The 60,948-nt window shown below is 33.6% G+C and overlaps 6 protein-coding genes, 2 long non-coding RNA genes and 2 pseudogenes across 11 annotated transcripts; 5 read left to right on the top strand and 5 right to left on the bottom strand.

Moving 5' to 3' along the window:
* Positions 1-1,013: 1,013 nt before the first annotated feature.
* Positions 1,014-4,004, top strand: LOC142545518 (cytochrome P450 98A2-like). The gene is made up of 3 exons (XM_075652741.1): positions 1,014-1,543; positions 2,519-2,916; positions 3,116-4,004. The coding sequence occupies exons 1-3, from the start codon at positions 1,060-1,062 to the stop codon at positions 3,761-3,763; spliced, it is 1,530 nt and encodes a 509-aa protein (XP_075508856.1). The 5' UTR covers positions 1,014-1,059; the 3' UTR covers positions 3,764-4,004.
* Positions 4,005-4,606: 602 nt separating this feature from the next.
* Positions 4,607-11,292, bottom strand: LOC142544574 (pyrophosphate--fructose 6-phosphate 1-phosphotransferase subunit beta-like; annotated as a pseudogene).
* An 812-nt stretch (positions 11,293-12,104) lies between these two features.
* Positions 12,105-16,268, top strand: LOC142545517 (pentatricopeptide repeat-containing protein At1g80270, mitochondrial-like). Its single transcript, XM_075652740.1, has 3 exons — positions 12,105-12,294; positions 13,528-14,116; positions 14,836-16,268. The coding sequence occupies exons 1-3, from the start codon at positions 12,260-12,262 to the stop codon at positions 16,069-16,071; spliced, it is 1,860 nt and encodes a 619-aa protein (XP_075508855.1). The 5' UTR covers positions 12,105-12,259; the 3' UTR covers positions 16,072-16,268.
* Positions 16,269-20,092: 3,824 nt separating this feature from the next.
* Positions 20,093-24,063, top strand: LOC142545515 (uncharacterized). The gene is made up of 8 exons (XM_075652739.1): positions 20,093-21,162; positions 21,252-21,384; positions 21,567-21,782; positions 21,869-22,024; positions 22,120-22,372; positions 22,931-23,331; positions 23,457-23,573; positions 23,648-24,063. The coding sequence occupies exons 1-8, from the start codon at positions 20,162-20,164 to the stop codon at positions 23,981-23,983; spliced, it is 2,613 nt and encodes an 870-aa protein (XP_075508854.1). The 5' UTR covers positions 20,093-20,161; the 3' UTR covers positions 23,984-24,063.
* On the bottom strand, positions 20,311-24,848 carry LOC142545516 (uncharacterized). The gene is made up of 3 exons (XR_012820297.1): positions 24,647-24,848; positions 21,613-21,772; positions 20,311-20,488 (listed from the first exon to the last, which is right to left on the bottom strand). It is a non-coding gene; the product is annotated as an uncharacterized LOC142545516 (long non-coding RNA).
* Positions 24,849-25,762: 914 nt separating this feature from the next.
* Positions 25,763-28,067, bottom strand: LOC142545514 (uncharacterized). 4 transcript variants are annotated; one of them, XR_012820294.1, is made up of 3 exons: positions 27,979-28,067; positions 27,273-27,418; positions 25,763-26,307 (listed from the first exon to the last, which is right to left on the bottom strand). It is a non-coding gene; the product is annotated as an uncharacterized LOC142545514 (long non-coding RNA). The 4 variants fall into 4 exon arrangements; XR_012820295.1 differs by lacking the exon at positions 27,979-28,067 and adding an exon at positions 27,813-27,972; XR_012820296.1 differs by lacking the exon at positions 27,979-28,067 and adding an exon at positions 27,519-27,806.
* A 538-nt stretch (positions 28,068-28,605) lies between these two features.
* On the bottom strand, positions 28,606-34,266 carry LOC142545513 (microtubule-associated protein 70-1-like; annotated as a pseudogene).
* A 6,438-nt stretch (positions 34,267-40,704) lies between these two features.
* On the top strand, positions 40,705-44,444 carry LOC142545511 (uncharacterized). Its single transcript, XM_075652737.1, has 2 exons — positions 40,705-41,500; positions 44,391-44,444. Exon 1 carries the CDS (start codon positions 40,952-40,954, stop codon positions 41,492-41,494), a length of 543 nt encoding a protein of 180 aa, XP_075508852.1. The 5' UTR covers positions 40,705-40,951; the 3' UTR covers positions 41,495-41,500; positions 44,391-44,444.
* Positions 44,445-47,360: 2,916 nt separating this feature from the next.
* On the top strand, positions 47,361-48,884 carry LOC142544572 (uncharacterized). Its single transcript, XM_075651610.1, has 4 exons — positions 47,361-47,475; positions 47,781-47,904; positions 48,024-48,096; positions 48,542-48,884. Exons 1-4 carry the CDS (start codon positions 47,451-47,453, stop codon positions 48,788-48,790), a joined length of 471 nt encoding a protein of 156 aa, XP_075507725.1. The 5' UTR covers positions 47,361-47,450; the 3' UTR covers positions 48,791-48,884.
* A 751-nt stretch (positions 48,885-49,635) lies between these two features.
* On the bottom strand, positions 49,636-50,874 carry LOC142544571 (transcription factor ORG2-like). Its single transcript, XM_075651609.1, has 3 exons — positions 50,531-50,874; positions 50,066-50,437; positions 49,636-49,720 (listed from the first exon to the last, which is right to left on the bottom strand). Exons 1-3 carry the CDS (start codon positions 50,825-50,827, stop codon positions 49,661-49,663), a joined length of 729 nt encoding a protein of 242 aa, XP_075507724.1. The 5' UTR covers positions 50,828-50,874; the 3' UTR covers positions 49,636-49,660.
* Positions 50,875-60,948: the final 10,074 nt, after the last annotated feature.

Here is a 60,948-nt window from a genome sequence, read left to right as displayed (position 1 = left end):
GACGTGTTGTTGAGACTATTAGGGCACACGCATTGTCAACGACTGTTTTTAAGACGTTTGGTGAAATCTTCGTGATTTGGAAAGTTTATTTCATGCTCCATAATAGGATTTCCCAATTGTATGATTTGTTAAGTTGCTCAATATTTTTTTTACACAAAAATTTAAAAATCAAATCAATTGTCTATTCATATATAATTTTAAAAGGTTAGTATATTTAATTTTTATACTAAAAAGAAATAACAAGTTATCACATGATATTCGTTTCATAAAATTGATATTTGATTATATTATTTTGTTAACTAAATGTTAAAATATTCGTTCGTAGATATTATATAAATGCAACCAATTCAATAAAGCGAATTGACATAATTGGCCTGGCTCGAATCATTTATCCACTGTGTATGGCATTTAAAGCCTGCGAAAATAATAGTCTTAAATACATGTGGTGTATGTTTGAAGCAACACGAACAAAATTTCGACACAGCCATGACAATTTACATCTATTTTGAAACTTTCAAAATATATACGTTAAAAGTAAATGTTATTACTGAGATTTCAAGCTACTCTCAACTACTATCTTAATAATGCATTTAATAATAAATATTAAATAATGAATGTGAGAGTTTAATTAACTTTTTAAAATTTGTATATATGAATTTGAACAATTATATTAAAAACTAGTTGAGAGTGAATTTAGGCCCAAATATGTATCGATATCAGAATTCCAATTACCTAATAGTAAAATATTATGTTGAGAGTTGCTTGTTTTAAATGTTAATTTGACAAAAAAAAATTAACGAAAATTATTTGATAAATTATTACTTGGGAATTAAAATTAATTGATAAATTTCAAAAATAACAAAGATTATTTGATAAATTATTACTCGGGGAATTAAAATTAATTGATAAATAAACTAAATAGTAATCAAATAAATAAAACATTAGATTTATTTTTCAGCTACCCGTGTTGAAGTAGGTGGCTTCGATTTCCAATAATATATTCCGCCCATATATTGTCTTCACAACTTAAGCCTCAACCCTGGAATCCTAATTCATTCCATGGCTCTACCACTGCTAATCCTCTCAGTTCTCACAATTTTCATAGCCTATAAACTCTACCAACGCCTCCGTTTCAAGCTACCCCCCGGCCCGCGTCCTCGCCCCATCGTTGGGAACCTCTACGACATCAAACCCGTCTTCGTGCGCTGCTTCACCGAGTGGGCTGAAGTCTACGGCCCCATCTTCTCTGTGTACCTGGGATCCCATCTGAATGTTGTAGTTAACTCGGCAGAGTTAGCTAAACAAGTCTTGAGAGACAATGATCAGCAGTTGGCTTACAGGAACAGGACTAGAATGATTTCAAGGTTCAGCAAGAATGGCATGGATTTGATATGGGCCGATTATGGTACACACTATGTAAAGGTTAGGAAATTGTGTACTCTTGAGCTCTTCTCGATGAAGAGGGTCGAGTCTTTGAGGCCCATCAGAGAAGATGAGGTTACCTCCATGATTGAGTTCATTTACAAAGACAGCATCAAGCCTGGTAAAGATTTTTAGCTTTTGTGGTTGATCCTTTCTTTATACATCCTTTTATTTTCTCAAGTGTTGAGCTTGATATTTTAATTTTCTTTTTTTATTGTTTCTGTATGTTGTCTGGGATTTATGGGTTGCTTTAATGATGCTAGATAGTCCTTTTTCCCCTTTTTGAAGCGTTTTGGTCTGAGCTTTTATGCCACTCAAATTTCAAGATAATAAACAAGTACTGGTTTTATGTTCTGATCCACACATGAAGGGAGAAGGATGATCTTTTCTCCTTTAGCTTGTTTTGTTATCACCATTCAATAGTTGATGGTCTGCTCTTTTGTGTGAAACTGTGTCTCCTTGTTACTCGAAGGGGTTTGGGCTGTTAAATGGAGATGTTTTGGTAGTTGGGACTTGAAAGCATATTGCTGTGAAGAAGATTACCCGTGGATAATGTACGTATAGAGTGAGGTGAAAACCATAGGAATCCTTGTGAAATTTGATGGTTTAATTATCACTCTTGGAATTTATTTATTTTTTCTTTAGATTTGGTATGATTGAGGGCTCAGTGGTTCACATGAAAGGTGGTGTTTTTTCGAATTCTCGGAGTATAACAGACCAAAATATTTAAATATTCTTTAGAAGGGCTACGGATTTTGGGCTACCTCAAGGGATTATATGCTTTCAGGACTGTGAAACCTAGAATTAGTGTTCGATGTAGAAACTGGAAATTTGACATTTCAGTGGGCGATACTTTCATTCTTTAACTATACGAATAAAACTTGGAACTTTTTTTTTTGGGCGGGGGTGGGGGGAATCAAACACCGATTCTTGATCCTCGCCGGATCTATTGTGATCCGCACATTTTGTGGATGCGGTGGGAGATCTTTGAAATTTGATCCGAATGTTTACAGCCTCTTCGTGTGAATTAATGGAAATGGATTCGACAATTGGCTGGAAAATGGAAATTGAGTTCTTACTCATTGTGTTATTGCAGGAAATAAGGGAAAGGCTTTGGAGCTGCGCGAGTACTTGGGAATGGCAGCGTTCCTGCACATTACAAGATTGAGTTTTGGAAAGAGGTTCATGGACTCAAACGGCGTGATAGACAAACAGGGGCAAGAGTTGAAATATATTTTGGACAATGCAATTAAGTTGGGCTCCACGAAATCATTTTCAGACTTCCTCCCATGGTTTAGGTTCTTGTTCAAGTCTGAAAATGCTGCACTGGACGAGCATGACACTTTAGCGAATGACTTCACAATTAAGATAATGGAGGAACACACTCTTGCACGCAAGAAGTCGGGGAGCACCAAGAGCCATTTCGTGGATGCATTGCTAACTCTTCAAAAGGAGTATGATCTCAGCGACGACTCCGTTATTACTCTCCTTTGGGTAAGTTGACGGTTAGAAATCGACAATAATCATGTGTAGTTGTTTATGTGGCAATGTGATTGAAATGTAGGGTCCGAGCTACTTGATGGTTTTAAAGATTTAAGTAGCACTTCTGCTTAGGTCAGTTTAAGATATGCCATAGCATTCTTATGTAATCAAGATTATGATATTTACACACCAACAATCTAAATGCATGCAGGATATGGTGTCAGCAGGAATGGACACTGTCACCATCACTGTGGAATGGGGGATGGCGGAGATGGTGAGGAACCCAAGAGTTCAAAAGAAAATTCAAGAAGAACTCGATCGTGTAATCGGTCAGGATCGTATCATGACAGAAGCCGACATACCGAATCTCCCCTACTTACAATGCGTGGTGAAGGAGTGCTTTCGGGTGCACCCCCCAACACCGTTGTTACTCCCTCACAAGGCAAATTCCAATGTCAAGATTGGTGGTTACGACATCCCCAAGGGATCCACCGTGAACGTCAACCTCTGGTCCCTTGCTCGGGATCCTGCGGTGTGGAAGGACCCCCTCGAATTCTGGCCCGAAAGGTTCCTTGAGGAGGATATTGACATGAAGGGCACTGATTATCGGCTACTCCCATTCGGGTCAGGGAGACGTGTCTGCCCCGGTGCGCAACTCGCAATCAACTTCGTGACATCCATTTTGGGGCACATGCTGCACCATTTCATTTGGACTATGCCCGCAGGAATGGGGCCTGAAGATATAGACATGAACGAGCAACCGGGATTGGTTATCTACATGAAAACGCCTTTCAAAGCTGTTCCGACTCCAAGATTGTCCGACGATTTGTGCAAGCGCGTCGCCGTGGGAAATGTTTGAGTTTGTGCAAATCTTTGGATTTAATACGATCATTTTCTATGGCAGCAGGACGCCATTTTACCATATAGTTTACTTTTGGATGTCATTCTTCAAGACTTGATTCTGTATACTTAAGAAAGTCATCCACAGTTATTTAGTAATGCGATGTATTTCCATCAATATTTGAGACTTGTAACTTTATTCTCCATTTAATTTAAGTTATGCAGCTCCAAGCAGATTATATTAATCTAGCACTTGTATTCTCAGGCGCCTATGGTTTTTTATATAAAAAAAATAATCCTTTTTTGTTCCCAAAAGCTGAATTTGAGGGGTTGGGAAGGCAATTTATTTATTTTGTATTTTTTGAAAAGAAGCGAATTCCGTATCAAAGAGAAGTTATACAATATATATCATAGTTCAAATTTTCTCAATTCGTTGGTGTCGCAACGGCGTCCACGCCCACACAATCTAGATGAGAGCACGCACATTATGTACGTAACGTAAATTATGTATAAATGGTGTTGACAAATGGCCGTGAAATTTCGTCTTTCCATGAAATACAATAATGAAAATCATATGATTTTATTAACCGAAAAGAATGGAATTTAACAAATCATTTGATAAAGTCACCTAGTTGAAAAATATTCAGTCAAGTATCAGCTGATGATTAACGTTAATTATGTCAAAGAAATTACAAGAAAAGGCTATCAGCTGATAATTAATCATATCGAAGAAATCATTTGATGGATAAAGTATGTGATTTTTATAATAATCAATTTTTTGGTAGAATAACTCGAATATAATGAAAGACTCATAAATTAAGAAACTTTTTTATATAAAAAAATATCAGATAAATTCGTCGATATAAAATTGGGGGCTACAAATGTGAGTTTGCTAACTTTGCTAACTGTATCTCAAAAGTGAAAATGAATTTGAAGTAATAGGATTTTTATGGATAGTACCAGTTGATACTGATGAGGAACTCTGAAATTTAACAAACGCGTTCCTGTAAGCCATACGGAATCCTATATCTGAGAATTCTAAGCCTGTGTACCGAGTTCCAGCATCAAAGTGTGATTGATGTGATTTGCTGTTGGACCAGAAAACTGAACGGGCCCTGTTACAGATTTCAAATGCATCAGTTTATATAAATTTCAATATTATTCATATGTATTACTCAAATCGAATTAATGTAATTAAATACGAGTTTTTAATCGTTCTTGGATAATAATATGGCGTAGATTGCTGAAGAACACATGCCTTATTCGACTTACGTAGAAATAAATAAACAATCAAACAATAATTGGCTCAAACGAACTCAAAATTTTGACGAATGACAGATGATTCATGTTGATACTTTGGCTAGATATCACGTAGTTTTCTTAGATATGGGTAGATAACGTTCTTGCCTTTTTTTTTTGGTGGCATTCAGGTTTCCTGTGCAGTTAATAACAGATGGATTTACCTGGATTGACATATCGATTCTTCATAGCCCATTCGTCACGCATGGCTTCAAATTTTTTGAAAGGAGCTCCTGGTGCGCAAAAGAGTGTGAAAATATTCCAACTTTAGTACCAGCCTCAGGAAGATGTATAACTGCAGTTAAAGATGCATAACATCCAATGAAATTTACCTTCAAGCTCCACCATTGCCTTCTTAATCACGGGTTTAAACTTTCCTGGAGAAAGATCAGGTATTGTCACAAAACAGAAAGGACAATTGAAGGTGTCATAAGATACAAGTTCAAGTCATTGAGAGGCGATGGTACCGTGTCTCCTTTCCACATCCATCAAAGAAGTCAAAGCTGTTCCACCTACACTCCATTTCTCAACTGGAGCACCCAAGTTCCCCACCTGAAAAATATGCACAGCTACTAAAGGCTCCATGAATTCTATGATTAGTCTTGTTGAAAAAGAAACCACTAGAGCACCAGAAAACTGAGAAGGAAATAGAAGAAGGAAGAACTAACCGAGGAGATCAGACCAGTCTTGCCAGAATGGAGTAGTACTCCAGCAGCATAACCCAATGCATAGCAGTAGTTTGAATCAAAGTTAGAAGGCAAACCACATCTACCTTCATAACTGGAAAAGAAAAACAAAAATGGAACCAAGAAGTAAAATAGCCATCATTCCTTGTTGTTTTCTGATAATATCCCAAGAGGCTGATAAAACAATGAAATGTCAGTGTAATATTTAATTCTATGAAACATTGAAAGTTTACGAGTATAAAGTTATTACTTACCCAAAAAAATGAGATTGTCCCTTAAACTCTTTATTGTATAAACCCTGTTTTTTTCTGGATTCCAATTCAGTTTCAACCATCTGGATAAGCATTTTATCTGTTTCTATTTTTGCAACCTAAAATGAAACAGTAAAATAGTACAATGATAAAGAACAAATAGTACAAAGTATTATCATGTTATTCTCTCAAGCTCTATTAAATAAGGATTGGGAATAAGTCAAGAATGAGAGTAAAATGAAGGGCCAATGATAAAGCAATGAATACCTGCACATTTCCATGTGGATCTCTTTCAAGCATTAGTTGCTCCTGAATTGCTTGTGGAAGAAGTTCAAAGAGGCCGTGAGATTGACTCCTGAGTTTCTTCTTCCACATTCCACCTTCATCAACAACATCATGAGCGAGAATTTCATTCAACTCTGCAATCAGTTGTTGCACCTGATACACAAGGATGAAGTAATGTTCGTAAATCATATATTTTCTTCAATAACTCAATAATTTTTAAGATGGTACGACAAGTTGAGGAAGTTTTTAAAAGATAGATGGCAACATATATACTTCTAATAGGAGTCAAACCTCTGGGATAAAATCAATCAAGCCTTCCGGTATAAGTATGACCCCATAATTGTAGCCAACTTCAGCACGTTTACAGATCACATCGGTAATATAATCTGTAACGTTCTTCATAGTCTGTTTCTTTGCTGCAACCTGCAGGAAATCAAACCATTTATGAATTTCGTAAGAATTCTTTGATTAATTCCTTAACTTTTCTGGTGTTCTTTCTGTTTTTACGATCCCTACAATGCTAGTTGCCAATCAAATGTCAAATATTAAAAAAATAACCGAAGAATACCTCTTCACCAATTATAGTTATATTGGGATGAGTCTGCAAAGCGCACTCCAATGTTATGTGAGAAGCAGCACGGCCCATAAGCCTCACAACTATGCATGACGATTCTTAGGTAAGATTATAATTGAGGCACAAATTGTAACACAAATTACAGAATAACATATCAGTTAGATATACGCCAAAAAGTTGAACTAAACACAATTAAAGAACTTACAATGATAATATTTTCCAGTTGAACGAGCATCTAGCATAACATTTCCAATCATTTCTGCATATATCTAATACCAGAAAAACAATAACAAGAATGAGGATTGAAAATAAAAGTAAAACAGAGAGAAAGAAGGATGACTGGATGAGAGAATTTCACGTCAAAGTAGCATTTCATCATTTAAAAAGCTCGAGTATAGTGAATAAAAGAACTAAAGTTCATGCACTTCAAATGCAGTTAAATAAGAGACAGAAGATCCTAATATATTTGGTAATCCACAAATAAATGGAGAATGTGATTTATTTACTCCAATAAAAGGGAACGTACTCATGTAAGATGGCAAAAGAGAACACTGAAGGAAATCAAGAAGAAACATCAAGCATATTCAAAATGTTCAAAATTTTCTAAAATTCAAAGTAACTTGTCACATTCAGGATGAAAATGAAGATCACGGGATCTCAAATCAATTTTTGCATTTGGAACTACGGGGGCCAATGGATTGTAATGTCAGCATGGGAAAGCATTACATCATTCAAATTACTAGAATAGTCATCAAGCTGGCATGTTGCAATTGAACCATACAAGTTAGTTCAAGACTCAGTTCAAATTAAAAGAGGATTTAATTACAATTCCCTGCCTGGAAGAGTTTTTATTAGTGTATCAGAACGCATAGTGATTGTCCTCTCAACGATGTCGAACACCTAAATCATATCATGTAGGGAAGTTGAGCATTTTATGGTGGAAAGATGTGTAAAATGCATTGGGTCTCATTTAGAATGACTCTCACATCAAGGCAAAATGGTAGTTACGCCTCAATGGCTTATGCTTTACAATTAAGGACTTGTAAACATGAAAGCTACTCCTATGCTCACTTAGACGATAGATAGAACTCCATTGGTAGCAAAAAGAGTAACGGAAGTTGTTTTGACAAAATGTTTACCTTGCATGCTGTATCAAATCCAAAGCTTGTGGGAACTTCTTTACATTTCAGGTCACCATCTATTGTCTTAGGACATCCAATAACCCGAGTTTTCAATTCCTCCCCCTGAAATGTTTATGCAACAACTAGACTTGAACAGAGCTGTAACAGAAATCAAAATAACTATCCAGGGGAATAATATTTACCTAAAATTTTCCGCAAGAAGACAGGCATTAGTGTTTGAATCATCTCCTCCTATGACTACCAGTCCATCTAAATCAAGCTTCTTTGCTGTGTCTTCTGCCTGGCTGAACTGAGGAAACATAATGTAGGCACAAGGTGCAAATGACAAAGTGAGATAATTAATAAGGTCCACAGTTTTTAAAATTTACCAGTACTCTTTAATCATCAGTCTTTAAAAAAATTCCGCCTAACAATAATATATAGAATTTCTCTAGGATTGTTAAACCAATGATTTTAGGGACACATGCCTGCTTACACAGGCTCATTAGGACTCCCCAACAACTAGTTTTATAATGCAGTTGTGTGACATATAGTATATTCATGTAGACACGTCCTGATATAGCTTGATTGATGGCAATATGAGTTTTTTTTGGTTCTATAAACTCAATGAGTCTACTGTACATATGTTTCTTGTGCCTTACTATGACCATAGGTGAATTTATGGAATGGTAGCTCCAATTTTTGTGTCATTGCTGATATAAATTGCCCTTGATGGTTTATGGAATATACAAAACTCATGTAAATAAAATGGATACTAATTATCTACTTGTTCAGGGGTTTCTATTTTGTCTCTCCCGCTACAAATCATGTCAAAGCCACCCTGCAAGAGAAAACAATACATTGTTAAAATGCTAAAATTTGGATGATCTATACATGCTCCGACAAAAGACATATAAAACAATAAAAGCAAGTGCAGTGCTTGGCAAGGGAGAATATAAATAAATGAAGCATGTTATTTTTGTTGAATTATTCAGATATACTGTTAAGATACACCAATAAAAAAATAAGAGAAAACTAAATAAAAAATGTGGAAAGAAAAATAGTTAGCTGTAAGTCTTATAATCCCATATAAAAACATTGTCCAACCTCACAAGGCACACAGATTTATATGTATATTTTCCTTGAGACAATGATTTACTTAAAATTTTCTCATTAACCTTGACCATTGTTTCTTTTTTTGTGGATAAAAGCATTAGTTGTTTTAGCTCAACGGTAAAATAGAAATAGCATTATAAAGTCAAAATGACCAATACCAGAGGTCCAGAATATATAAAGCCTGTTTCATACACATCAACGTTGCAAAGTTTTGCCCGGCATAAATATTCTTTTTTAAAATTTGATTCAACAGCTAATAGAATATATTACCAATAAACCATTCTGGGAGTATATGTCGAGACATGAAATATAAAGATAGTGGAAAATAAATCAAGAAAAAAACACAGAGAAATTCGGAGTTCATGCACATGTGACATAATTTTATTTTGTAAGAAGATTGAAACCAAAAGAAGATAGATGTTGAGATGTCGTCTTGCCGTGAATTCAAAATATGATTGGTCTAATTTTGTGCTGTTTAGTTTTCATAAATGTAGTACTTGAAACTAACGGGACAATTTACATTGCTCAAGCGACTTTGAGCCATAACCTTTTTTCTTATGGTTCTTTCATGGTTCAGCCTGGACCAAATTATCCACTGAGAACTCAACTTTAATTATACCTCAGTAAAATCAAATGGTAAAGATTCTTACTTGGTTTCTATAAGGATAAACAAAGTCGGTGGTCAGTTCGACATATTTACACTTCATAATCCCTGCTGGACCACCATTAAAACCGTATAATTTGCTACCTTTTGTTCTATCCTGCAAATAATCTAAGAAAAAGAACTTCAAAAATCTTGAAGTAACCTATTTTATGACCCAAGTTATCAATATTTTCTAACTTTAAAAGTTAAAAAGCTCACCAAAGAGACCGGATATCACATTATGGCCACCAGGAGCTTGTCCTCCAGAGAGGACAACACCAATCTTTAAGCTTAGGTCGGAAGTAGTGTTAGATGAATCAACAGGAACAAGCATTGCTGATGGTTGTCCAAAGAGATTAGGGAAAAGCTTGGCAATTTCGTCTATAGAAACAGTGAAAGTCGATGCATCAATATTTCTCAAGCAAAAATATATTTTCAACATCAACTTCTAGATAGGCACTTAATTAATTATTCTCATGAATTTATTATCTAAAAATCAAACTCTTCACTCTCTATTTTAGTCATTAGTTAATTGATACCTCTGCTCCTGAGGTAAACGTCAAATTTCAAAAAACATATGAATCACGGAAGGTTTGTGAATTTCTTTAATTACACGTCGGGTTTGTAAAAAAATGTTTCACCTTCTTGAGACACAAGTTGTCGGTTGACAAGCAAATATTGGTTGCTCTTCAAGTCACTTTGGAAAAGGACAAAAATTTAAAAAGAAAAAAAAATAGTAGAACTGGACTAAAATTAAGCAATACAAAGACCAATACACAAATAAACAAATATACATTATCAAAATCATAATTTTTCACGCTAAAAAATGAAACAAGTCGAGGTTCCGTGGTCGTAGCCTGTGATTCATTGAAGGGTTGAAACTTGGCTTGCGTCGAGAAGAAAGGCCGAGCATGAAACAAGTCGAGGTTCCGTGGTCGGGGCCAGTGGTTCATTGAAACTGGGCTTGTGTCGCGAGGCCGAGCCTCAAGGCTACTTGCATGCCGTTTAGGCTTTTGATTAACATGCTTTGTGGTAAACAAGACTAGTGATATGATCAACACTTACGCAGAATTCAATTAAAATCAAAATATGAGCGTCTGGATTTCTAAAATTTCAAAACTATAAAAACATAACTCATGCTGTCAATTGTCATGCCACATCATGCACAACCATTCTATGCATAGCGCGTAGTGTAGGGCGTTTTTGGAAATTCAAGACAATAGCGCTTAATCATCCCCGAATTCAGTCACCACTGTCCTAAACATCACAACAGATAGCATTTGGAGAGACTTCACACGCACGATTTCAAAAGTAAATAACCTGGATTTCCGGCAGCTGAACTTAAAGGACCATCGACGACATTGAAGGGCTTCCTGAGAACCTCTGGCAGTGGGAGGGAGACTTCTAGGCGGCTCGCCTGTACCTCGCTGTAATCGGAAGCTGATCTCCCCGGCAGCGTTGCTCCTGAAGAAACCATAGAATCAGAGATCGAAATAGAGGTTTGTTAGATGGAAAAGTATGAATGATCAGCAAGAATGGGAGATGTGAGTAGTGTGTGTGGTGGATTGCGATGCAAGGTAGATGGAGAGGGCTTAGAATGCGGGAGGTTGGTTAAGAGAAGCGTTCAAATCTTATTGAAGTTTACGCCTGCCTACACTTTACTAAAAGCAAACTATTTTTGCATGGCCCGAGACTGATAACCACCATATTTTATACGTAGTTAAATATCATATATTAAATTATCTTTTTTATGTTTTGTATCGATTTTTGTCCTAAAAAACATACGTGAGCTCATAGAATATATATACATTTTGTTACTATAATCAGACAGTGCAAAAACATAATTTTTTGACAAAGTTTGAATATAAATTTAAGTTTGAGTCTAAAGATTTAAAGCAAATTTATCCTAACTCATATGTTTACAAACTCGACTTTCTGATGTGATTTATAATAATCATGTACGAATGAATTAAGTTATGTACAATAATTCAAGTACAAATTTATTAATTTATAAATAAATCAAATTTTGAAATAAAATTGACTGTCATTTTGATGATATTGTTGTAGGTTATAAGCTACATTTTGAGTCAAGTTACATTGTGGATATGGTGATGCACAATTAGATCGCAATCCAAGAATCATTAATTGAATAAAAAAATTAATAAACGATAATTAATTTACAAAAAATAAATATTCGTTATGTGAATTTCTTTTGCATAGGCATATGAAAATGAGATTAAAAAAATCCCTTTAATTAATTTTATATGTTGATTTATTTTAAACTTGGAGAAACAATAAATTGAACTAAATAGAAAAAAGAATGAAAAGGAGAGGTCATGTTGTAGTTCTACAGACTTCAGGGGTCACTATCATATTATTTGAAATTAAAAGACGCCATTGGAAAATTTCAGTCCCTTCAATCCAAATAACGAGGGTCTTGTTTGGAAAGGATTTAGGGTTTAGAAATCCCAATCCCAGTACCGTTGCCATTTCAGTTATAATTCAATTTCAGAGCCAAATTCAGAATATCGGTATTTAGTATGTGGGCACTTCGTAGAGCCTCCATAAGTCTCAAGTAATTCATTTTACTTTTTATTGCATTAGTCATTGAGTTTTTTTGAGCCAAGACTTGTTTTTTTAAAAAACTTTTGCTCCATCACTTCTGCATTTCTTATCCACGGTAGTGATTTTTTTTGGATATATTTGTAATGAGTTTCCGGCATGTTGATTGAGTTTTCTTATTTGTTAGCTGCGCGTTAATGTTTTCGTGGGCTATTAAAGGTGGCAAAGAAAAGTCAGAACTACTGTTTTCAGCTTTATTTTTCTTGGTTAACTTAAAAATTTGTGGTGCCATTTACCGTTTGTGGTATAAGCTGCAGATGCAAGATTTTTCTCATGCGTTTGCTGTGCAAATACTTTTGTTTTGTGCACATAATCGCATGTGTGATGTAGTATTTTTGTATCTGGAAGTTTTATTATGGTGAAGTTTTCGTTTCCATTTGATGATGAAGTTAGACAGGAGAAAGAGAAGCTAACTTGGACAATCTGTAGCTTAGCTGTTACAAGCCTGGATCGTGGGTAGATCATTTTCGTGTGCCTGCGTAATTTAGTTAGGTTGTATTGTTGCCTGTTGGTTGAGTTTTATTTTTGACCAGCAGGAAAACACAATAGCAGAAAGAAGGGAAGGTGGTTGATGGAAGAATAATCTATTTTGAGTGTCAGATACACATTTTATACCACTTATTTAAATATGGTTCTGTCCTGGAGGTCATCTACCCCCTTCCCCAAATTGAAATCGTTTGTTCTTTATGTAGATTATTTTGTATATATTTACTGCATGTGAAATTTGTTGGTGAAATTCCTGAGAGTGGATATTGTTTGAAATGTAAGTAAGATTTGTTCCGTGGAAACCTAGTATGAAAGGAGACATGACTGTTTCTTGAATGTTTTCTCTCTATCATAAAAGGTAGATAAAGGAAGGATTAAGCTAGAAAGATAGAGCTCTGCATACACCTAGACACCATGGAATTGGGCCGCTGTTTTGAACCTGTTTCTTGATTCTTCTTATGAACACATAATTAAGGATGTTACATTCGCTTCACCAATGTAGTTCTTTTCTTGGCATTACTTTTGGAACCCGTTTGACTTCTTTTTGCTGTGGCGTAATTGCTATTATGTGAATTCTACTGCTTCTGCCTGGATAGTTGTAACTAATCTTTTTCTTTTTCTGGTGTCGTTTAGAACTGCTTGTGTTCTTTGAAATCATCTTGTTATATTGATTGTGATACGCAAACTGTTTGTGATTCAGGAATCGTTTATTCATCTTAGGCGGCACACACATTTTCTTCGTAAAATCAGAAATTGCTAGTCGTTCTCTGGGAAGTTACAATCCTCTATTTATTGAGTCTGAAGTACTACTTGATGGGCTGCTATCTTCAACTAAATTCTATAACCCATCATCCAGTTCAAAGTTATACATGGCTGTACACACCTTTTCTTCAAAGGCCGGTACTGAGAGCAGTGGAGAAAACAGTGATGACTTGGGGGATGGTTTTTTTGAACTCGGAGGTCCTGCTGATGCTATTCAAGAAGCTTTATCTGGAGATGAAAACATTGACGGCTTGATATCTGAATCAGATGCATCTGAAGAGGATGCCGCTGTTGCTTATATGGATGATGTGTTTTCGGAATTAGGCGCCGAGGTTGGTGGAGAGAAAAAATCTTCAACAACAAGAGCTACATTGCCTTTGACTGATGCTATCCTAGCTGCTCGCCCTTTAACTATTTACAAGGTTTTGGATAAGTGGGTTGAGGAAGGAAACAAAGTGACTAGAAAAGAAGTGACATCGACTTTTCTTCATCTCCGAAAAAGGAAATTGTTCTTAAAGGCGTTGAAGGTTTTATTTTAATTCCTCTTTTGCTTCATTTTCCTTTGTATAGCCATCATCTTCGATGCAAAGGCCTATTACACATCATGATGAGCATTATATCCTTTTCTGTGTTATTACTTCCTGTACTCAATCTTTTGATTTGTATTAAACCTCTTGAAAGATGTTAGGCCTGCTTCTTGTTATCAATTCTCCCCTATAGCCAATGCACGCTCGGAAAAAGGGCTTTCTCGATTAATATAACCAAACTAAATTATTGAACATATATTGTAATATGTTATCACGAGATTTCTGTATTTTAATTCATTGGTTTGCTGGATAAAGCCGGAATGGGTGGAAGCAGCTAAAAGAAATATGGCCTTATTTGAGTCTGAACACTATATGTTTGTAACATTAAGGGTTATTTTACTCTTATATGAGATTCAAAAACTTCCACAGTAAAGGAAGTTAATGTCAAAAAGTATATTATGCTTTCCTCGCTTTGATGTTTGCTTTCACTTTGTATTAATTGTTTTTGTAGATTTAGCTGTCTACATGAATCTAAAGCTACTCTTCTTTCTTCTTTTTCCCTAATCTGTTCGTACAACAACGTTTTGCATCCATGGGTGATGTTATCCTTTACCTTCTAGCAATGATACTTTTCTCTTGGGTATGGTGTTGTTGGTACTTCGATTCTATTCTTTTTCTGTAATCCATTGGTACTAACATCTAAGCTTGTTTTTGTACAGCTTTCAGAATGGTTGGAGTCAACAAAGCATCTTGATTTTTTAGAGAGAGATTATGCTTCTCATGTTGATTTAATTGCCAAAGCAAGCGGTATTTTTCAAGCAGATGATTACATTAATAAGATACCTGAATCCTTCAGAGGGGAACAAGTCTACCGGACATTTTTGGCTAACTGTGTTGCGACAACACATGTGAAAAAGTCCGAGGAAGTCTTCAATAAAATGAAGGATTTGAAATTCTCTTTGACAACCTTTACTTGCAACCAGCTGCTTATTCTATACAAGAGAACCAATAAGAAAAAAATTGCAGATGTTCTCTTGTTGATGGAGAAAGAAAATATTAAGCCATCCCTTTTCACGTACCAGCTTTTGATTGATGTTAAGGGGTTATCTAAAGATATATCTGGTATGGAACAGGTTGTCGAGACAATGAAGGCCGAAGGCCTGGAAGTTAATACTCGAATTCAAGCATCTCTTGCACGACACTATGCTGATAGCGGGCTGAAAAATAAAGCTGAGGCTGTGTTAAAAGAGATGGAAGGAGAAAACGTTCAGGAAAACCGTTGGACGTGTAAAATTCTTCTTCCTATTTATGCTTCTCTTGGAAGGGCTGATGAAGTTGATCGACTCTGGGAAGTTTGCAAGTCTAACCCTGGATTGGACGAGTGCATGGCTGCTATTGTAGCTTGGGGAAAGATCGATAGGATTGAAGAAGCCGAGGAAACCTTTGAGAAAATGTTGAAAATGTTGAAGAAGCCAGACTCGAAACATTTTTCTGTTCTACTCAAGGTTTACACAGACCATAAGATGATAGCGAAAGGAAAGGAACTGGTGCGGCGAATGGCGGAGACTTGTCCCAATATTTGGCCGTCGACTTTGGATTCACTTGTAAAACTATATATTGACGCAGGGGAAGTGGAAAAAGCGGACAAAATTCTTAATGTCGCTTATGTAAGGAACAAAGGGAGATCAATGTTCACTTCTTTCTTAGCTGTAATGGATCAATATGCAAACAGGGGAGATATACCCAACACGGAGAAGATATTCCAAAAGATGAGACAAGCCGGCTATATCTCACGACTCCAACAGTATCAGTTACTTATTCGGGCATACACAAATGCCAAGTCCCCAGCTTATGGCTTCGCCGAGAGGATGAAGGCTGATAAACTTTACCCGGATAAAGCGATGTCTGATCTGCTTGCTCAAGTTGATGCGTTTAGAAAGACAAGAGGTGGATGAGTTGCTGGGATGAGGATGATGTAGGCTTTTTTAGATTATTTTGCAGGCCTGGTCTGGCTGAGATGGCTTCTTGAAATGTGAATTTTCATTTGTACTCGTTCATGGCCTTGTTTAATCGTGCCTTTTAAATGGTAGTTTGTTTCAGTTTTATACATACATATATTTCATGCCAAATATCGTTGAATGTTTCATCAAAATTATGAACTTGCTAAAAGCTTGTAAAGGTATTTGGAATTGTCTTTTAATGTTCTCAACTAGAGATAGACAAAAAGGGACAACATATTTTGAAATAAGTGATTGAATGACTAGCGGCCTATAAGTTTTAATTGAGAGCAAATCTAAACAAATTCAATTCAGAATGAACAAAATGTAATTTTGTTTCATGCGTTACAATTGATCTTCGGTAGGCAATGTGTGTGTGTGTGTGTGTGTTTATATATATTATTTAAGTTTTAAATATGGGGATATAAATTTATTTAAAATTACATTTTTGTGTAAAGTGCAATAGAAATTGTATCGTGGTAGTTTTTTTTATACCAAATTCGTGCATGAATTTTTACTTTATTATATATATTATATTTTCTAATAAAAAATAAAGTAATTTGGGGATGAAAATTTTATTAAAGACCAAAATAAGCTATAATAAGGGGGTTTACTGAATGATATAGTGTAGATATATAAAAATCATATATATTTTTTTTTTGTGGAAACTTAGTTTTTAAATCCACTAGCATGGTGTATTTGTGTTCAGTTCATGTCAGACCCGAAAATATTTCTACAGTCCCTGATCATATAAAATGTTTATGCACTTTGTATACCCACATGTTTTTCAGACGAAATTCGGTTTAAAATGTCAAAAATCTGAAACTAATATATGATATTTGAATATTGACTGTTTTAGATTTGGTACAAAAAATAAAATTATAAGTATAAAATTGGAATAATTATTAATATCAACTACTTGATACACTTGTTTGTGTGCTCAAATATATATATTAGTACTAGATTCGAAAGAGTTGATACTGAAATATCATACATTAGTATCACATTTTTATGTTTTGTACTGATTTTCATCCGAAAAAAGACATGAATAATTAATATCAATATTTGTTATACATATTTGAGTACTCAAAAATCATATATTAGTATCATATCTGAAATATTTTGTACTGAAATATAATATATTAGTACCATGTTTTTGATATTTTGTACCGATTTTATCCGAAAAGATATCATTAATATCAATATTTTTTGTACATGTTCGGATACTAAGAAAACATATATTAATGTCAAATCTAAAATATTTTGTACTCAAATATCATAAAATAATGCCAGATTTTCAATATTTTGTACTGAATTTCATCCAAGCAAACAATTTGTTCCACAGTCAGTGCAAAGACGTTTTTTGTGTAAATTAAAGACTCTAATTTTAATTTTTTTGGTATAATAGAGACTGAACACAAATAAAACTATGTTGTTGGAGATTTATTGAAATGGAACTAGGGATGGCAACAGGGCAGGGGCAGATTTGCTATCTCCATACCAGTATCTGAAGTCCGTCCCCACCCCATACCTGTCCCAATCCCCGCTTTTTTCTCGAATCCAAAACCGCGGGGATCAAATTCTCATATCCGTCCCTCATTCTCATTTCAAAAATATTAATGGGGTAAGATGAAGACGGGTTCGTAGATTTTCTCATATCGAAGCTCATTATTATCTATTATTATTAGTGATTGATATTAATAAATATTAATATTATTATTAATATTTTTAAAAATAATAATATTATTATATTATTAATACTGATAATAATATTATTTTATTATTAATATTACTTTCGGACGGGTTCGAAGATGAAGATAAAAATCTCAAATTCATCCTCGAACTATTTCGGAGATTTTAAAAAATCACCGAATTCGAAAAAATCAAGGATCACCGTCCTCGTTTCGAGTTTTTCCCACAGGACCTCAAACCCGTGGAGAAAGTCGTCATCTCTAAATGAAACCATGATAATATGAATTATCATTGAGTTCGATCTAGTATAATTGCTTATATAAATTCGGGAGAAGTGCTTTTATGTACGTCTCGCTCCCTCGTTAGAAAAAGTTTATGATACTACAACGCTAGGGCGGTGATGGTCCATTCTAATTGAGTTAGATATACAAACTTTAATTTTTTAAAGCTTGCAAAACGAAATTGGAAACTATATAAATTAAATTAGGAAATCCTCCTTCTGACCCCTCTCAGTCCAAATCCATGTTTTTCCCCCAAAAGCAGATAATGTAAGAATGTAGACACGTTTACGTCTTCATACATGGTAGGACTCTGTATCTTGACAAAATTCTTAAAATCGGAAACTTTCAATCTCCAATAATACTTCCCGTATATAATTTTCAGTGATGTTTTAATGTTTTTTATTTCAATATAATATATTTCATATAAGTTTATAACAAGAGCTGTAATAAAGCTTTGTATGAAACCCTAAAAAGAAACAATTTTATTTAAACAAAAATAATTATTCACAGCTCTCCACGATTTTTCGTGGGAGCAAATGGTCATGGAAGTGTATAGCGGCCAGATTAACGTCTGCATGCATTGTCATAGTACCCATAAAATACGTATCTGAATCTTGCGAACAAATCAGTCTAGATACCAACACCCAATGCCAACAAATGTATACACCATTTTGAAAAATTTCTCTTTGATTAGTATAAACTTAATACCACCAGTTTTCATTTTTCGCTACGCTCCATAATTTGGAGGTTTTGAATTTTAATAAAAGGTCAAGAAATGAAGCCGTCACGCATACTACTTGTTCTACAATAATTTAGTATGTAATCTTTTTACTACATAATAGGAATTATTTCTATTTTTGAATTTAAAAAGAAAATTCGAGGGATGAAGTTTAAAACACATTTTATAGATCCAACAGTATTAAATAGACGTGATTTATTTAAAATTTTCAATCCAGTCACAATGTCAATGAATTTTTGAGTTTCACGATTTCAAATTCATAATTCCAAATTCATCGATTAACGCTCGTAAAACAATTACCGACAAGTTTTTGAAATATTTGAAACAATATTCTAAAAGGCGCCATCTACGGCGACCGTCCACCACCTCAGTTTTCGGATCCGTACAGGAAACCGTCTAATGTTTAATTTGTGTCGGATAAAGTGGGTGATATGTCATTGATTTTTAAATTGAATCCGACATAGTGAAATTATTCAAGAAATATGGAAATGAACAAAAAAAATTAGATATCGAAAAGGTATTTTATGAGATGATCTCGCATATTTTTATTCATTAAATGAATCAACCCCGTCGAAACCCACCTAATTGCTATCTAGGTGGCTACCCCGCTTATCTTTTTTTAAAACACTTGTTTATTTATTTATTTATAAAGTAACTCTTGAGATATTCACGACTTCTGTAATTTATATTATTATTTTATATAAATAACGAACAATAATCAAAGCTCGAAACACCAAACCACCAACAAACATTGACAAAATAAGGTTTGAGCTTGAATTCAAATATAAAAACAATATTATTCCGAGTGCATCTCTTGTGAGACGGTCTTACGAATCTTTATCTATGAGACGGGTCAATCCTACTAATATTCACAATAAAAAGTAATACTCTTAGCATAAAAAAATAATATTTTTCATAGATGACCCAAATAAGATATCCGTCTAACAAAATACGACCATTGAGACCATCACACACAAATTTTGTCAATTATTCCACTCGAAATTATTTATCTACCTAATAGTTGATAGGCCCACCGCTATTAATAAATAAATAAAATATAAGCACAACCAATTTATTTTCTTCGTGATTATATTATAAAACTCATTTAATGCGGACAGGTTGATAAACTGTATCTTCAAATTACACAAACAAAACCAGAAAAATTATTTTTCTTTCTCAATTTATAATTTCAGACAAATATATATTCCAAGAAATAATTTTTCACCCAAAACTATTTTAATTAAGAATTTTCTATTCCCAAAATCGAAGGAAATTAGAAGTTTGAAAAGAATTGTATAAATAGCTGATGCGAAGACCCATTCACATCTAAAAAAACATGGCCTCTTTCCGAACAACCAAAAAGCATCATAAACATATAAACAACCCTTTTCCTTCTAAGCCAAAAGCTCTGCCTTTTCTCCAAGGGAATCTGTGTTTCAAGTCTCAGATTCTATTTGCAGAAAAGGTTTTCGATATTGGACATGGTTTTCAGTTGAATTGGTCACCTAAGGATGGAGGGTCCATCTCTGTTTCTCACAAGTCTAATCTTTCAAGATCGATATGGTCCACCATTTCGGGCCGGGCCTTCGTCTCTGCAGCGGTGGCTGATACAGAGGTGGAAGAGAGCAGAGGATCATTTGCTATCAAAGACAGGGAAATTCACCTGGTATGCAATCACCAAACCATCGAAAACATCAAGGTTATAGAGGAATCTGATGTAACATTACTCGAAAATAATCAAGATTTAACGTCTTTCCGACATGAAATGGAGCGAGAAAGGGCCCGATCTTCTGTTGTTTTGATCACAGGAAGGATATTCAATGTGAAGGAAAGGAGGAAGAGAATTCAGAGCTCTCTAGCTCAAGAAAATGGAGAATTTGTTGAAAAGAAGCCATCCGTGTACGCGAAATATTGGATGGTCTTTCAACCGAAAACAAGTAATCAAGTTGGATTTCAAGTGAGACTTGGAAAGCCGAATTTAGGACATCCTGAGAAGGTCTCTCCAAGAACTTATAGCTACAGAAATTTAACTCGGAAAATTGGTCGAACGAGGCGAATTCGAGTTGGATGGAGTGGATTTTTTACAAGAAAGAGAGTAGTAATATCACTTTCACAAGAAGAAGAGGAGAATGTGGTGATGAACAATGAAGGTTGTATTGATTTTAACAGGATTTGCATCACATATTCAAGTGAAAAGAATGAGAGATTTTATGGGTTCGGAGAGCAGTTTTCACACATGGATTTTAAAGGGAAAAAGGTGCCAATATTTGTTCAAGAACAAGGAATTGGAAGAGGGGATCAACCTATTACCTTTGCTGCTAATTTGGTTAGCTACAGGTAAACTTTTGAGAAATATCTTTTAACAGTTAATTTCGAAGCAATGGTGATTCACTGATTCTTCAACCCAACTGTTGTTTGGAACGCAGGTCCGGGGGAGATGAGAGTACAACTTATGCACCTTCACCATTTTACATGACATCGAAAATGAGGTCCCTCTACCTCGAAGGATATAGCTATTCGGTATTTGATCTAACAAAACATCATAGTGTCCAGATACAGGTAATGCGAACTCAAGAATTTTTTAAAAGAACTGTTTTTATAAAGTTTGGGATGCTATAAATTACATTCTTTTAAAAAAAACATCTGCGAATTACCCCTTCATTAAAGTTTCTCATTTACATTAAGGTGAGAAACCGAATTTTCACATGAATTTACCGAGGAAATTGGAAGAATTCTTGCAGGTACATGGAGACTTGGTAGAAGGTAGAATACTGAACGGAAACTCACCAGCTGAACTAATTGAGAATTTCACAGAAACCATTGGAAGACCTCAAGAACTTCCTGAATGGATAATTTCCGGGGCAGTGGTGGGAATGCAGGGTGGAACCGATGCTGTACGCCGTATCTGGAAAGAGCTGCAAGCCCACGGTACTCCAATCTCAGCATTCTGGTTACAGGTTGAACAAATCACCAGATAATTTTCAATAAAATGAATAAAAAAATTAGATATTTTTAAAATTTTCATTTTGTGCTTGTTTCACAGGACTGGGTAGGACAGAGGAAAACTGTCATTGGTTCCCAGCTATGGTGGAATTGGGAAGTGGACGCAAATAGGTATTCAGGGTGGCAGAGACTAATTAGAGAACTTAGTGATCAGAAAATTAAAGTGATGACATATTGCAATCCATGTTTAGCTCCAGTATGTGTCTTTCTTATCTGCAACTTTGAATTTATGTCCGATACTAACTGAAATCTGGAAAAAGAAATTTGTTGACCATTTACTCCTATAAGTAGACGGATGACAAGCAAAATGTACGGAGAAATCTCTTCGAGGAGGCGGTGAAGTTGGACATATTAGTGAAAAACGAGAAAGGAGGACCATACATGGTTCCTAATACAGCATTTGACGTCGGAATGTTGGATTTGACTCATCCGAAAACGGGAGGTTGGTTTAAACAGATTTTGCAAGAAATGGTGGATGATGGAGTAAGGGGATGGATGGCGGATTTTGGTGAAGGCCTGCCAGTAGATGCCTGCCTCTATTCAGGTTGATGTCCAAACATGTTTTTAACTTAGCTTAATATTCTTGGATTTTAAAGTAGTAGAAATATAGAAAAAGAGAAAAAATATTTAAAATTTTAAGTATGAATATCATCACTACAAGCTCCGAATCATGCACTAGATACTTGCATACGTTTGGCATCAACTGTCTCGATCCCATGACAAATTGACAATCGTGCATAGACATATTGATATAACTGTGAACAGGATTTACATTGTCCGGTCAGGAAGAGTAACATATCAATCCCTCTTATGCTTACATACAATGTTCAACCCTAGTATAGTGAAAATATCTTTGGTTAAATATGATAGGAATTTTTTTAATAACTGCATTATAATAAAATCACATCAAAGATTATATCTTCATATTATCAAATACGATTCTAATAAAGATAAAAGGGAAAACATTTCAACTAGGACAACAAGGATTATACAATAAGAAATATCCTCTACTCCATGGGCAAGAATCATACTTTCTTGTGAACTTTACTGATGTAAAACACATAATCATCTTCTAAAGAAGTTCATTTTACTATTTTTCCAGGGGAGGATCCAATTACAGCTCACAACAGGTACCCTGAAAACTGGGCACAAATCAACAGAGAATTTGTTGAGGACTGGAGAAGTACTAATGCTGGAAAGGAGAATGAGGTCCCAGTAGACGATTTGGTTTTCTTTATGAGGGCCGGTTTTCGAGACAGTCCAAAATGGGTAAGCCTTTTTTGGGAAGGGGATCAAATGGTGAGTTGGCAAGCCAATGATGGGATAAAGAGTGCAGTTGTTGGTTTGCTAAGTAGTGGACTGTCAGGATATGCTTTTAACCATAGTGATATAGGAGGCTACTGCTCTGTGAACCTACCGTTATTCAAGTACCATAGGAGTGAAGAACTTCTGTTACGATGGATGGAGCTTAACGCATTTACCACTGTCTTTCGAACACACGAAGTAAGTATCAACTTTCTCTTTGAAACATGTAAAAAATAAATGGAACATTCGAAGAATCATCGCGAAACTATTCTTATTAAGTTTTATGAATGGTTTGCTTTCTGTATTTCCCCGTTCATGATCAGGGAAACAGGCCATCGTGCAACACTCAGTTCTACTCCAACCAGAGAACATTATCTCATTTCTCACGCTTCGCAAAAATATATGAGGCATGGAAGTTCTATCGAATCCAGCTAGTCAAGGTAAAACATATACAAATTAGAAAAGACAGCGCTTTTAGCAACTATAACCAAGGTACTATGGTTTGTTTTTACAGGAAGCCTCGGAAAAAGGCCTTCCCATTTGTCGACATTTATTCCTACAGTATCCCGAAGACGAATATGTCAGAAAGCTAACATACGAGCAATTTTTAGTTGGCACCGAGATCTTAGTTGTGCCGGTTCTAGATAAAGCCAAGGAAGCAGTTAAGGTCTATTTCCCAGAGGGAGAGAGATGTTCCTGGAAGCATGTCTGGACAGGACAGCTATATTCTAGACAAGGCTTTGAAGTTTACGTGGAAGCTCGAATCGGCTATCCAGCGGTTTTTGTCAAGGAAAGGTCACAAATTGGAGATACCTTCATGAAAAACCTTAAAGAGTACAGTATTCTTTAAACATATCAAATCTCATTTGTCATTGTCTCACTGTAAATATTTAAATGTGAATAAGATATCCTGCAGCGCTGCTTCATCGACTCATATTTCTTTATGATTGGTTAAAACAAAAATATTAGCCGTCCAATTTAGCCACTAGTAATGGTCTCTCACTTCAAATAGATTACAAATCACTTTGAGCACAATAAATGGAAAAACTTAAAATAAATATTTCACTCAACCCTGTACAAAGCCGACCCCACCCTGCGGAATAAAGACTTGTGTGTTGTACTAAACCCTGTCCAAAATCCTGCACCGACAGGAGTAGATCGTTGTGGCTGACGCCTAACTTGAAATTCAACATATGCTTTTTTCACTCCCCCAGATCCATATAGCTCATCAAACAAAATCCTGGTGATGGAGCCAGTAAAAACTAAATAAAAAAGATCTCCACTTCCTTGTGTTACAAAAATCTTTCACGTTTTTAGTTTCCTCCATCCCGAATTCCACAGGCACTATGTACTTACTTACATTATTCATGTGGCAATTCAAACAAAAACAATTACTAAAGACTGAAACGATACGACGAGATACCAACAAGAAAACGTTCGAAACTCTGATAAACAGAATCTTTGGGCTCAATTAATGGACAAAAAGCTCAAATTTCGAATGCAAGGAACTAACCACTCAAGCAGAGACAAAGGGACACCAAGCAATCAAGAACTGGAGTCTTTCATACAATGGAATGGAGATTTCAAAATGGTGGATATATATCAATTAAGATGTTTAGTTTTTTGCTGATAAAAGTTCCTAAATTCGGATACTTCCATGGGATATTCCTTGTACAGGGAATGAATAGGTGGCGTGTGGCCTACTTTCGACATTTTTTTAAATTAAAATAGATAAAATTTGCACCATCAGTCTCTGGATAGTTGTGTCCTATATTAAATAGATATAAATTATTTTTTATGTAAATTTTTTTTTTGGTTTGCATACGATAAAATCTAGAATTTTGTAATTTGATGCAATAAAAAAATCACACCAAATAAAATACTTTGAACTGATAATCACTAACCAATTTTTTCGATAAATCGAATCAAATAGCTCCAAAAATATAAAAGTGTATCAAAGAAAACGGGTGAGATGACTCCACCGGGACGTGAAGTCACTCTGACGTTCAAGTTAGTATAGTGTTTGAGAGAAAAATACAACATAGGTGCATAGCCTTAGATGATATGAACTTTGTGATATATGACAACTATATTTGTGCATATCTATGCAATATTTTGTAATATCTTTAAAATATAATTGATGATATGATATGATTTTTACCTTCATCACAATTTATATTTTTTTAGTACCTCATCACAATTTATATTTTTCAGAATTTTCTTTTCCTCGAGGCTTCTTTCTCCTTCTCGTTGTTTCAACTTTCGGTCCTTGAAACAATGGATTAGTTCAATTTTAATGGAGTCGAATGCACAGGGAAAAGAAAGGAGCACGAGTTATTTTCTTGAAATTTTAATAGCTTATTTCTCGAAAGCTTGATGGAAAATTTTGATTTCAAGGTGTCTTGAATGTGTAGCGAAAGAGCATCGAATTGGGCTGTAATTAGATTTCTTTCTTCTTGAATTTTGATCAAATTAGTAAACCATTCTACTAGTTTGTGTAAAAATCTGTCTCGTAATGAGCTAATATTTTAAAATCGGAAGCGTATTTTTTTATTTCTTTATAATAAATAATATTTATTACATTAGAGTAGAAAGGGCTGTCGAATGAAATTGCATTCCAAACCTAATATTTCCAATCAAGCTTCGTAATAAAAACATCTACCTTCGCACCAAATACATATGTACAGAACAAGACTAAGAAGTCTACTTTGATGTGCTTCGATTTTTTTTATATAAAAAAAACAGTTTACACAAATCCAAATAATTCGCCAAAGATACGGTAACAATCAGCATTCGCTCCCTTAAGTGAAGAAAATTCACAATCAAACTTACAAGCCTTCCTGCATGTGTGCGAATGCACCGTACCACCATCAAGCTACGAAAACACGAATTTAAGGACCCCTTTGATACATTATCCATGAGGGGTTATTTAAATCGGATATACAAATATTAATAATATGGTCAACCCATCTACAACTCTTCAACCGGTCTCCACTTCTTCCCGACAAAATTGGACGAGTTAGACTAATGTTATTCTTCACAATAATTCCCTTCTTTAGAAGCACTTACAACAAAGATGAACACATCCTTTGAAACAACCATGCATTGATTCTATAATGATCCAGAACTCCTAGCATCTAATGCTGCTTCAAGTTCTCGTCGCCGACGCTCCCTCTAGGAAAATTCAGTATCAACAGGTAAGTGCTTGTTAAGAACAGAAGATGGCTGTACGTTAAATCTGGCCAATGTTAGCAAAGTGGAATGTGTTTTCTACCAAGCATAATTGTCTACTGAATATCAAGTTTGCATATGCAATCAGAACAACTGATGTCGACCAGGCTCACGAATGTAGCCGCATTAATTTACATTAAAGTGCACCAAAATATGCCATAGAGTATGAAACGGTCCTGCTATTATCCAAACTCACAAGCTGCATCTTTTTCCTTGTCAAATTACGAAAGAATTATAACTAAAGTAATTTGCATACATCATATGTCAAGGGCTAATTTTCAGTTGGTGCACACCATATTTCATTAACTAAATTCTAGTTCGCTAAATTCGGTAGTGAAGCAAGGATAGGATCAGAAGCAGAGAGAAAAGCTTAAACCCAAAAGACTAGCCTATGAAAGAGCACTGAAAACGAATTAGCCACCCCACATCCGTTGGAAAGTCAATTTGAGACACGTGACATCGCCCACTTCTGGGAAGCCAACTTTTATGGCAGCCCATTTTAGACACTAATAATCCAATCCCTAATGTAAACATGGGCAACATTGTCAACATTGACACAGTGGTAGCACAATCCCAGATTGTCCCTCTACGCCGCCTCGTCAGTTCTCCACAAAAATACCAAATATTAAACACAAACTCGAGAAGAGAATCCCAAATAGTATTCTCCAGGCTCTCAAGCTTATCAGCCACTCACAATAGCTGCGGTGTGCGGCACATAATAATAATGCAAATAATAAAGGGACTGAATTGCCTAACAAACAAACAAAGACATTAAATAAAGCCAGAACTTCTGTTTAAGCTGGGATTTAACCTTTTGACGAGGAGAATGATACTCAACCATTTACTACCCCTTCAACATTTGAACTACAACCGTAAAACACAGGAACTATGAAAATTGAGAAACATACCCTTCTTTCCCAGTATGGAAGGAAGCAAACGAAATCATATACAGGGGATATTGTTGAGATTAAAACAGCATTAAGCCCAGTAAAGAGCAAAAGAGCAGTCATAGGTCGAGTTCTGTGAGGCATTTGTTTCGCGAGTTAGTCAAACTCTGCAATCAAATAGATCACCAAAATTAAGCCATATATAGTCAAGAACTCAGATTAAGAAACTACACAAACCAAAATCCGGTCTAAAGTAGAAGCATTCACGATGTCCAAAATTCTAATCTTGAAAAATTCTCAAACTACACGAAATCCTCATCCAGTAACGCTTCGACAGAACATTCTGGCAAGACGTACTGTATGTATTTCAACTCATTTCACTTCTAGAAAAGAAAGAAGAAAAACCAAGTTCCTACACAAATTTCATAACTTGCCATTAGAAATGCAAACAAAAACTAGGAGAAATTGAAGCTCGTAATCAAAATTAGAAGCATTTTGAAACAATTTTCTCTATGATACCATCTTCTAAATGAAAATACAAAGTTCTAGAATGACACCCACATTAAACCTTCAAAGAAAGCGCTACGGATCCACACATAAGCTCGTAACTTATGAATCATAAAAAGTCAATATTTGAATTATAACAAATCAATATTGATTACAAACAAGAATGCTTAATCCTAATAATGAAAATTAGGGTAAGAAATTGAACTTAGAAATATACTACCTTTTTACAAGGCTTACTGAAAGTGGTGTCTTAGAAGGTGAGGAGGGTTTTAGTAGATAGCTTGTTTTTACGATTTTCAAAACACGATTTTAGATCAATGAATTCTTCTTGTTTTTAAAGCAGAAATTATAATTATTGGAAAAAAAAAAAGAAAACAAAAAATTGGGTAAATTTCCAGCCAAACCGAAATTTTTAGATTGGTTCGGCTTGAATGTTTCGGTTCACATACTGAAATGGAATCTTTTCGGGTTTAAAAGAAAAAAATCCTCAAAAAACAAAAATAGTAGAAGCAAAACGAAATTAAGATATGAAACTTTTATTTTCAGTAACAATATTATTATAGCATCGAATTTCTCCATTTTAAATTGTATTGCTTAGATAAATGATGCTCATAACCTATGTTATTGTACTGATAATTCTATAGGTGAGCAGCGCTATTCAATCACAAATATTGATCATCGATCGCTGAGTTGCAACATATTCTACGCTAAAACCTTCTAATACAAAAGATAGATCATGCCGTATTTTCAAATATTGCAATTAAATTACTTGATTCATTTCCACACATTATTGAAATAAAATATAACCATTACAATCTTCTATTCCATGTCTAAATTTTATTTCAGGTTCCAAATTAAACACATACATTATTTAAATATATTTGTTTACATTTCTGTGGAAAACAAAATAAAAACTCGAGATTTGTTTACGTGTTTCTATGGAAGAACTTAACAATTTCAGTACCATAACTAGTAGAAGCAATATCTCCGGATCAATTCTTGAGCAAAGAATCCACGGCCTTTGCAATGCACAAGACATCTATCCTATGCTACTGCCCGTTCCTGCAAAAATCAAGCAAAACACGTCAGGCACTTCTACCAACTAACCGGAAAATAGCATTTCATCATTTGAAATCTATCATTTCAAATACATCAATCCAAGTTTTGTGCAATGAAAGTTAGCTTTGCACGTACCTAGACTGAAGTGTATTATTCTTTCTTTGATCTTGCCCATTCCCTTTATGCATGGCCGAAAATTCTTTTTCCATGACTGCTACTTCTCTACGCATTTTCTTGGCCTCAACTTCCATTGCTTTGTTTAATGTTTCAACCTTTTTTGCTAGTATCTGAGACATTTCCATTCCAAAAGTCGACATTAATAATGGATGAAGGGAACAAAAGTGGGAGGATTAACTACAAACCACGAACGAGAAATGCATCATCAAACCTCTATGGAGTCGTCTCTATCTTTCAGGCTCTGATCTTTCTCATGGCATGCTTTCCGCAGCGTTATAACCTCCTTCTGCAACATATCGTATAATGTTCCCGAAACATAATCTTCATTTTTTGTTTTTGGGTTCTTCATCAAAGTCCCACCATCAGCATTTCCAAGGACAGTCATTACTCCATTATTTTCGCTCTCGTCTCTCACATTTATATCTGAATGCATATTGCCATTGATTGATAATCTGCAATCACCATCGAAAGAAGTAGACAAATTCTTTGCCTGCTTCAAGAGCGTGCTTGCATCACTTATCTTTGATGATCTGTAAAAGTTATCATTTCTAGATAAAGATCCAACCATGGATGATCTGGAGAGGTTCTCTGGTCCTCCAAGTGAGAGCCGTTGTGTTCTTGAATTGCTCATACTTTGTCTGGGTGAGGAAGCATAGACAGTACCTTTGGGATATGATTTAAGCCTTTCCTCTAATACTTTGAGGCGTAACTGTTATTTATCCTATGAAGATAAGAGAATCAAGATCAGTATATATCTGAAACGACGTAGCCAGTAAAATGAGAGTAATTCATTTTGTTACCTTTAACTTTGCTTCTGCCTTGGCAGCACGCTCTGATATTGCGAGCTTATCTCTCAGCCGTTGCATTTCTCCCTGGATAAAAAAACACAAAAAGCAAAGAACAGCTCTAGCATCGGCAGAGTTGCAGAGATCATTCCGTATGATCAAAGGAATATTCTCAAACAAAATATTTAGTAGACCTGGTAAAATTTTCTTTCTTCCAGCCACTGCTTTACAGGCATTACTTTGTCATTGGCATCTTTCCAATCATTTGCAACCACAACAGCAACACGCTCTGCCGAAACCTTTGCACGTGCAAGTTCACGGTCTAGAACTCTTTTTTCTTCCTGCTCAACATTAGCGATTAGAAATGCCTCGAGAAATTCACATTACACCAAACAGCACAAGATATACAATGGAATATTTGTGCAGAGAAACTAAAACCATAGTTTCGGTTATTTACATTTATCTCTTCGACCTTTCTCTGGTAATCACGTACAGCATTTGCTGCAGCACCGCCAGCCAAAACAGCTTCCTCAAGCTCACAAATAGATTGTGTTAGCTTTTCAACCTCCACAACCTTCTGCCTATGCATTTTTTCCAATATTCTGTTCTCCGCCTAATTTTAAATCCACAATTTCATTAGATATCTTTATTACCAATTTACTCACATGAAACATGCACCAATTTATCTAAATTTGCCAAACCTTACACATTCCAATCAGTTTTATCAACTCTAAATTTTTGTTCTGAAAATCATCAACCAAAGATGCTTTTGCTAGGGCCATTTGAACTGAATGTTCTGCTTCCAGGAGAGCATTCTCTTTAGATTTAGTAAGCCTGTCAAGTGCTCTACTGTCATCCTGTAGTTTCGTAACCTAAAGACAAGGTACATCCATGTCACCCGAAAACATGAGAACTTTTTTGAAACCTTAGTTAAAAAAATATAGTGGAGAAAACATTTCTCATTATTTACGGGGTTCAGTCATTAAGGACAATGTTGTTGACATAGATAAAATGCCCAGAGAGCGCTAAATATCCATTTATCTCAAAATACAGTCATATTGAGAATTAAATCATCAGCCCTTTTATACACATTAAAATATCTAGAGATAACAATTGTAGAATATCTTTTTTATGAAGCACAATCTTAGTATAATCAAATTTTATCTTATAATGTATTTTTTAGCTTAATGATACCAATGTGTTGAAGTTGACAAGTACCTCCAATCGTGCCAACTTCAACTCGGCCTCCAAAGGTGCAATGATTGCCTTGAAGGGAGGCATCTCACCATCTTTATGTGCGGCATGCACTCTTCGAAGCGTGCCTTCTGCAGCAAATTGTGCAGCGAGAGCTGATTTTTTCTCCTCATTGATTTTCTTGATTTGTAGGTTCTGAAATTCATGAGTAACAATGTAATGTCACTTGTTGTTTTTGGAGTTTATACATAAATAACTCTCGTATGTCTTCTTTCACTCAAAGAAACTAGAATATTTTAAACAACCAGAAATGCACCTTCGTTTCGAGCAGAGCTTCAGTAGCTTTTAACTTAACATCTACTTCTCGAAGCTTGTCTGTAAGCTAAATGAGACATAAAAATGCCTTAAGTATCCTAACAAGTAGTCATAAATGCAAAAAGTACCGTGGCATAAGAAGATATTTCATCATTGCATGAATTCAAAATGAGACAATCTGATGATCTGCAAAATCCTCCCTTGGCAAGAAGCAAAAAAAAAAAAACAAATATGGCTTTTATGGTAATACATGTACCTCTACAACTGCCTTCTCTTTAAGACGCTCAGAGTGCTTTAAAGCCATGATTTCCGCATTTGCATCTCCTAGTTCTCTTTCTCTCTCTACAATTTGTGCAACATTATTTTTGGTTACAGTTTCGATGAGTAACAAGGACCGTCCAGGACTTTCATGTCAAAAGTAAGCAATCTCATTAACTAAAATCATGCCATGCATTCATAATGACGTTTACCACAACTTAACAAGCTTTAGCCAAGAATCATCTGGATTTCATAGTCCAAGTTGTATTGAAAAACTTGAATACATTTCAGAATGCACAGTATATATAAACCATGTATATAATTCTATTTCCCAGACTGATTCAAGCATTTAAATTGCAATACATCAATAAGATAAGGTAAGAATTTTCTTAAGAATTGGTGATATACTCTCTGCGTCTACGAATTTCCCAAAATCTGAATGAGCGTGAAGCCTTAGTTTTTGTTATAAAAACCAAGACAAGGCAGAAAAGGAAAGCAAACGAACACTTAACATCATTCATTTATAGAAAAGAGTTTATTGTGGCAATTTATTTACTTCTAAATATATCAATAATGCCAAAATTCACATTTTCAGATTCAATAAATACAAGAACACTTACAAAGTCGAACAACACAGTATCTTTAAAATAAAAACATTATGCGCAAAATCGAATGGGGCGTAATTAGCTTTACTTTCAATCATCAGCAGTACCACATGCATGCTGTCCAAAATTTTCTTTTTATCCTTTTTCTCTCTTGTTTTATTTTTGTCCCACAAGAAAATTTTGGCATCTAAGGCCAATATAGCACTAAACCAGCTGCATGATTGGAGACTGATCACAGAAATTCTATTTCTTCTCTTTAATTCCAAGAGAAAGAAAACTCCAATTGCACATCCCCACAACGCATCAGCGCGATTTTAAACTCGCCAAATGATGCAGTATTCAATGATCTTCTTATAAAATTGCCGAGTATTTAGCATAAAAGGCCCTCAAAAGTACATTCATTTTGATTCTTGAACCGAATTCAATACAACATACTATTGGTTTCTAAGATCACATCCCCTTTAGGTCTTTTATGGAGTCATACTTATAAACCCCATGGCTGCGCATTTTCGTGGAAGAGAAGTCATCCGTAACGCTCTAGAGACTCATCTTTCTTATTTAAAGGTATATTTCATTCCATTTTCATGAAAACTTAAGTTTACAACAAAGTTTACTTCAAATCAACATTCTTCCAGATCAAGAAAAGATAAAATATTGATCTTTTTACAGTCTTTTGTGCCAGTAAGACATAATTTTCAAAACTCACCAACAAAACAGCTTTCCCTGTCGACAGAGATGCTTGAAAAAAAAAATCAATGCTGAGAAAACATAATCGCAATTTGCATGGATTCAGAATACATGTTTAGTAGAGCCTACTTAATTAGAGCACTAAGTAAATAAAATGAAATAATCGTCATTTGGCAACACGCGAATTGAGACGGATGGAAATTGAATTCATTTTCATAACTGAAACGTTGTGGTCCATCTAGGGATGGCAATTTTCCCCGCGGTTTCGGGGCTCCGCGGGGAAAATCCGAAATGGGACGGGTTCGGGGATATGTTAATGGGTTTGGTTTCGGGTTCGGGGATTTTTAAAAATCCCTTAAATATATTGGGACGGGTTAGGGAATCATATCCCCATACCGAACCCTCCCAAACCCGCCCCGATAACATATATATATACATATACAGTTATATATATTTATAAATACAGTAATATATATATTATATAAAAGAAATATATACAGTAATATATATATAAATTATATACAGTAATATATAAATATATAAATACGGTAATATATATATCAGTTTTGATATCCTGCACACCTACCGTGCACACCTTTGTGAGCACCGATGAGGTGTCACTCGCCCATTGGATGCCCAATTTTTCTATATTTCATCACATCAAATGAGTGAATGACACATCATCGGTGCTCACAAAAATGTGCACGGTAGATGTGCAGGATATCAAACGGGTTCAGGGACGGGGATTCCCCGATTAAGTAGATCCGGAGATAGGTACGGGGATGGGAGCGAGGATATAATTAGGGGCAAACCCGCTCCCGTCCCGCCCCGTCCCATTGCCATCCCTAGGTCCATCGTGATGATTAATAATGGATTGCCTTCGTTACAATATCATCAATCAATATATTACAAAAATATATTACAGAAACAAAAGGAAATGCATTTACTCCCCAAAACTGAAAAATAATCAACAAACAAACAACAATAATCCTAATCTGTGGAGAAATCAACCGTTTTGAAAGAAACAAAATGCCAAAACCCATGCACGGAATGATCACAAACCTCGAACTTCGTTTCCGAGACGAGCGAGCTCGATTCGCACTGGATCGGAGCCATGCAACACGTTGACGATTCCAACCACCTCCGACCCAGCTCTATACACAGCCGCCGATTTTATTTTCTTACCCTGAAACGAACTCAACGATGTCATCCTTCGGGGCCGCTCGGTCCCACCACCACTAGTACAATTCTGATAACTTCCCATTTGATACAAACGCCGTCAAACCGAAAAACCAGAAGCAAAAACTAATAAAAACTCCCTAACTTCCTGAAGAACGTTACGCTGTAATTGTTTCGAAGGAGAATCCTTACATTGAATATATGTCAACTACGAGAATCGTAAATGTATCACTGTATCAGCATGTATACGTACAGATAGAGAAGAGAGACTCGGTGAATAGTGCGTTAATGGAGTTTATATTGAGGGAATACGAAGGGTTTTGGTTTAAAATAAATAATAATATTATTTTTAAAATATATTTATTACTTAAAATTATTTAACCTTATTTTACTAATGGTAACTTATTTAATATTAAAATATTACTATAGAATAACGTACAAATGAAATCCTTTGTGAATAAAATAGATTTTATTTAAAATTTTCTTTCGGAGAATACTAAAAAATTATAAGCAAAAATTTGTGTGAGACGGTCTCATGAGTCGTATTTTGTGCGTCGGATATCTTATTTGGGTCATCCATAAAAAAATATTACTTTTTATGTTAAGAGAAGAAACCCACTTTTGCAGAGAGGGTAGAAATCTGAAGCAAAGGATATGTACTATTGTATTTATTGTATGTGACCACCTACTGATCGATCAAGTGATCCATAATTCTTTCGAAAATATGGGGACATTAATCATGGATGGTTTAAAGAGATCGATTTTCTTTAACTAAGGTGTTGTGACATTTTGACTCGACAGAATTTTAATATTCAAATAAGACAAGAAAAATTCACAAGGCCAAGTAATATGACAGAAACTAACTACTAAATTAATAATATGACAAAAAGTCAAGTGTACCCGAGGAGAAAAAGGGAAATAAATAAATATCTTATTCCTTGATTATTATTATTTTTGTATGTACAAAATAAAGTAAATTATGAAGCTTTATTCATAGTTATAAGATGTTAAATTCATCTAAAATCCTAATATAATTAAAATTATTATGAAATCTAAATGAATGAGAAGGAGATATCTTTCGGTGTACATTTCAAGCAACTTTCTCTATTAAGAAATCATAACAATATATGTCTATTTGATGAGGAATTTGACTCGTTAAACTTTCATATTTGGTCTGTATTTACTGGGCAGATGTGCTATGCTTACGAAAATGTATATTCAACATAAAGGTAAACCAAAATCACAAAGAAAACAAATAAATATGATCAAAATCAGAAGTTTAACTAATTAAAAGCACTGAAAACCGATATATATATATATATATATACACATATATATATATATATAGAGTTTTGATATGATATACACTCAATCGACAAACTTATATGAGCACAAATGAAGTGACTTCACATATTGGATGTACAATTTTGACTGTTTCATTACATGCTTTTTTGATGATCACACAAGTATATACAGTGAATTTGCATCGTATCAATACTATATATACACACACTTCCATATGAATAAATTCACAAGGCCAGGTAACAAATTAAAATAAAGACAAGACAGCGCTATCTAACGACCAATACCATCATAATAATATTTGACAATTAAGACAAGAGAATCAGTCTCCAAACAATGGCAACAAATGTCCGATCGAGCTAGCTAGCTTTATTCTCATCAATACAAACGACAAATTGAATACAAATGCACCCCACCAACACCCCTTCTTGTCTTAGTTTGTTGTTCCAAATGGCATGGTTCATATATATTCTAAACAACCTTCAACACATGCATGACCAATCTGGATACTAGCTAAGTACATTATGAAACTTCGATTACCCGCAGTTCATAAAAATGCTGCAGAACGAAGGATTTAACGTCGCGTCCATGATTTATAGTATAAAAATATGCACATATAATGTATTTGATAATTTGTGAATCTTGTGTAAAGAATGGATGTTTTATGGATGTGTGAGTATATATAATGTAGTAAGTTAATCTTTTGGATTTGTGTTTATAAATCTTAACACATTAGTCTAACAAATTCTATCATACGTGTAGGTTTGTGTTTGAATGGAAGAAGAATATGATTTCAAAAAGAATCAAATTTTTGTTCATTTTTAACATTTGAGTTGGAGTAGGTCTCTCGTGAGACAGTCTCACGAATCTTTATCTCTGAGACGGGTCAACTTTACTGATATTCAAAATAAAAAGTAATACTCTTAGTATAAAAAGTAATATTTTTTCATGAATGACTCAAATAAGAGATCCGCCTCACAAAATAAAATTCGTGAAACCGTCTCACACAAGTTTTTGACTTTGAGTCGAAGTAATTGTTTGGTTATATTCCTTGGCGGGTAAGCCCAAAAAGGTCGTTTGCTTGGCCTGTTTTATCAAAGGGGATTTTTCATGAGTCCCATGGCCCAACGTCGTACCAACCATGGCCTTCTTACGTTTCTTTTTATATACATATATAGAGTTGGCCATGGTCTTTATAAAACATTAGTTACTTTGCACACGTTGTATGTGTGTATAATTTTTTTTATAGTTATCGAGTGATTAAAGTGAAATTTGACAAATTATTAAGGGATTAAAGTGCTATTTGAATTGCTGAAATACAAAAAAAAAAAAACAAAAGTGTTTGTTGAAATTAAAAATAAAAATAAAACAAAAATATAATAATAATATAACATAAGGGCAAAATTGAAATATCAAAAAACAGACTAAGACATTTTTGTGTCTCTATTATAGAGATTTTTAATAATAGTATTAGATAAGGTCCATAAAGTAATAAATTCATTACAAAATTACTATTATATAATCCAAGTGTTATAATTAATTTATTGGTTCAAATAATATTAATCCGAGTCATAAAATTCATTATTACTCAACATGAACCGCCATAACGTCAATACATCTATTTTTCCTATATTATTATAATGAGGAATAATATATATATTTATATATATAAATATTTATATAAAATAAAATTAAAATAACTATGATGTCTTAAGCTTTTATAAATAATTTTCCAAAAACGTTCTCCGTCCCCTTAAAATAAAAAAGCTTTATTATTATTTTCTAATATCTATATTTGTGTAGCCGTTTAAATATAATTTTTTTTAATCTCAACAATATATAGTACATTGATAAAAAAAAAAAAAAAAAAGGTTGTAATTAGAAAGCCCGTGAAGCTATTTACGTGCATTGAATTGAGAGAACAGATATTTGAGAAACAAAACATTTAATTTTTGAAAAACAATGATAATATGGGTTGTACTGAAAAAATAGCATTTGTGGTCGATTGTATGGCCGGTCAGGTGGCCTGCAGGTTCATGAATTTTCCCCACTAGTTATGAAAACGTACGCAAGTGGCCACAACCTGCATTAAAACACCACTTGCATGTTCACTTTCTAGGACCGAGTATTACTCATTTTAGTAAAAAAAAAAAAATTATAATCGGTATAATGATATATGTAATTCTAATTTTTTAAACATCATATTAGCTCAAATATCATTTTTCGATCACTTGACCAACAAGGACAATTATTGCACATCAACAATCTCCTTCTCAATAATTGTACTCATTCCAATCAATGAAATCGAACTCATTATCTTGTCTATCATATACACACACACACATATATATTGATGCTTACGGAGAATTTAGGGCCCGATCCCAGCGAGTGTCACTAGTCCAGACGCAGGTTTCGAAATTACCCTGAGCCTGAAATCACTAATAAGACCGTTAGAAGGGGGGCCAGGAGGGTGTCCTGGCGGAGCCCCTCCGACGCTCAAGTCAAAGACTGAGAATATATGGGGGGAGCAGCTAAGGGCGCTGCTGATAATAATATAATGAATGAATCAACTGAACATTCAAACATGATATTTATAGGAGAATACATGGGTCCTTGATGGGCATGTCTTTCATTTGGACAAGGATAGACCATGGTAGTGATATATATATATATATATATATATAGAGAGAGAGAGAGAGAGAGAGAGAGAGAGAGAGAGAGAGAGAGAGCCGCATGACCGACTTCATAAGGCGATAGAAGTATTCCAACTCACAAATGACTGACTAAATAAATCAAAATTAACGGGAATTGTGAATGTCCCCCATGCATTTGCAAATTGCAACCAACTAATTAATTATTTAGTTGAAGTATAAAATTTATTTTGCAAAAGATTAGTACATAAGGGCTCCGGTATTGTTTGAAGTGGCATGTGGTCCAATTTCAACAATAAGTCAATTAAAAATTAAACGGGATGGGTGTGGTAGCTAAGATTAATCCTGAGCATGCAAGAGAATTAAGTTGCATAGAGCATGGGGTAGAAAATAGAGAAAAAGAGATAATAATAGCTAGGTTTAATAGAGTCAAAGTTGAAGGATTTACATTTCCGGTGTAGATATAAATATTTATTCACATATTAATATTAACAAGAGATGAATTACCGTATTTATGTTTCGAAGAAGATATGACATGCAATGACCGTGTGCTATGTTCCATCGTTTTTGTAAGTATAGTATGAACGATAATAATATAAATATATTATTGTTATATTATAATTATAAAATAAAAATTATTTTATTATTATAATTTTGTTAAATTTAAATTATTATATATATTATTATTAGTCGTAATAATTGTAATAATAATTACAATTATATATTTAACCTATTAATTACTATTAGTTATTATTTGTTTGTTTTAATTTTTTGAAATTTAATTTCCATGATATGTTCTACTATAATAGATTTGAAATATGGTTAAATTAATTTTAAAAAAATCTAAATAATGTAATACATCTTCTCCAAAAATATTGATGCTCCGCGACAAAAATTACCATAATACTATATTATTTCCGCTTTCTAATATTATATTTTCGCAGTGTGATGGGCCAAAGCGCAGATCCCAACTCGGTCTCTCTGAATTGCTTCACGCGCAAATTAGCGCGTCCCAACACTGTGCCGACAAGTTATTTCGAGATGTAGCCGTAGTGAATCTAATTTGGTGCAACCTTCAATGAGTGACGTACAGCTGGCGAACATTGCGTACAACGGCGGCAGCGAATCCAAGCCTCTAGACTGTAGTAATATTTTTTTTTCCAAATATTGCCGTACGGATCACGCGGGGATCAAGCCATGTCATTTCCAATTTATTTGGTTAGCATCTCTTGATTTCTCACAGTTTCTACTATGAATAAGTTACCACTGATGACCAAATGCATAAAAGTGATCGCAATTTGTCATAAATCTTTAATTCCTAAAATGAATGCTAATCTTTTTTTAAAAAAAAATAAAAAAGACAATTATTTTATATGTATTTCAAATCCTCGTAATTATCATTGTTATATTTATATAAATTAACAAAAAAAAATAAATTTATTTAAACAATCAAATAAATTTAAATGCATGCCCTTCAAATCGCATTTCGACTCTTGTTACATGATTAAAGAATGCAATTTGAATAAATTACAAACACACATTTACCATTTTGGTAAATACAAGTCATCTCTATTTCAGTCTGACTTTCATGAAAGTGACCCGTTCGATCAGCAGAATTTTGAGAATATAATAAACGATTTATTAATAAGCATAATCTGATGTTAAATATTTATGTAATTAGTATGCCCTTTTCCCCATTTTATATGATAATAAAATTCTACTAAATTCAAAACATTTTATACAAATATGTTAAGTTTCACCGGAAAGAAAAATATAATGAAAAAATATTTTTATTTCATCTGAAAGAAAAGTATAATGGAACCGTTTCGGTACAATTATAAAATGTAAATATAGATTCAACTGAATCAATATACATGGAATTTCGAAACGTGAACGAAAAAATAAGAATTTCCACTGCATAATTATCTATGTACAAGAAAAATTAATATTCATCAAAATTAAGTAACAAATATTATTTTTGAATTATTATGATAAAAACAGCAAAAAGAGGAAAGCCATTCAAGATTCCAGTCAAACCTATATATAACATGGAAAGTTTTAACTAGATATTAATAATAGGATCATGATAGGAAATAATTAAGTATATGTCTTCTGTGAGACGGTTTTTATTCGTTAGACGAGTCAATCATTTTCATATTTATAATAAAAGGTAATATTTTTTCATGAGTAACCCAGATAGAATATTTGTCTCGCAAAAATGACTTGTACGTAAAACCGTCTCACATGAATTTTTGTTATTAATTAATTAGTACATATGAAGTGCCGCAATCATATATTCAATAGTTTATATCTCAATCTATGAGTAATATCAACGATGAAAGTAGTAATGATTCAAAATATGGATCATTATATAAACGAATATGATAGCTTGACCTCAACCGTCTCCGACCCACTAACCATATACTTACACTATGTACTTACACTATGTATATATATATATATATACACACACACACGCGTGTGTGTGTGTGCGCATGTTGAAAAGTCGAAGAAAAATCAGAAGCAGCTGACCAAAAGTTTTTGTTTGTTGCGAAGTCAGAAGATTATATAAACCTTGCATCTGAAGAGATTAATTAAAAATACCAACAAAATAATTTGTTTTAGAAATTAAATATTTAATAAAATTCTGCGGACTATATATATACATTTTCATATAATTTATATTTAGATTAAATTAAATTAAAGATACATAGACGTACTAATATCTACCGGCTTATCTTGTTGAGCAGTGGAGCTTTCACTTTCTCCTTTCATTTATTGTTCATTGGTTTCCAATCTTAAAGAGTATATCAGTTTCCTTTTTATATCAAGAGAAAGCAAGGAACTCCACTTTTTTTCATTAGATTTTCTTGATTTCACCATTTTCGATTTCCTTTTTTTCCCCAAAAAAGAAAAAAATCTCATATTTTCCTGTGGTAGGACTGGAAATCCGTTTGAGATTTAAGCCCGAAAGTTAAAGGATGGACAAAGATGTCACCGTGAATCCGAAAAAGGGAAACAAGCAACCCAAAATCAGGAAAAAGCAGCCACTTAAAGTTGTGTACATAACAAACCCTATCAAGTTCAAAACCAGCGCTTCAGAATTCAGGTCCCTAGTTCAAGAGCTCACCGGGCAAGACTCCAATCTACCCGAATCCTCCACTAAGTTTTCCGCGGAGGAGTGTGCTGTCGGCTACGGCGGCGTCCAACCGGGGAATGCTGAGGCTGCGAAAATGGCACTGGAGGCGGACAGAAATACTGTTCATGCACTCGAAGACGCGAGGGAAATAGGTCAACACAATGTCACAATTCACGGTGATGTATCACAAGGATCTGATCCAGCGTCATTCTGGTCGTTCGGCGGCGGTGTGCCACAAGGGCCGGATCTATCTTCATTCGGGTCATTTGGTTATAATGAAATTTATTCTCCACATATGGTTGAGGAATTACAAGGGCTAGTGGATTCAAGCTCGAGTCAAGAAGCGTCACATTTTGATCTTTTCAAGAGGCTAGAATCCATGTAAAACTAGGTATGCTTGATTTGGTACGTAAACTTTGTGATTTATGATGATTTGTTATTTATTTGTAGATTTTATCTAGATTTCTTGATTTTAATTCATTTGGGAAAAATTTCAGAACTTGTTGTACCAGCTTAATTAATAAAAACCCTTGAAGATTAATTAATTAATCAGAGTTTGCTTATAAAATTAATGTCATAAGCTTGTAGCTAAAGCGAGAAGATTAACTAATTATTCAATGCAAATTAAATATGGAGATGTCTATAATTTCAAAATCAAATGGATAAAGATATTTTTCCCCTTAATAACTTCTAAAAAATTATTTCAAAGGAGAAGATGCAGGCTCCAGTTTTCTGTGTATTATTTTCAAATAATTAATTGAAATTTTATCAATGTATACGCACACCACACATTCCTAACATATGTTTGATTAATCAAGAGGAATATATATATAGACACTCGCTAACACACACTATCCTATTATTATATTTTGTAACTTCTGGTTGATCTTGCAGCTTTACTAGGTATTATTTTCCATCTGTTACTAGAACTTCTTTTACTTTTCTTATTGTATATGTTCATTAAATCATTATGTAGCACGGTTTTGCTTTGGTGCGCAGATATTATTGTTCATGCAACTAGGCTGATATTGACTGCCAATTGTGAATAAACATTGTATTGCTAGAGTACAATTGCAACATAATGTGAAACACAAATAACAATAATATTTCTTTAATATATAATATAGTACATCATTTCCCACGAATTTTTTTTTTACTTCTTGTTGGAAAAATATATATATATATATATGAAACACTCGTACTTTGAAAAAATTTGATGTTATATGTATACCTCTTGGTTAAAATGGGATAATCTCTAGTATTGATAACTAGTGATAGCTCCAGCTTTTAAAAGATTTAAGGTACGCTGATATTATTTCGATTAATTTGATGATTAAGTAATGGTAGAGTAAATGGTTTCTTGGCTAAGATTGTTATTTCTAGCTAGGTACCATTTAGTTAAAATTAAAGGTTACTTCATGATCCAAGTTGATTACATTGTGTATAATTTCATGTATTGAGGACATGTTGCCGATGACTTGATCTTGGATATTTTACACATGTAGATGTAATGGATGTAAATGAGATCTAATTGTTTGTTTTCTTGTACTTTTGTGTCTGTCAAGGATTAATTACGTATGTTTTTATATCTAGACTTCTGATGTCTTTTGAGTCGTGTCCTGATAGAAAGAGTATCCTATGAATAAATCCAAATGAAAAATAGCTTACCTTATTATTTTCAAGTACTGTTCCCAGTCCAAAGTATCTAATATTTCCCAGTTTTCATGAAATTGGATTCATCTAGAGGCGGTAGTGAATTTAAAATATTGACAGTGGAATCCATGTTCATTGTTTTGCTTGCGATAGAGTTGCGGTTACTCTATATTTTTGATAAAAAATTTGAGAGTAGAAGCATTGCAGAAGATATTATATGCAAATTAATTTATAGAGGTTTGAAGACGTGAGCTTAGCTTTCTACTCCTCTCTTCTTTTGATCCACTGGATGATTTTCAGTAACAATTCACTATCTTATAACAATATGCTAATACCTTGAGAATTTATGTGCTTTGAAAACTTTCGGAGATAGTTATTTTAATTTTCTTCAATATTTTGATAGTCTTGTGATCTAATGATAAAATTTATGATTTCGGATCGATCTTGATCTGGCTCTTTACCGGATTTGAAGCTTGATGCAAGCTTTGACCTTATCTAGTGTGCTCTAATATTTTTTGTATGAACCCCGGGATCAGGTCCACGCAAGAATGACTATACAAAAATGGTTAATTTAAATTTTTATATAAACCCATGGGTAAAACCCCTTATAAATCACTTTTTATTTCCATTTTTAACTAAGTGGGATAGGGCAGTACAGTTCTTGAAAATGATATTATTTAACTACTGTTGTAACAGTCGGCACTTCCTCATTAAACGCTTATTGTAACACATGATTTCCTGAAATTTAAATGTTTAATTATCAACTTTTAACTTTTAAGGATCGTAATAACAGTTCTCTAAAGCGGAAGATTTTTATTTTATCATTCCGAGTCATTTTCCGGTTCTTCGAATTATCGATGGTTATGATAAGCTTTCGGTTGATTTGTCTTGCAATAGACATCGACGTGGTTGTGATAGATTTCTCGAACTCTAATTTATGTTAATCGAGAAGTTTTCGAGTTCGTCTTGATTCTAAAACAAAACCTGCACAATATGTTTTTCTAGTAACTTATCAGCAATGAAATAAACGTAATTGGAGAGTTTTATTTTTGTTAGCTAAAAAGCCATTTAATTTATTCTATCTAACTTGTTATTATTCACGTTAGTTTCTATATGTTCTCATCTTGCATACAATCTTAAATATTACCATCAGTCTCGCACACAAGTTATCTGTGATATTATATTTGAATATTTCATATCGATTTATTATTTATCTTTGTTTTGTTAAAATGTTTGACTCAAATTCTAAAAAAAATAATGTTATATAACATTATCTTCTTTACATATCATGATTTATTATCTTTATATTGTGCATAATTCATTATTTCATCACGAGCCTAAATGGATTGGTTGTGCGTTGATAATAAACTTTTCCATACAATTATGACAAAAACTTGTGTGAAACGGTCTCACGGGTCGTATTTTGTGAGACAGATATCTTATTTGGGTCATCCATGAAAAAATATTATTTTTTATTGTGTATATCGGTAGGGTTGAACCGTCTCACAGATAAATATTCGTGAGACCGTCTCACAAGAGACCTACTCTACCATTATATATATTTCTCATTTACATTAATTATCTTGGTATTTTAAAAGGATAAATAGTTGAAATTAAAGTCCCTGCAGGTTAAATGCACCTTGGTAGATTTTTGACGGGGCTAGTTGATTGGCTTATTCTGTGGGCAGTGTACTCGGAGATGCATACATCTGCTCTAGCTAATACACTTGTTCCATACCTACCCCTCTCTCTCTCTCTCTCTCTCTCTCTATATTTATATATATATAATAGTGTGTTTTTTTACGACATTGGGAGGTAGATGTAATTATCTCTTATAAAAATAATAAACAAATAAATAAATAAAATTGTTTATAATAAATATACATTATGAAAAAATGTTTGTACCTTGATATATTTGCTTAAAGTGTGACGAATTGATCAATGAACACCACCTTAGTTAGCAGTCCGCCGCCATAGAATTTTATATTAAAATATCAAATTTATTGAAAATTTCTCAAGCGTTTCTCATAATTACCTAAGACGATTTATTTCCTAACAAAACAGATTGTAATAAAGGGCATAGTTTTCTTCTATTTCTATTCTGGTTTATAAGTTCTGAATTTTATTACATATTTTTTTTTTCATTTTTTTTTCCACTTTCGCAGTTAGTTATTTATTTTACTCAATCAAGATATATCATACATGATAACATCACTATATCATACTTACATATTCAAAGGTCAAAACTCATTACAATTAAGGATAATATTATTAAGAAAGAATAATTAGAAAAAAAGGATTTTATAACGAAAAATTATTTTTTATTTTAATTTATGTTAACCTGTGTAGCACAAAAAATCCTCGTTGAATTGTGGACAATGGCAAATTTTGAACTTCGTTCTGGCAAAAATCAAATACTTTGTTCCAGAAGTATAAATTTGACCAAAGGGGTGTCATCAAACACATGAAACAATTGATATTTAATGCATCCTGCTAAAATCTTTAATGAAATACAAGGACCAAACTCACGGTGTACAATAATTAAAAAGTTGCAAAATTCTCGAGGCCGAAGGATGATTTCTCGTGGATAATTAAAGTGTTAGCGACACCAACCATCGGTGTACCACTTTGTAAAACCTTTTTCAAGAGGATATCGCATCCAGGTGTGTCGACAGTTTTGAATCGCTTCATGAATAGTCAGCCAATGGCTTCCTCGATGGCTTTTCTCGGGCCACGACGCCAGCTCCTCCTTCACATGCAAAGCATACGTTGCACCCTTGCATGAAATATCTGGACTACACTCCTCTTGGATTGTTTTGCTGTTGACAGCATATAATCCTAGAAAATGCTAAACAAAAGAAATACAGAAATTAAAAGAATGAATTTAAGGTATTCCTTAATTAGGACCAAACGCCTGCCCTAAACCAAAAGCTAAAGTTGGAAGAATCAGTGCAGCTCAATATTGTAGACCATATAGCAACCTAAATGCCATGTTTGATCAGTGGGCTACTTTGAATTCACACATAATATATAGTTCTTTCGTTCAAGGTCTTTCATAGCTGGGAGGGGTAGGCTTTACATTTTCATTTGAATTATAAGATCCAATCTCTAAAGAGTAAGATAAGTAAGGTATCTTTTTATCTTGGCCTCCCTTGTTGCTGCCTCCTGGGCTCTTACGTCAGCCTCCCACCCACCATCCCTACATGGCAACAATTCAAGGAGGAAAACATTATTGATATTTCCTCTTATCTGTTTATCTTGGAATTATGTGGAACTACCATATATGCCAAAATTGCAAAGGCAATTGTTCTGACCGCAGAATCCCTCGCACCAGTACTTACCCAACAGCCGAATGAGAACAGAGAATAGTTTTTCTGCCCACATTCTTGAAAAAAAAAGAACCAAGAAGAGAAATGACATTATATTCAACCAGAAAAATCAAAATAGCACAATCACAGTCCTTGCAATTTTTCCATAAAATAAATGACAAAGGAAAACTCCTCTCTTCTAGCCCCTTCCCTAAGCTAACACTCACTCTAACAATATTTTTCCTAACCTCCTCTACATCCCTAACACCACCTTATATCCTCCCCCCCATGCGCACATCACTAACTCTTCTCTCCCCCACTTTGGGCCTTTGATATTCTTGCGTAAACATTGCAAATTGGGATTCTTTCTCGGGTCACTCCAATACCCGGACTCTCCTACGTTGCTGCTCTTTCTCTAACAATATATCTATCCATTCATGTATGAATAAGTATCCACGGCTACATTGGGTCCCGAATGTTCCTAAGCTCAGGTCCACCGAGTTTCCTATGTCATTTCTTAAACTTTTGCCTTAGACACTGGAAAATACTCAGTCAACTCACTCTTTTCCTTCACCATATAAGCACATGACAATGGAGAGGGCCAGCATTTTAACAGAAAGCAGTTCAAGAAAATGCTACACGAGTAAAACAACCAAGATACAGATCTACACAACCAAATCGATTTGCACGTAATGCCAATAACAAATCATAAAATCCATGTCTAAATGTCAAACTGCTTGGAGTTTGCTAGAATCCATGAACATAGTTCCATTTTACAATCTCTTCCATATTGCTCATAAAATATCCAGAAATCCTGTGACCGAATTTAGATCATGTATGATTTGTTTATGCATATAATGGGTGTGTAAGCAAAATTATAAACAGAATCACTCATTTATATAACTAATACATACTTAAAAGGTATCATTTAAGAACTAATTTGGCATAAATCATAATAGCTTCTGCAAGATTTTTATTTCATTTACAAATATCTAGTGAATTGCAATGAACTGTGTTTCAATGGTACCTAATCTACATATCTTGGCCCATAGCTACTGAAACCCTATAGAGATCGCATATCCAACCAATTAAGGCATTCAAGGAAAACATGACACCCCATTGCAATACAAGTCTCAAGTAGCCATTCATTACCGAAACATCGATTTCCAATGAATTACGTTATGATCTATATGCCTTAAAAGATAATATATTTTTATGCTTTTCTTGTTGCTTTTTGACAATAAAAGCATAAAAATAAGTTCCTTGCTTAATTCTAAAGAAAATGGTTCAAATCCAACCCCCACCCTACACCCCAAATCCTTGTAACTTAAATAGATCCAAACACCATTCCAGAGCCTTTTCCAAGTTAATTTCGCTGAAATGAGGCAAAATCTCAAGATAGAAGGTACACTATTTCCCCCTTGTAATCTCTAATTAGCTCAGCAAGAACATGATTGAGTACGAGCACGAACACGACCATACTTGAACTCTAAACCCACGTACATATGAATGTATGCAACACACAACATGGATGCATTGTTCCACCCTTGACGCATGTGTGTGCATGTGCTAGCTCGAGCAAGTTCGGTAGGCGATAAATAAAAAAATGTTTAATAAATTACGCACGAAGTCGAAAAAAATATATTTGTAGGTTTGATATTTGTCAGTTTTGTCTGTATGACAGTCCAATTATGATTATTTGATTTGTAGGAAATGAGGATGCAAAAAATAAGGAAATCGGAGGTGTGATAGAACAATGCTACGACAAGTACTTTGTGAACACTGAGAATTGGAGCTCAGCTGATTTCTACCATGCGGTGTGCCAGACTGTCGAGTACTATTTCCAATTTTCTTTCATTTTTTAATTACTAATTAATAATACTGATTATTGATTCTAAAAATTTTGGCTAATAAATTCAATATTTAATAGATGAGATTAATTCTTTTTGCTAGAGAAATTAATAAAAAGATTGGCAGCACGCAATTTCGGGTGCCAAGGATTTCCACAATTGATCACGCATACAAAGTAAGGTTAATTTACGGTGTATATAAATTCTTTTAGTTGTGTAATATATTTATGCTGCGATGTAGAATTTAAAAAAAAAATACATTATTTACGATATAACTTTCATACATATAATTTTGGTTTGACCGAGTCAACTAACAAAAAAAATTGGAAATTCTAAAGCTTAATTGGATATACTTTAAATATTGTCGAAAAAAATAATAATAACTATGATTTGTTTCACTGATTTCATGTTGTATATTTTTCTTTTGAAGAAAACTTCTCTCTTATATGAAAAAAATGAAGTCGTATAAATATTTTAAATTCTTGATAGTATTTTATATTTCAAAATATACTTAAATTCGAGTTTTAAAAAAACTATAATTCCTAGGGTCTGAATTTGCATCAATCTATATTAGTACGATTTGTGATTATTTTCCTGAATTTATAATTACTGCAAATTCAGAAACATCACCAAGGCAAAGGAAAATTGCTGAAAAAGGAAGAATTTCAGAAAATTCTTGAAGAAGTGATTCTTGACACAGGGGTCACAAATATTGGTGCAAAAGATTTATTATTCTACATTTTCGGAGTCCCTGCCACCACCCTCTTCTTCAAGCAACGTTTGATTCCAAAGCTTATTCCTAATGAAGTTTTCATACCTTTTGTCACTTCTGCTACTGTTTTCCTCCTTGCAAAATTTAACAAGATATAATTATATATCATTCAATTACTTGATTATATATTAATTATTGTTATAATTAAGGATCCTGAGTAATTCAAACATATTTAATTCTAATTTGACCTTTTTTTAATATTGTTTGTGTTTATATATTTTTCTCCAAACATCTGAAAAACATGGAACAAAGGGGTGATGAGTAAGAGTACAGATCTAGATCACAGTTTTCCAATGTCTAATGCAGTATTTACTTTGACCTAATTAATTAATAAGAAAAAACTCTAATGTTAATAATTCATTGAATATTGTTTATTTGACACTTGTATATTCTACTGTGTGACTCACATCTCATTTTGAAATATTACGTGGTGTCTTACTATATTTTTTCCTATATTTTTGCTTAGATGAATTTTAATTTATGTAACATAGGTTTTATTCTCGTTATATGAATGATGCACAAGATCGTCAACATCAAATAAACATTGTTCATTTGGTTTAGGGAATTTTAGGGAAAGAAAAATCGAAGTTGCTAGAAGAAAAAAAATGACAAATCACAGAACTAACCTCCAAAACAAATTACTAGCTAGTCTTTTTTCCATTAATAATAACGTTTAATTAAGTCGAGAAAACTTTCTACATGTACATGTGCGTGTCAGCGTGTGTACAATATAGTAATTGACGCACACAAATTAATCATTTTGTCCTTTCTAATCTTGACTTTTTTGCACACAAAATAAATCCACAAATACCGGGATTAGTACAATAGTTAGTTCTGATCTTGATTTTTTTGCACACAAAAAACTGTCCATCGATGGATTCCATTGAACTAATCGTCTGAAGCTTAGTTACAGTTTAATCTAATTTCTTCTCCCTTGTCGTAAAATGCCCAAACCTTTTCCTTCAACATCAAGACATCCATGTCTTTTCCTTCAACATCAAGACATCCATGTTCTGACTTCCTTGTCCCTGCTAAATTCAAGCAAAACATGCATTAGGAAATCTTCCTTAAAAAAAATAATAAAGAAAAAGATCAATAATTGATTGATTGATTGATGTAATAAATAATAAGTTAGTTAATTTGCTTATCTGATAATTCATCAGCAGTTTTAATTGATATTTTTGAAAATCAGTAATATACTAATATGTATTATTAGACTCAAAAATTTCTGTGATGATGGATAACATAGTTCAAAATGATAAAGTTTACACTTGAGAATGTAATATTTATGGCTGGTATAAAAAGCAATGATATGAATATATGAGATTATACGATGAAAATGATATATTTATAAGATATACTGGTTAGAGTACCTGAATATGTGCATTATAGAAAACCCTCCCTCCAAAAGCCTGAAAACATGAAGTGCTTAGCACAAGAAAACCTTCTTTCTCCAAACACCATAAAGCATCAGAAATTGAACCCTTTTCAAATTTGGCCATCGAAAACTGGAGAACTATTTCTTGTTCGCTTATTCGTGTTGCGGATAATGTTGACGATGAACTTCGTATCGGTTTTCTTGATCTCTGCTTCCTGAAATCAATGGTTGAATCTTCTATAAATACCCTCTTACTTTTCTTTGATATGAGATGCTCTTTCTTTTGAATCAACGTCCCTATTTCTTTCTGAAGCTCAGGGATGTATTTCAGCACTCTTGAAATTGTAGCAGGAATACTCAGTTTTCTCTGTATATATTTAAAAATTCATAAATGGTCTAATTAAGACAAAAACTAACAAAAATATTTAGATTAAAACATGTAGTATAATAATATTCTTACAGACTGGTATTCCGGCGGAAGCAGCGCGCGGAGAGTGGAATACATGGTGTTCATCTTTTTCCGACGATCCCTTTCACTGGCATTATGATTCAACTTCTTGAAGATCTTAGTCGTGTCGCCCAATTTACGAAACTCCGAAACTCCAGTCATATGATCTTGTCCTGCCGGAGAACATTGAAGATCGATGGAGTCTGAATTTTGATCGGAAAACTTTTCCCCGGAAACGTAGTCATCATGGCCGATGAGATTCTCCAACGGCCACCCGAAACCTGAGAAATGAGCAGAAACGTCGACCATTCTTTGATGTGGTTTGATGACATATAACTCAGCAAGTGTATTTATATTGATAAACGTCCCCGGAAAGTATTTATTTGATAGTCTTAGGTTAGTTAATTTTGTATATGCAGCTGACATGGAACCAATATATTGTTTTAATATGTATACGTTTCGACCATAACAGATATATATTTTAATATGTGGTTCGAAAATTTTTTGTATGTTTTACATTGTAAAGATTTAGTTGTTATCGATTAATATATACTTTTCACTATAAAAAAAAAATTCTAATTAGCGACGGTTTTTTTCGTCGCTAATATTTACATTGCTAGCGACAATTTTTGAAAATAGTAGGTCTCTTGTAAAACGGTCTCACGAATCTTTATCTGTGAGACGGGTCAATCTTACCGATATTCACAATAAAAAGTAATACTTTTAGCATAAAAAGTAATATTTTTTCATGATGACCCAAATAAGATATCCGTCTCACAAAATACGACTCGTGAAACTGTCTCACTCAAGTTTTTGTCTTTTGATAGTGTCTCATCGCTAAAACCTTTTTTTTTTTTGGTAGTGTCTGATTTTTCTTAGTTGGGTTGAAATTTAAGCATATGCAAGTGCACGCCAAGATTATATATATATATATATATATATATGTTAATATTTGGTAAATTAATAATCTATATAATATATTATAGTAAATTTTTTGATAAATTAATAAGATAATAATTTTTTAAAAATAATGAAGCAATTCTTTAGTTTAGTAATCAAATTTTAGTCTTACACAAATTACAAATGACTCAATGCAGAGCGAGTTATATAATTATAGATAGTTCAGCACATAACGGTGAAACTTGACTGTGATATTATGTGAGGATTGAGACTTGAATTTAACTCAACCCAAAAACTAGCCCAAAGAAGTGGATTGTTCAAGTTAATATATGCAACTCTAAAAAAATTTATACAACATATGTGGACAACTAACAACTTTTTCTATTATTCTAGCCGGAAAATCATTGTATAAGTTTCAAAAATATTTTTTCCAAAAACAAAAAATGACATTACACTTCATGTGTGTCCGATCATTAGTATCACATTAAATAAATATGTTATTAATTAAAATATATGAATTTGTACGTAATTGATTATGTCATTTATTTTAAAACAATGATTCCAAACAAAGAGGAAGTGATTGTAATAACTATTTTTTAACCCACGAGAAGGACACACGAACGGCAATAGCTAATCGTGGTTTATTTAGATAGTAAACACGATTAATGCATGGTTCGCATAAGCCGTAGTTTGATTTGGCACACGCTTCCCGGGTAAAATGTTGTATGGCATGTGCCATGAAAACACTTGATTTCTACGATAAAAAAATATATAAAAAAAAGTGTCGTACAAATATATATATATATATTTTAGAAGTATCTATGTACAGTGTACTACATACTAATTTTGAGATCTTATCCAATGTTGTAGTTTATTTAATGAGAAATACCATAAAATAACTATCATATCAAACCATTGGCAAAAATTTATATGAGACGATCTCACGAGTCGTATTTTGTGAGACGTATCTCTTATTTGTGTCATCAATGAAAAAATATTACTTTTTATGTTAAGAGTATTATTTTGTATTGTGAATATCGGTAGGTTGACCCGTCTCACAGATAAAGATTCGTGAGACCGTCTCATAAAAGACCTACTCCAAATCATTTTACCAAAATTTTTGAAATTATTAAATTGTTACTTTATCCTTGCCTATATTTTAAAATAAAATATATATGATATGTCATATTTCATCTTTCAAGATTTTTAAAATTATTAAAATAATTTTTTTATTCTTATCTAATTATAAAAAAATATAGGATATATCACTTTAATATTAAAATCGATTAATCCTTGGAATCCAAGACATTCAAGAATTTATTTTTCTCTATTTTTACTATGATTGATTCTAGGGACACTACAAAAATAAATGTTTATGGTGACATTCATAAATGTCATCATATTCAATATTTAGTGACATTTAAGTTTTAGTGACACCTCCAACAAATGTCATCTATTCCAATGTCGTCTTAAACTTACTGATATTTTTTAATGTCATTATAAGATGTTAATGACAACTTCATACGTGTTACTAATTATTCATATAATGACAATTTTAAATGTCAGAAAAACTCATGTTTAAATACATTTATAGATGCCTTGTTATTATAGTAATAATGACAAATTTATATGTCAGTTAAAATCATTTATAATGACAACTAAAAGTGTCGTGTATGTTATTTATAGTGACAATAACAAATGTGAAAATATTTGGGTTGAATAAATATAGGAGGAGTGAAAATTAGATAAAATAAATGTGAGAATAAAAAAACATATTAGATTAGTTATCCTGACATTTTTAATTGATGTTATTTTTTATATGGAGGGAGACAATTATTTTCCCTCCTCCAATATTTATCTAACCCAAATATTCTCACACTTATTTATAGTGAAATTTTTTAGTTTTTTAACGATTTTTTACGATGTGGGAAAAGTAATTGTTTCCATCCATATAAAAGATGACATCAATTAAAAATGTCATGATAACTAATCTAATATGTTTTTTTATTTTACACATTATTAATTTTTTACAAGTGTCATTATTAAGTATTTGTAACAACATTTAATTAAAAGTGTCTACAAAAAAATGTCACAATAGCCATTTATTGTTGTAGTGGGATTAGGTGTTGTGTTTAAGTTATTCCCAAATTTAGTAGCCGTTATCCATAAATGCGCACTAGATAAACTCTCATACTGAACATAGTAGTCTACAAATCACGTCAACTAAATCAACCCACACTAAGTAAGTTTTGTGTAACATACTAACCCAAAAAGATGTTAATAAAAAATAGAATATATGACCAATTAATCACAAATACACTTACTCTATCAATTTAGATACCGATTTCTTGCTCTTATTTTAATTGTATGAAACTTAGCAATTCCTCCGGAGGAAACTAAGATAAAACACTGCTTTAATTTTGTGGTTTATGTTTTTCTTTGAGGAAGGGTGAATGCTTGAATATTTAACAAAATTATCTTCGTTAAACCATGAATTTGAAATCTAAGCTTTTTTATTTTTAACATTTGTTTTGTCTATATTTTTCCTGTATTTTTAAGGTCAATTTCAAAAAAAATTGGAAAAATGTCACAATTTAAAAATATTGACTAAGTTCATTTTTCACAACCATGGAAATGAAATTAAAAATGGTATCGCAATAAAAGCCCCTATGGGGGCGACTGAATTGCATATTCAAGACAACCCATATTATCCTTTAATTTTTTTGGGTCAAAAAACAAATGACAACTCATTGCAATAATAAACTATTCTCCGCTAATGTTATAGTAATAGATTTTTGATTTACCGTTAATTACATATTCCTCGTAGTGGTAGGCAGCCCCAATATCAAGAGATAATGGTAATGTATATATTAATTGTGTCTCATCAACTTTGACCTTCTAACCCCCAAACAAAGTTAAATGGCTTGTAAAGGCTGTTCGAGTTGGTAGAATATGTGAGTGTTTGACCAGTGGTTAGAAATTCGATTATTCTATTAACATTTTTTCGGACTATCTTGTCACACAGGGTTAGTCCAGTGTTGTTTGTCTGACTAACATGGTTTGCAGATTATTGCGTTAATCAGATGGTTTCAATACAGTGTACCGAAAGATAACGATCGCGGGTTCTCACGCCATTAAAAAATATAAAACTATACATGGAAGAAGATCAAATTTGTTGCATTGCAAGCTCACAATATTTTTCATTAAAGAGATCATTCTAACAATTGTCTCATTGTGTTTGCTCGTTTTAAGTTGATACCCCACTTTCGACAGTCCAGACACTTGAAGGCCCGATAGACAACCCAACAACCATTAGATTACATTATGAGGTCATCCGAGATCTCATCGTAGGCTCATCGGCAGACTTGTCCAATATCCGTTATAATAGTGATTCTGAGAATTGTGTTGACCTATCGGTCGATTCTCTAGCCAACCTAACTATTTTCAGGAGGTCGTGTAAGACTCATTACACATCAGAAGGGCTCAGACATCAGATGTTCTCATACTCAGATGAATTATCTTATCTAAGGAGTATCATAAAAGATTTGCTCCAATCTAATCTAAGATTTTGGTGATCTAGAGTCCTACGAGGGAAAGGTTTTAAGAGATCTAGAGTCGTACAAAAAAGAGTTTTAATTAGGGAAGAACTCTCTACTCTCATGATAACTCTTCTCATTTAAATATCAGGTTTGATGGTATTATTTATTCATTCACACACATTTCTTACACACATCACTCTATATTTTTCCTATTATCAACCTTGAGTTTCAGAGAGGATACACCAGAACAATCTTTCAACCCCTTTCTCACATTCTTGCTTGTGTTTTTAGGCCACTTTTAGGCCCGAGCTGACCTCCTGAAAAATAACTCAACCATTCAACATGTATCACAATTTTTATCAACATCATAAGTAAATAAAGCAACAAATAAAATGTACTCGAATCTACGGAGAATCCTCTCCCACCCATTTCCTCAAGTAACACCAAACCCTCGTCAAATTTTCGGTTTGCAAGCATTGCTGTGGTGTATGTGACTGAGTTTGGCAAACAATTGTCCTCTTCCATTATAAAAGAATATCTTTAGCTTCCTCTAGTAGTCCTTGGCGACAAAACCCGCATATCATTGTATCATATGAATAAGAATCGGGTTGCAATGCTCTACAAACAAGCTTGCTGAAAAGAGTTCGCGCAGCATTAATTTTTCCAGCTTCAAACAATCAATCAATGTAACACCCAAACCTTAGCCAAGTAAATTTCGTACACACACACACACACACACACACGACCTTAAGTTATAACTATTTTGTTTTTTCAAAAAATTAAATTCACGCAGAAGTACGTAGAGTTTAATGGTTTTACTATTATCCAAACATGTATGTCTATAACCATGCTATATTTAGTTTTAAACCATTTCCTTGTTTACATAGAGTATCTGTAACCATGCTATATATAGTGCAGCTGAGCCTTCAATTCCGTCTTTCCATTACCTGCATCAGCTCAATGACCATGGCTGTATCGTCAGCTTCGCTAAGTCCCTTAATCACTGTCTCATATGGAATACAATTCACCTCACATAGTTGTTCTTGTATTATATCATCTTTCTAAACAATCGTTGCGCCTCACTAAACCTGTTTTCTTGAAACAAACCCCTTGGTAAAGCACGTAAGGTAAACCCATCGGGCACACAGCCGCGCTTGAAGAACACCCAAATTAGCAATAAGTGTTCATTGCTATATTCATTATATTGTACAGTATCCACTCGAAGACCTAAAATGCGTAAATGCTTAAATAGGAAAATTGCTACAGAAGCTTCACAATTTGCGAAAGCAGCTTATTAAATATGCACCATTTCTTGTACAGATGAAGGGCATCATCCAATCCCTTTACATTGCCCATTCCCTCACAGAATTCCACAATTTTGGGCAGAAATAACGAAAATATGACCCGAATGAAGAATTAAAAAGCAGCTGCTTCCAAACCTGAATTCTCTTCAATGTCTTCCACCTTACCTCACCCAGCTGCTCAATTAGGAATCTAATAACGAATCAGTTTGGATTCGCCGGGGTCCACTACAATACCGAGGCCCGAGTTATCTGTACTATTTTATTACAGAGTAACTAACTTTGATGTCATGGTCTGTTTTAATAAATATATATATTAATAAAATGTTAAAATTTTAATGCAAGTTATATTGGTTCTGCGGGTAGAGTAATTCTTTCTTGGGGTTTAGGTTATAGGTTCAATTCTGACTCAGAAACGCGTGCGTCGGTGTACTAATCTAAATAAGCTTAACCTAGCCTGGCTTCTGTCCGATGTTTTAGCCCGTTTAATTTTGGGCCTCAAATACAAAAGGCCCAGATTTTGTGTAGTCTAGTCTGAAAATGTTCGTCGGTCTGACCATTCCGTTATTAAAAACATAATCAAGGATCCTTTGGCCTAGTAGCACCCTTACGTACTTATTGAATTTTTAAGCAACTTAAATCTTAAATAAATTAAATAAAGGACTAAAGTTGGAGAACAAACATAATTGATATTCACGGAAAATTTAGAGTTCGATTCCAGCAAGTGTCACTAATCCAGACAGGTTTCAAAATTATCCCGAGCCTGAAATCACGAATAAGACCGTTAGAAGGGGGCCATGGGGATATCCTGGCGTAGTCTCTCCGACGCTCAAGTCAGAGATTGAGGATAAAAATATAGAGCAGCTAATGGTGTTGCTGAAAAACAATATAGTGAATGCATGAGTTAGACACTCAAAGCTGGTATTTATAAGAGATTACATGGGCCCGTGTTGGGCCTTCCACTTTGGTGGGAGATGGGCCAGGGGTCTCAAATGTGGTTTGAGCCTAATGTCCATGGGGTATCAATAATCTACAATGAAAATTTTATTTTATTTACATATGTGATTTTTTTGGAAAAAAATGTTTTTTTAAGTGTATTTAATTTCTCACTTATTACTACGATTCTATTTTCCAGGTTCGATAACAAAACTGTCTTAAGGTTCTATTAAAAAAAACTAGAAAAAAAATTTAATTATGCCCACTAAGATACTAAACACTAATTTTGAGTCTGCGTGTGTACGTATAATCTATCTGTCATCGAGAGAACAAGTCGAAACCTAATTATAGCAAACTCTTTCACTCCAAAAAAAATACCAGACACTTGCCATTTTGCATGCACTAAAATTTAGTGGGAATTGTACAATTAGATACAAACAAAAGCAAAAACAAGAAACCTTTAGCTACAAGCTGGCAAGAAGATTTTTGTTGTTCACCTGAAAGATTGGGCTATTTTTACATTTGATTTGAGGATTTTAATCTTAAACTGCGGCCAATAAATTTAATTATACAAGAGAAATTGTAATTTAAATATTTGTATGTTTTTTTAAAAAAAAAAATTATATCCCCTTATATTCATAAAAATGATGAAATATGTTCTCGATTTAATAATTCTATTTTAGATTTTGTGAACTCACCGACACTTGTTTTGTAGATCAGGCGAATTACTGGACTTGAAGCTCGATCCGATAAATATTAGTTTGAAAATAACTGAATAAATCGAAGTTATATTTATATTGCGACCAAAATCCTTTCTGTTTTTTTTTTTTTTTCGAAATTCTATTTCATCTAATAATTATGCAGTAAAATATATAACATATTAATTTTTAATAAATAAAACAATGAAAGTTCTTTATACCTGCTTTTTTTTAGAATGTTCTGTACGCCTGATTTGATCGATCATAAGTGTTTTAACTAGTGTATAACTATTTAGTGGGGAAGAGACCTACTATCACCAATGCTGACGGGACTATAGAATAAATTTTGTTCATCTAAACAAGTAAAATGACTTAGAATCTAGGATATCAAATTCATGAATCCAAATACAACTTAAAATTTCTAATTGTAATATCGCTCACGCCATCGGTCTCGCTGAGCAAATGTTCACCAATTTTTTTTGGATTTTTTCAAGAAATATATTTCATCACTGAGTTTTAAATGACTTATATTTTTACAAACACTAACCCAAGAAAATAATAAAAATGCAAAATCATAATTGTTAAATTGAGCAGAGCCAAAAATCCAATAATAATAGAGCCCACTACCCATGTTCTTTATGAGAAGCGGAAGCCGACCTGACCCACAATACCCGGCAAGAATCATGATTTGAAAACCTCCAAACCACAAAAGAATCCCACATTTTTAACACCAAATCCTTTCTCGGAATCGGAGTTTTGTTTTTGGGGACCATACCATTATATTTTTTCTCTAATAATTAAAATCCAATTTTATTTAGGTTACTTCTTATTCTTTTCTATAGTGCCATTTCAATATATACAGAGAGAGAGAGAGAGAGAGAGAGAGAGAAGCACGAACTAAATATATCTTTTTTTCTTTAAGGATTTGGTAGGAAGGACTAAGTGATCAAATTTACATCATTTGCGTGGTGGATGAGGCCTAATACCAACCTTATATTAACTAAAATGTCTGAAGATTCCTTGTAAATGTTGGATTGATTCAACTTTTTATAAAGAAGAAAGTAACAAAAAAAATTTTTGGTTTATTTAAGATGTCGTGTACACTAGTTGCTAAAAAGTGTAATGCATTATATTTAGTTCTAATTTCGAAAACTACTAAACTAGCTAGTTATGTGTAGTTTTCTTGAAATCCAGTTGAAAGTGGACATTTTTGTAATTGATTAATACAATAAATCTAAGGAGTTATTTCTAAAGGAAACGGTTCTTTCTAGGTAAAGAATAAAACCGACTTTTCAAGAAAGCAAATACACGAGGTCAAAAGGAAAGCTTTGTAGCATGCATAACCCATTCAATATATATACATTTTGGGCATTAATCTAGTATATGTATCCCATATGAAGCCGTTATCGTTACTAACATTGATTATCCTAAATAAGAAGCTCGTAGCTCCCCCAAACCACTTGTGTCTTATCGTTTTATATAACATTTGACTCGAGTTTTACAACAAACTTGTGAAATTGTCGAATAAGTAATAGTCAAAGAGATATTTACATATTGAAACTGGTTTATCACACTTATGGACATCCCGCAAATTTACCTTTTTCATTACTTAATTAAATATTGGTTTCATTGCAAAGACAAACATATAGAATCCATATAATTATTTTTTTGTTATATGTTCATGCATTTGGTTTTGTATTGTTTTACTAGTTGGCCTGGAAATAGTATTTTGCTTTCCATATTCAAACAATATGAAGTCAATTATTTGTGTGTGTGTGTGTGTATATATAATAAATGAGATCCTATGTATTAAGCATATCTTCTAAATAAATTGCCATGTCAGAAGGTTCAAAGTAACTGTGTTCCGATTACTTAATTTAAGGATATTTAGGAAATATTTTGTTTTTAATATTATGTATCGGTAGCTAAATACGTTTATCTATGTGTATGTTCACCACAACTAAACAAGAATATTGCTTGGTGGAAAACGGAGGGGTATACATTCTTTTAATTCTTTGTGTATAGTTTTCTTTTGATTCTCGAAAACAATGTTCGATGCATCTTTCCCTTTTTAATCTTTTATTATTTACATACTTTTCATTTAACAAATAACACAAATAGAATAAAATACGGGCTGACTTTCTCCACTTTGACTTTGTTCCTTCTAAAAAGAAATTATATTCATTAAAAAAATAAAAGGAAATCTGAGGTATCAAAGGGAAAAAGATTTTGCCGCTTTATTCCCTTTAATTTTGCGTTTTGGGGTTTTGAGTCACACTTGTACATGTTACGGGATATATTAGTTAATTTTATAGGGAATAATTAATATTTTTGCAGTACATATTCCTTTGCAGCTGGGAAGGATCAAGTTTCGCATATGACAAATTGAAATATCAATTACAATCGTATTAAAAAAATCATAATCTCGAGAACAAAAGTTGAGGTAAAAATGTTCCTAGAAATGAATACTCGTCTATGAAAGGAATTTCATAGTCAACATGCATGCACATTCTAGTTGATCTGCATTGATACCTTATGAATAGATCCATCAGGATCAGATCCAAACCAGATTTCGGGTCTCCGGCTCATTCTTATCCAAAGTAAGTGGCTCATTACAAGTCCAGATATTTTTCTATAAATACTAGGCTTGAGAGTTCATTTTATTCATTCATTATATTGATTCTTAGCTGCGTCCTTAGCTGCTCTCTCGTTTTAATTTCAATATCTTACTTGAACGTCGGAGGGGCTACGCCGGGACACCCTCTCGGTCCCCTTCTAACGGTCTCTTTCGTGATTTCAGGCCTATAGTAAATCGATGTATGCATTCGGGCTAGTCTCACCTACTGGAATCGAACACTAAATTTTCAGTTAATATCATTTATCAAGTAATATTGGGATGCAATCGAAACGTGATATTTGAAATACGATTTAAAAGATTTGAGTTGCACTATTATCACAAGCTATTACTTTTGATAAAGCAGCAAACATTCGATATTAAAATTGATATCAGAGTTGGAATCACATGTTCGATTCACATTGATTATAAAAATTGTAAC

The sequence above is a fragment of the Primulina tabacum genome, chromosome 5 (genome assembly GCF_025594145.1).
Source record: "Primulina tabacum isolate GXHZ01 chromosome 5, ASM2559414v2, whole genome shotgun sequence".
Lineage (NCBI taxonomy): Eukaryota > Viridiplantae > Streptophyta > Magnoliopsida > Lamiales > Gesneriaceae > Primulina > Primulina tabacum.
Note: the sequence above shows the minus strand (reverse complement) of the source record. Positions and strands in the feature narration are given on the sequence as shown.

Coding starts and splice junctions, on each gene's coding strand:
- LOC142545518 (XM_075652741.1), top strand. CDS start 1,060: ATGGCTCTACCACTGCTAATCCTCTCAGTTCTCACAATTTTCATAGCC. Junction 1,544..2,518: donor CAAAGACAGCATCAAGCCTG/GTAAAGATTTTT, acceptor GTGTTATTGCAG/GAAATAAGGGAAAGGCTTTG. Junction 2,917..3,115: donor CCGTTATTACTCTCCTTTGG/GTAAGTTGACGG, acceptor AAATGCATGCAG/GATATGGTGTCAGCAGGAAT.
- LOC142545515 (XM_075652739.1), top strand. CDS start 20,162: ATGGCCTCTTTCCGAACAACCAAAAAGCATCATAAACATATAAACAAC. Junction 21,783..21,868: donor TCTCAGCATTCTGGTTACAG/GTTGAACAAATC, acceptor CTTGTTTCACAG/GACTGGGTAGGACAGAGGAA. Junction 23,574..23,647: donor ATCGAATCCAGCTAGTCAAG/GTAAAACATATA, acceptor TTGTTTTTACAG/GAAGCCTCGGAAAAAGGCCT.
- LOC142544571 (XM_075651609.1), bottom strand. CDS start 50,827: ATGGTCGACGTTTCTGCTCATTTCTCAGGTTTCGGGTGGCCGTTGGAG. Junction 50,438..50,530: donor TTCCGCCGGAATACCAGTCT/GTAAGAATATTA, acceptor AAATATATACAG/AGAAAACTGAGTATTCCTGC. Junction 49,721..50,065: donor TCTATAATGCACATATTCAG/GTACTCTAACCA, acceptor TGAATTTAGCAG/GGACAAGGAAGTCAGAACAT.
- LOC142545511 (XM_075652737.1), top strand. CDS start 40,952: ATGGACAAAGATGTCACCGTGAATCCGAAAAAGGGAAACAAGCAACCC.
- LOC142545517 (XM_075652740.1), top strand. CDS start 12,260: ATGTGGGCACTTCGTAGAGCCTCCATAAGTCTCAA. Junction 12,295..13,527: donor AGAGCCTCCATAAGTCTCAA/GTAATTCATTTT, acceptor TTTGTGATTCAG/GAATCGTTTATTCATCTTAG. Junction 14,117..14,835: donor TGTTCTTAAAGGCGTTGAAG/GTTTTATTTTAA, acceptor GTTTTTGTACAG/CTTTCAGAATGGTTGGAGTC.
- LOC142544572 (XM_075651610.1), top strand. CDS start 47,451: ATGAGGCAAAATCTCAAGATAGAAG. Junction 47,905..48,023: donor GCGGTGTGCCAGACTGTCGA/GTACTATTTCCA, acceptor TCTTTTTGCTAG/AGAAATTAATAAAAAGATTG. Junction 48,097..48,541: donor CAATTGATCACGCATACAAA/GTAAGGTTAATT, acceptor CTGCAAATTCAG/AAACATCACCAAGGCAAAGG.